Source organism: Dasypus novemcinctus, chromosome 6 (assembly GCF_030445035.2).
Source record: "Dasypus novemcinctus isolate mDasNov1 chromosome 6, mDasNov1.1.hap2, whole genome shotgun sequence".
NCBI lineage: Eukaryota > Metazoa > Chordata > Mammalia > Cingulata > Dasypodidae > Dasypus > Dasypus novemcinctus.
The window spans coordinates 89,989,967-90,062,055 of NC_080678.1; the positions used below are offsets into that span (position 1 = coordinate 89,989,967).

The 72,089-nt window shown below is 41.3% G+C and overlaps 1 protein-coding gene across 2 annotated transcripts; it reads left to right on the forward strand.

Annotated features, from left to right (window-relative positions):
* The first annotated feature begins 384 nt into the window (after positions 1–384).
* On the forward strand, positions 385–57,110 carry LOC131278761 (endogenous retrovirus group K member 6 Gag polyprotein-like). 2 transcript variants are annotated; one of them, XM_058299161.1, is made up of 2 exons: positions 385–486; positions 6,425–11,895. In XM_058299161.1, the coding sequence occupies exon 2, from the start codon at positions 6,589–6,591 to the stop codon at positions 7,729–7,731; it is 1,143 nt and encodes a 380-aa protein (XP_058155144.1). In that variant the 5' UTR covers positions 385–486; positions 6,425–6,588; the 3' UTR covers positions 7,732–11,895. The 2 variants fall into 2 exon arrangements, 1 of the variants encoding a protein (XP_058155144.1); XR_011649066.1 differs by lacking the exon at positions 6,425–11,895 and adding an exon at positions 57,005–57,110 and having other exon boundaries at positions 401–486.
* The last annotated feature ends 14,979 nt before the right edge of the window (positions 57,111–72,089 follow it).

Below are 72,089 nucleotides of genomic sequence, written 5' to 3' on the forward strand. Positions count from 1 at the left end.
AATATGAGGTCCCCATTCACCCCTGCCGCCCCCACCCCACCACTCCCCCCACAGCAACACTCTCCCCCGTCATCATGACACATCCATTGCATTTGGTGAATACATTTCTGGGCATCGCTGCACCTCAGGTCAATGGTCCACATCATAGCCCATACTCTCCTTTTTATAGATTCCTAGATAATATCCACTGAGAATTTGATACAAAGCCATGTGACTTGCTTATCATGTTTGGAAGTCCTTAGTGTTTTCAGGAGCATTGATGCTTAAAGTTTTGCATTCTGTGGCATTTTGTGATATCTGGTTGAGGCATGCATAAGAATGACATCCTGACTCTTTTGGAATTCTCTAAGTCAGAGAAACTATTTTGTTTTCTTTCTTTAACAGTTCCACCTTTTGATCAAGATTGTTCTCTGAAAGCATTGCTGTTCAACTTGTGCACCACAGAGGCTCATCTCTGGGAGTCATGTCCCATGTAGGAGAAGGAAGGTAATGTGTTTATTTTCAGTTTAACTTAAATATGGGCCACTTTTGAACAAGAAGGACATTTTCAGGGGTCACTTGTAAGCATTAATTATAATTAGGTTAAGTCTGGTCATTTCAGAAATAAGTGTCATAAGTGCAAGCTTCAGGATTGAGGGTTCGACTTATTAGAATATTTCCAGTGCTGGGCCTTGCCCATATCATTTTTTTGGGGGGCAAGGGCCACCATGCAGTAAGCTGTTCCCCACTGCTCCAAGTCTCTAAACCAACTCCAGTTCCCTCCCCTCCTGGGGGCAGGGTTGAAATAGAGGCTGCAATTACTTTCTGTCCTGGGCAGGTAGAAATACTTCTCCATTGCCACAAGAAGTTACTGTGTCTCTAACTTGGCCCCACTTCTTCCTTTGCTGGGTCTGGGGTTGGTACAGTAACTGCAGGTGCCTTTCTGACCTTGACATGCTGAAACTATCTGCATTGCCCCAAGAATCTGATCAAACTCTGTCCCACTTCCTCTCCTGACAGGGGTGGCTTGGGCAATGACTGGGGGCAGCTTTCTGAGTTCAGCAGGTAGAAATCATCCCAGGAAGTTACTGTTTCTCTCAGTTGGCCCCATTTCCTTCCCAGCCAGGGATGGAGGCTTGTGCAATGGCTGCCATGAGTTTTCTGATTTTAGCAGCTTAAGTTTCCTACATTCCCAGGAAGTTATTGTATTTCTCAATCAATCCCACATCCACTTCTGCCAGGGGTTGAGTTAAAATGGAGGCTGATACTCCTTTGCCAGTTGGGTGAAAACCTTGGACCCCTTCTTAGAATGGAGTGGCCGATGGTTTTATGACACTCAAATTGGCATGTCTTTAAATTTGAGGATTATTCAAAATTACGTTTTACAACTTTATTTCAATATCTGCTTTTGGGGAATGAACTTCTATTTCCAGTGAGAGTGACTCCTGAAGCAACCTGACTGGGCACCAGAACCATGGCATGAAGGGATCTACTCACAAATCTTCACTGCAGATTATCAATCTCTTCCTTCTGTTCTTCCCTGAATGGTAGATAATATTCTTCTAGTCATCAGAACCCCCAAATTATTGATCTAGACAGATACTGGTTTATTACTGGCTTCCCCAGAGGAAACTGAATCCTAGAGATCCCTCCTCTACTGACATCTTGGATCCACCATCTGTCCCCCACTACCTGAGGTTTTTTTTTTATTTTTCACTTATTTCTCTCCCCTCCCTGCCCACCCCACCCCATTGTCTGCTCTTTGTGTCCATTTGCTGTGCGTTCTATGTCCACTTGTATTCTTGTCAGCGGCACCCAGAATCTGTGTCTTGTTTTGTTGCATCATCTTTGTTTTTTTGAAGCATAATTGTTTATTTTTAAAAGTTTGCTGCAAATGTCCAAACCAAGCAGCGAGTAGTAGCCATGTTCTTTTTTTTCTTCTCCTTTATTTTTCTTTAAATGTTACATTAAAAAAATATGAGGTCCCCATTTACCCCACACCACTCCTCACCCCATTCCTCCCACATCAATAGCCTCTGTCATCATCATGGCACATTCATTGAATTTGGTGAATACATTTTGGAGCACTGCTGCACCACATGGATAGTGGTTTACATTGTAGTTTACACTCTCCCCCAGTTAACCCAGTGGGCCATGATAAGACATACAATATCCAGCATCTGTCCCTGCAGTACCACCTAGGACAGCTCCAAGTCCTGAAAATGCCCCTACATCATATCTCTTGTTCCCTCTCCCTACCCTGGGCAGCTACTGTGGCCACTTTCTCCACATCAATGCTACAATTTCTTCCATTACTAATCACAATAGTTCCATAGTAGAATACCAGTAAGTCCTCTCTAATCCATAGTCTATTCCTCAGCCTGTGGACCCTGGGATGGTGATGTCCACTCCATCCCTAGATCAAGAGGGGGCTTAGATTCCACATGGATGATAGATGCAATTCTCCTGTTTGCAGTTGTAGGCACTCTTGGCCCCCTGGTGTGGTGGTTGACCTTCTTTACCTCCCTGTTAGGTGGCCAGGATAAGTCCAATAAACCAGAGGATAGGAGTTGCAAGTCTGCTGAAGCTCAGGGCCTGGCTGTAACATGGACAGTCCAGAGATTCAGGTCTCCTGAATATATACCAACTCCAGTGCCAACCACAGGTCCAGGAAAAGTAACAGAAGGGGCATATGTAGAAAGGTCATATCTAAGTCCGACTCCATCACACTCAGGAACACATACTCCAAAGTAGGGCCAAATGCCATAGCACTGAACTCCATCTACCATGACCATAGAACCTGTGGGTCTCTATAGCCCTCAGAAGAACCAATACCTGGGGTTGTATCTACTTTAGCTATCTCTGGGACCCTGCTGAGCTGTGTGTAAGGGTGACCCCTCTGATGACCTTCTGGCTCTTTTTTGGAGACTCATAGCCATATAAACTCATTTGTCCTGTCCATTTCTCCCTTTTATCCAAAGTCATAAAGCAGTTTTTAACACCTGATATTAAATGTAGGCTGAGATAATTCTGCTGGTCTGAGTTAACCCTTTTATTTAAGGTCTTTTTCTAGTTACATCATCAGTTGGTGCTTGGTAGTAATCCCTCGGCACCAGGGAGGCTCAACCCCAGGAGTCATGTCCCACACTGGTGGGGAGGTAATGCATTTACATGCTGAGTTTGGCTTAGAGAGTTGTCTTGGTGCATCAGCTCTCCATGTGTGTGGCGCCATTCCTGGGCAGGCTGTGCTTTTTTCGCACTGGGCAGCTCTCCTTATGGGGCACACTCCTTGCAAGTGGGGCTCCCCTATGCAGGGGACAGCCCTGAGTGGCACAGCACTCCTTGCATACATCAGCACTACACGTGGGCCAGATCATCCCATGGGTCAGGAGGCCCTGGGTTTGAATCTTGGACCTCCCATGTGGGAGGTGTATGCTCTATCTGTTGAGCCAAATCCACTTCCCACTAATTGAGTTTTTTTTTCTTTTTAAATTTATATCTTTTCTTATTTTTCTTAAAGATACATAGATCACACAAAATGTTACATTAAAAATAAATATAAAATGTTACATTAAAATATTTTTATTTTATATATTTATACTTTAAAATATAAGAAATAAAAGTATATTTTAATGTTACATTAAAAATATATTTGCTATAATCTTTTATAACCATTTATAAACAAAGTTCATCTTTTTTTTCTTTATTTTTTCTAATGTTACATTAAAAAATGAGGTCCCCATATACCCCCACCCCCCTCACCCCACTCCTCCCATAACAACAACCTCCTACATCATCATGGGACATTCATTGCATTTGGTAAATATCTCTCTGAGCACTGCTGCACCACATGGTCAATGGTCCACAGTATAGTATACACTCTCCCCCAGTCCACCCAGTGAGCTATAATTGCACTATTTGTTCATTTTAGCTTTCTTAACAATGGAGGATGGTAGGGATATTTAAACCCCTAGTTAATGCATGAGCCCTGCAAATCTCACTGACCACATATTAGGTAAACTGGGAGGAAGTAGTAGGAATTTCCCAGTGGGGAAGTTTAATAGTTCTTTTAGCTACTGTGAGAGCAGTAGCCTTATGACAAGGAAAAGCCTCTTTCAATCCAAAAAATAGACATATGATAACAAGACCACATTCATATTCCGTAGAAATATGTAACAGTATAAAGTCTACTGGAAGATGTCCAAAAGGGCTCTGTTAGTTGAGGTATTTGACCATGTCCCACTTTTATACTCTTCCTAGTGTTATGTCAAGGTATGGGTAGAACAGAATTAGGTACTCTCCTTGCTCCTTATTCAAAATCCCTTTGAGCTGAAGATGAAGCTCTGACCTACAGCTTACCCTGTATACTTTAGAGACGCATCAGGGTAAACTATGTAACTGACAAGAAAATTTGGTTGTTTCTGTGACATGTAACATTTTTCTAAGAATAAATAAAACCATGACCAACAATGCCATACTGTTGTCTGATATGCAAATCAGTATCAGGACATATCATAGAAAATGAGATCCCTGTCAAATCTCTAGGAATTCTATACAATCTTTAAATATCTATGTCAATAGCATATCACCCACACAAATTCACCAAAAGATTAGAAAATCTCTTTTGACACTTCTCATGCAATTCATAATATATCAAAAGAATGTAACTATTTTTAACACCTCTCTTTTTACAAAGTAAACGAATCTTTTATACTTCTCCAGTGGCCCCCTGGAAAATTTGAAAGACAGTTTAAAAAAAAAGACATTCTTGTCATTTAACCTTAAGAAGAAAAACTGTCAAAAGGTGTCAGATTTGAATATTTGTTAAACGGAAAATGGATCATTGTGAAATAATGCTCGGATCCCTATTAAAGCAAAATTAAGAAAGAGACAGTTATTTTAAAATTGAGAAGATATTTTCTAAAACAAAAAGATCAGATTAATATAAATATCAATGGGCATAGTACTCTGATATAACTTAGAATCTTTGTCTTCTAGACAGAATTAGTGGATGGTTAAAAAAAACTTTTTATAACCTTTCACTAAAAATTGACTACTAATTTTAGAAAACTTAATTATTTTAAGAGAGAAAACTAAACTTTAGTTTTGCATGAATATAGTGTTTGATATGAAAGCTCTTGAAATATTAAAAATAAGCCTATCAAACTTTAGTCAGCATTGACCATGACTAATAAAATTAATTTCCATAAACTTTCTGTAACCTTCTTTATCTATTTAGGTTTTGTTTTACATGTACCTGCTTCTCATTTTGCAAAAAACAGTTATTTCACCTTAGGACAAGATTGTAATTCTGTCTTTAACAAATTACATCTTGCAAACTTTACATACCTGCATACCTTAAGTTACTAAAAAAGATCTTTGAACTGTCTTCAAACATACTAAAAACATAATATTTTTAAAATAAAGTTTTTTACAGTAAAAACTCAATTTTTAAATGCAAATTTACATTTATTGTCATCTTAAAGTTAAATAGATATAATGTCAGCTTATTTTATCAGTAAATTTATGTAAAGTTTTGGAAGAACACAACAAAACAGAATGAAGTATGTTTGTATTCCATTTAATATCGATAGCTCAGAGTGATACAAAGCAAAACAGGTTCTTTTCTCCTGATGCATCTTTAAAGTCAATGCCTGAGACATCAGGGTTTCAAAAGAAAAATATGTTTGGTTGCACAAGAAAAGGAGGTCAGTTGCCTTAGCGGCCTCAAAACTGCCTCCCTGATAAACAGAAATTCTAATATTTTATAACATCAGAGTGATAATGAATAATTTGGGTGAGGTGGACAGTTTCCTTCTTTAATAAACATTAAGGGAGCTGAGCCAGGTGGACTGGGGAACAGTGGCAAACTAGGGTCAGTCACAAGGATTTGGAATAGGGGTACAGAACAAAGGTAAGTTACAAGGACTTTCAAACAGAGGTAGGTGGTGTGGTTACCTGTAGGGTGGCACCGTGTGGGAGCGTGGTGACAGCAAGGGTCGGCTCGTCTCCAGGCGCCGGTGCGAGTCGGACCCGGGTGGTGGGAACGGACGTTAAGGCCCTCCACTTGGGGCTCGGGCGTACTGCCCACCTCTCTGCCCAGCTGCACCCACTTCCCCCTTGGTGGCCTAACCCCGCCTCTCCCCCGAGGGCCACCGCCGTGCCATGACAGCCCCGCCTCGCTGCCGCCGAGAACCCTGGGTACCCCGTCTTCTGCCCGCAACCAGTGATGCACCCCTGCACGAACCTATCAGCCATCTGCCGCCCCCCAGCCACGCCCCCTGCCCCTCCCCTGTCTTCGCCCTATATTAACCGCTGTACTTCCTGAATAAATCAGACTTGCGCACAGATCCTGGTCTCCTCGGTAGTCTTCTTCCTACTGCGCATCCTCCGCACCTTGCCGGCCCCGGAGCGCCTTCTCGGAAGGCCCCTCTGTGTGTTGCAGCCCTCCTCCCGAGCCCACACCGCCCCTGCAGCGGCCCTCTGGGCGAGCCCACACTGTGACATTTTGGCGTCCAACGTGGGGGCAACAACTTCCCGGCCGGACCCCCACCCGCCTCGCCTGCAAGGTAAGGACCCCCGTCTTCGCTAGGCCCCGCCGTCGGCGCCATGGGCGGCCATCTTTCCTCCCGCCAGGCGCCTCAGGTTGCCAGCCTTTTAGACACCAATCATATGAATGTCTCAGTAAAGCAGCTCCAAACGTACTGGGACCTTTTGCTGCCTTTCAACCCCTGGCTCTCCACTTGCCAGCTGTGGGACCCGGACACGTACACTAACCTCATTGACTGCGTCATGGTGGCTATGGAGTATGAGAACAAGCGTTTTCCCCCCAGCCTTCTCCCCACGTTCATCGCCATTCGCTCGTGCCTCCAGGGCACCCCCGTCAATCAGGACGCTTTCCACTGCACCTGCGGTAAGAGCAAGGGAGAGGGGTCTCAGTCAGACAGTGATTCCAATACCAAGTCCTTGTCCAGCCGCCTCAACAACGCCCTGGACTCTTGCCCGCCCAAACCAGACGCGCCTACCTCGCCCCAAGATGGCGAACTTCTGCCTTCTTCTTGGGAGGATAAAGGGAAGTCCCTCCCCCTATACCCGCCCCCTCCGGCCACGGCACCATCTTGGCCCCCGCTGGAGGAGGAGCGGCCACCATCTTACAAGCCGCCTACCCCCTGGGGCAGTCCGCCATCTTGTGAGGTGCCGCCATCTTGGGACAAGCCATGTTCTCGCCCCACCCCCTGGGCACCCCCCGCCGCGGATCCCTCATCCACCAGAGGGCCCATGGGTACTTGGCCCCTGCAGGCAGAGGCCCCCGCGCATCAGACGCTGCTCTTATACCTGCTGAATGCCGCCCCCTCACGGCACCATCCACAGGATTGGTACCCCTTTACAGCCGACAAAATAAAAAACCTCCGCAAGGCTGTTAAAGAGGACGGCCTCGGTAGCCCGTACGCCCAACATTTGCTTGAGGAGCTTAGCACTCAGCTCGCGGTTCCGTATGACTGGGTTTCCCTCACTCGGGCCATTCTAACCCCCGGCCAATTCATCGACTGGCGTGCTCACTTTACATCAGAGGCAGAAAAGCAAGTGGCACACAACGCCCGTGTCGGGGCTCGCCATCCCCTGGACGCTTACACAGGCACGGGCCAATTCACCAATCTGGCCCAACATCACAACTCCCCCCCCCGAGTTCTGGCTCCAACTTCGCGAGCTGGCTTTACACGCTTTCCGCAGCTGCTCCGCCACCAGACCTGAGCCACTTGCCAAGCTAGTCCAACGAAAAGACGAAGATTTCGCCGACTTCGTATCCCGGGTTCAGGAGGCCTGCAAGCGCAAGGTCCCTGGCGAGCGTGCACAACAAGCCCTCGCCCAGGAACTCATTCTGGAAGGGGCCACCAATGCCTGCCGACAAGCCATCCTACCAATGAAGGAAAGGGGAGTACACGACTGGATCCTGGCCTGCTCCCACATAGACCCGCAGGCCACCGTGCTGGCTCAGGCCATAGCCACGGCCATGTCCCTCTCCTCTGACTGCTTCAAATGCGGAGAAACCAGACATTTTGCCCGCGAATGCCCTCATGCCACCCGACCACGACCATCCATGAACACGCCTCGAGACACCGGAGGAGCCAGACCACACGCGCCTCCCACCCCATGTCCCCGCTGTGGCAAAGGATACCATTGGGCCCGTGACTGCCGCACCGCCAACAGCCAACGGCAGCCTTTAAACGTGAGAGGGGGCAGGCCTCAGCCCCGCCAGCAAGAGGCCGCTCACCCATGCCACCACCCTCTGCTGTAATGTGGACCGTTCCACTGGGACCCAAGAAACCAATAATGGAGTTAGAGGTTGAAGGCCAATGGTTCAAGGGAATCCTTGACACCGGGGCAGAAATATCCTGCTTCCCAGAAACAGCCGCACACAACTGGGGTGTGCTCCCCGGCCCCCACGTCATTGGAGCCACCGGAACAGCTCCCTCATTCCAAACCAGCTGAGATCTTATTTGGAGGGACAAGGAAGGCCGCCAAGGCACCTTCCACCCCCTTGTCCTGCCCAGCATCGACAATATCCTCTGGGGCCGGGATGTCCTCTCGAACTGCGGAGCCATTCTATCCACGGCTCCCCCCCAGTGATATACGCCACTGCTCGCATTACACCTCCAGCACCCACTCCTCTTGAATGGGATACCGAGGAGCCCATTTGGGTGGAGCAGTGGCCCATCTCATCCCAGAAACTGTTAGTTCTCCGAGCTCTTGTCTATGACCAGCTCGACGCAGGACACATTGAGCCATCCACCAGTCCGTACAACTCACCCATCTTCGTCATTCAGAAGAAGTCAGGCAAGTACCGGCTCCTCCATGACCTGTGTGAGATCAACAAGCACATCCGCCCAATGGGCTCCCCCCAAACGGGATGCCCCCACTCCACGGCTATACCTAGACACTGGTGCGCCGCCACCATCCACATCAAGGACTGTTTTTTCTCCATTCCACTGCACCCAAAAGACCGTCCAAAATTCGCCTTCATGCTCCTGTGCACCAATCACCAAGAAGTAGCTGAGCATTACCAATGGCGAGTCCTCCCGCAAGGGATGCGAAACAGCCCGGCCATCTGCCAGCTTTATGTCAATAAGGCAATTCAGCCATTAAAGAACTTTGCATACATTGTTCATTACATGGACGACCTTCTCGTGGCGCATGAAACCCCCAGAGGCCTCCAAGCCATCATCACGGCATTACTGTGCCATCTCAACGACCTTGGCCTACAAGTCCAACAAGATAAGGTACGCATGGAGCTCCCCTTCACCTTTCTAGGCTTCAACATCCACAACACCATCACGCCTGCGGCCCCCCACCTGGCCATTCCGCAGAAGCTATCTCTGACAGAGCTACAGCAAATCTGTGGGCACATCAATTGGCTCCGTTCGGCTCTCCTGATCACCACCGCTCAACTACAACCCCTCTTCGCCCTCCTGCAAACTGACCAAGACCCTCCGCAGGCTGTAACAAAGAAAATCGCTATTACCTCGGCTGCGCAGGAGGCCATCCGAGCTGTCAATGATGCCCTGCGAGAATGCCAACTGCAGCATCACGACCCCAACTGAGCCATCTTGGCGCTGATCCTGCCTACCACGAGTACACCCACCGGGCTCCTCTGGCAGAAGGGGCCACTTCTCTGGCTCCATACCGCCAAAAGCAAGCTCAGAAAAATCGGCCCGCAAGTCACCCTCTGGATCTCCTTGGCCATTGACCTCATCCAGCAATGCACCCACACATATGGTATTCCTCCTGACACTATTGTGTGGCCGCGGATGCCAAGAAAACCACCGTGCTGCTTCTGTCCAGTCCAGACATGCAAGTCCTTGCGGAACTCTTCCATGGCAAATTTGACAACCACTACCCCAGCCATCGGCTGCTTCAGGGCATCTCCCAGTTATCCTTCATCCCTCCGCCGCACCACCCCTTCCCGTCTTGCCGCCCCTACCCACATGCCACCACCGCCTTCACTGACGCCTCCAAGCACAAGTTCGCAGCTGTCATCTACTCGCCTGGTACGTCAGAGCCTCAAATACTCATCCACATCAACGTGAACTCTGTCCAGGTAGGAGAGCTCCAAGCCGTCGTCCTAGCTCTCCGCGCCTGTCCTGACAGACCCCTCAACATCTTCACCGACAGCCTGTACACCTTGCAAGTCTGCCAAGTCTTGGCTTTCACCACGTTTTTTCCTGCCAAAAGGCCTATCGACCAAGCACTCCTAACTCTCCAGAGTCTCTTGGAAAACCGCACGGCGCCCTGGTATATCGCCCATGTGAGGAGCCATTCTGGCCTTCCTGGACCTATAGCCGCTGGTAATAACCTCGCCGATCAAGCCGTCCAAGCCCTCCCAGCTTCAGTAGAGCGCTCGGGAGGCCGACCGCCCGCCCCTCCACCTGGCGACCTCCTCAACCAAGCCAAGCTACTCCACTCTCGATTTCACTTCTCTGCCAGGAGCCTTCACAAGTTGTTCCCGGAACTTTCCATCCAGGCCTGCAAGCACATGGTCAGATGCTGCCGAACCTGTCCACCCCTTCTGCCCCTTGGGCCGCTACAGCCACAAGGAGTTAATCCGCTCGGGCTATGACCCAATGCCCGATGGCAAATGGACGTCACCCACGTGCCCCAGTTCGGCAGGCTCAAGTATCTCCATGTGGCCATCGACACCTTCTCCCACCTGTGCTATGCCGTTCCCCTCCCAGGAGAAACCGCCAAGCACTGCATTCAGGCCCTCAGACAAGCCATCCTCTTCATGGGAGTCCCATGGGACCTGAAAACCAACAATGGATCAGCATATCGCAGCGCTTCCTTCGCTGCGTTCCTGAGGCTATACAACATCACTCATCACTTTGGAATTCCGTTCAACCCCCAAGGTCAAGGCATGGTTGAACACACTCATCTCTTCCTCAAGCATCTTATTTAAAAGGAAAGGAGCAACTATCCCCGCCACACACCTGGAGAAATTGTCACCTCTGCCTTAATCCACCACAACCTCCTCTGCTTTGATGAGGATGGCCTTTCCCCAGTACATGCTCATTGGGGCCCATCCTACCGGCCCACACAGGCCCCCCTTGTTCAGTGGAAAGACCCCAAGACTAACATCTGGTCAGGGCCTGCCCCCCTCCTTGCCCAGGGAAGGGGTTTTGCTTGTGTCTTTCCAGATGATGCCGCCCAGCCCATCTGGATCCCAGGACACCTCATCCGGCCCGCCACCACCGAACTGCCTGACCCGGAGAGAGAAACGTCGTCAGCGACACCTCACCCCTCGGATGACCATGATGACCCTGAATGCCGAACCCGACCCTCTCTGCCAACAAGTTCTGCAGCTACTCCACCTAGCCCAAGCTGAAAGGGCCTGGCGGCTGCCGCCACCCACCTTCACCCCCCCCAAGACAGGCTTCTAGAACGCGCTGCCTGGCTAGGCCCCCCCCAACAAAATGAGCGCTGGCCCTTCCTCTTCCACCTTCTTTGGCGCTCAATAAAAGAAAAGGGGGAAATGTAGGGTGGCACCGTGTGGGAGTGTGGCGACAGCAAGGGTCAGCTCGTCTCCAGGCGCCGGTGCGAGTCGGACCCGGGTGGCGGGAACGGGCGTTAAGGCCCTCCGCTTGGGGTTCGGGCGTACTGCCCGCCTCTCTGCCCAGCTGCACCCGCTTCCCTCTCGGTGGCCTAACCCCGCCTCTCCCCCGAGGGCCACCGCCACGCCATGACAGCCCCACCTCGCTGTCACCGAGAACCCTGGGTACCCCGTCTTCTGCCCGCAACCAGTGATGCACCCCTGCATGAACCTATCAGCCGTCTGCCGCCCCCCGGCCATGCCCCCTGCCCCTCCCCTGTCTTCGCCCTATATTAACCGCTGTACTTCCTGAATAAATCAGACTTGCGCACAGATCCTGGTCTCCTCGGTAGTCTTCTTCCTACTGCGCATCCTCTGCACCTTGCCGGCCCCGGAGTGCCTTCTTGGAAGGCCCCTCCGTGTGTTGCAGCCCTCCGCCCAAGCCCACACCACCCCTGCAGCGCCCCTCCGGGCGAGCCCACACTGCGACAGTTACCATCCCTGAAAAGTAAACTTATTATATACATTGAGAATTATAGTCTTAAATAACCACGTTACATTGGGGAAATAATTTTATAGCCTTTCTCAGATAAAATCTAGAATATTCTTTCAGCTTTGCTTGCTGTCTGAAACCTGCATAAGTGTAACCTCCAGAATGACCTTGTGACTCTATTTGAAATCTCTTAGCCATTAAAACTTTGTTCTGTTCTATTTCTTTTCTCCCTTTTGCTCTAATACTAAATTGTCAACGAGGCCCGTACCTTGGAGTGGGCAAGTCCTGCATTTCCAGGAAAACATCTCTGGAAGTTAAGTCTCATGTTGCCAAGGAAAAAGTTATCCTTGGAACTCCTGTTCAAAATAGGGGAGAAGGTGGTGAGAGGTTGGCTTGGAGAGGCAGGTCATATCTGAGTAACGAAGAGGTTCTCTAGAGGTGATCCTTAAGCATTAATTATACTTAGGTTTATTTAGCTTCGTCATTACAGAAAGAAGGTTCATGAATGCAACCTCAAGACCGAGCGCTCAGCTCACCAGCATTTTTCTTTTTCACAGGTTTACCTTCCAGAGTACTACCATTTCAATAAATTGGTAGCTCCTATTGCCTGACAGTGTAGTAGGAATTTCCGGGATGAAGTTTACTATTTGCACATTTTTCCCAGTCCCTTAGGGGACTTTACAAACACCTTTCTGTCCTATGACTAAAACACTTTGAAATGCATCCAGGTATTACAACTCTGTATAGAATATCATAATCTCATTCATTATTTTAGTTTCCATGTCAGCTATGACATTTAAATGAGCTGAAGGTTAAGTTAGACAGTGTTCCACAGAAATTTAAAGAATTTTCTTGACAAACTTAATTTCTTCTTTCTTTATCCTTGCATCCTGATTCTTCTTCATCTTTAAATCAGCCCTATTCACCTTTTATTTATTTGAACACTGATTTCTTAGTTCCTTCAGTTGGAGTGGTCCTTTAGGAAAAAGTGCTGCTTTTTTCAGCTCCTTTAGAGATGGTTAACTTTATTTTTTTCTTTGTTTTTAAAGGGTCTTAGATTACATTACTGTTACATCAAAAATACAGGTTATTCTCATATATCCCACCCCCTCTCACAATTTTTCCCATTAGCCACATCTTTTTTTAGTCTGGTACATTTGTTAGAATGGATGAACATATATTGAAGCGTTGTAGAGCTGGTTAACTTTAGCTTTCAGTTGCAAGTGTCATACAGGCCCTTAAAAATTCTAGGGAGCTATTGTTATACACAAAGACCAAAGCATCTTAGGACTTAGAAATAATAATTACAGATCAGAGCTCAGGTACAAATATGGCCTTTGCACGAGGTCACAATCTAGGCTTTATGAGCATTTTAAATAAAGCTGTTTTTAGGGAACATTACTGACCATAGCAGTTTTGTGACTGAATTCACTTTTACCAAGAATATGGTAATGAACACATAAAACATAGACTTGTCTTGCTTCTCCTTAAAGTCCCTTTTTGTTGAAGATGAGCTGACTGCATGCCTTTTGGAGAAGCACCAGAGCAGAAGACTATAACTGATAAAAGAGATTTTGGTTGTTTTTACAACATCACCATTTTTCTAAGAATATGTAAAACTGTAACCAACAATATCATCATGCAGATCAGTATATTAGGAGAGAATAGACAGTGAGAACTTTAAAGGTCTTTAAGAATTTTATAAAATCCCCAAATACATAAGTAAATTATACATTTAATGTCTCCTTCATGTTTTCTCTTTTAGAAGAATACTGGTTATCAGAAAGAAGCTTCAGCAGCACCAGAAGGAAACTATTTTTCTAGTAAACTTTATAAGAACCTAAGATCCCCAATGGAATTAAGATTACCTTACTATTAATATTATCATTTTATAAATAGCATGTCACTTTGTAGTAGACATAAGTCTACACATTTACAATAGTCTTAGGTTTTGCACAGTATTTTATGACAAACCAGTTTAAAAAAAAACAAGTTTAACACCTTGGTAAAAATTCTGATCAGAATAAAATGCAACTGAAATTTAAAACATTGTCAAAATGGCATCCATTTAACTTTTCCAGAGTTTACACAAATAATATTTTTCAGTTTAGAATCTATTTTTCCCATTGTGAATTAAAGTATAAGTATATTGATAATGTTAATTTTCATAAATGAATATATTTTTCATAAATGAATATATTTAAGTACTTCACTTTTTTTAGTTACCTTATATTTATTTATTTTTTTTAATGTTACATTAAAAAAATATGAGTTCCCCATATACCCCCCACCCCCCTCTCCCCACTCCTCCCATAACAAACAACCTCCTCCATCATCATGGGACATTCATTGCACTTGGTGAATACATCTCTGAGCACTGTAGTACCACATGGTCAATGGTCCACATTGGTCCACCCAGTGGGCCGTGGCAGGACATACAATGTCCAGCATCTGTCCCTACAGTACCACCCAGAGCAACTCCAAGTCCTGAAAATGCCCCCACATCACATCTCTTCTTCCCACTCCTTACCCTCAGCAGCTACCATGGCTACTTTCTCAACATCAATGCTTCATTTTCTCTGATTACTAATCACAATAGTTCATGAATAGAATATCAGTAAGTCTACTCTAATCCATACTCTGTTCCTCCATCCTGTGAACCCTGGAATGGTTATGTCCACTCTACCTCTATATCAAGAAGGGGCTTAGATTCCACTTGGATGATAGATGCAATTCTGCTTGCAGTTATAGGCAGTCTTGTCTCCCTGGTGTGGTGATTGCCCTTTTTCACCTCCCTGTTAGCTGGCTGGGGTAAGTCCAATAACCCAGAGAGTAGGAGTTGCAAGTCTGCTGAGGCTCAGGGTCTGGCTATCACATGGGCAGTCCAGAGATTCAGGTCCCCTGGGTATACACTAAACCCCAGCACCAACCACAGGTCTGGTAAAAGTAACAGGAGAGGCTTGTGAACAAAGATCATATCTGAGTCAAACTCCATCACACTCAGGAACACAAACTCCAAAGCAGGGCCAACTGACATGGCACTGAACTCCATCTGCCATGACCATAGAACCTGTGGGTCTCTGTAGCCCTCAGAAGAACAAGTACCTGGGGTTGTATCTACTTTAGCTGTCTCTGGGACTCTGCTGAGGTGTATGTAAGGGTGACCCCTGTGATGACCTCCAGTACTTCACTTTTAACAAGGTAAAAACAAATTCTTTTGTAAGAGTTTGTAATTAAAGATATCCTTAAGGGTTTTATTAGAATATTAAAAGGCTGAATGGAGACACAGAGTTCCTCCCTATGGAATTGTATCCTGACTATTTTCTTCCTGATTCTAAGTTATATTGAGGCCAAACTTTGTTACAGGAAAAAAAATATTTCCTCCTTTTACATAGACTCCTGGATAAGATTTCCCAGTCTTTCAAAAATACAGCCTTAAGGGCTACATTAAGAATGTTACTAAAGTCTGAATTTCCCATTTTAAAGAATTTCAGTAACTCAAAACCAATTAGGAATACTTGGGTAGTGTTGTCAGTGAAAGGCTCTGGGTTCTGGGTCCTTGGCTCTGACGTATAAAGGAATTTAAGGACATGCCATAGGGTAGACAGTGAAGTAAAGAGTATATTGAGAAATGAGGGAAAATTTTAAAAGTACACACCCCGACACAGGCATGGGTGTGCTGCAGGGTGAGATGGCATGTGGGGCCCTGATGTAGGCCATTTCAAGGCCTTTCCTCCTCCCTTTTCCTAATGTTGGGGAGGGATCCAACTGTTTGCTGTTCTGATTAGTTTCCTTATGATCTCCATCTGTTAGCTCTCAGGGGACCAATAAAAGTCTTTCTGTTTGGATTTATCTGAGGCTTTCTCTTAAACCTGGAACTTTGAGACCGGATCTTGCAAACAAGTTCTTTGGTAGGCTTTTTGGTTGTTAACTGTTATGGCTTTTTTCTCAAGTAGCTTCTTCCCTTCAAGGAGTTTCTGGGCAGGGTCTCATGGCAATGTTATGACCAGCTGGGTCCCAACTGTTAGGGCTTTACTCTAACAAGCTGCTTTCACTGTTTCCTGTACTATCCTGCTTCAACTTCCTCCCCAGGTGGAGGGAGTCCCCTTTAATCTTCTCGGGGCCCTGAAGGACAATGGTCATTCTTCTATAGCTGCTCCCTGTTGGTTAGAGGGAGTAGTCCCTGCCTGATAGGGTGTGAAACTCTCTGGCTATTCTATTGACGTTAATGGAGGCTGGCCTGGAACTGTGGTTGGAACTAGATGAAATCCCCTTGTGACTAATACCTTGATCTAGAAGGCACTGATTCTGGAAGAAATGAAGTTAAGTTAGAATTATGAAGATACACGGTCCTACTAAAAGGATAAAGATAGTGGTAAGTGGCCCCAAAATAGAGAGCCAGCTATGAAATACTAGACCATGGGAGTGAGAGAGGCCAGGTGCTCCCAGAGGCTACATCCTCCCAAAGATGATGAACTTCATCTTGTAACTTTCAAATGCTGTCTAGGACTGTTCCAAAGCAATTTACATAGAAACAGCATTACTCCTTGAGTAACAGGTAGGTTACTCCCTGTGCTGCTGTTAGTGTGTTTAGGGCTTTTTAATCTCATATCACCACAGCAGCAAGAGAGTCTATTTGCTGTGTAAGGGCTTCTAAGGCACAGCTAGTTTCTTCTATGTTGTTGGTAAACTCTAGGGAGAGATTGTGGTAGACCTGCTGAGTTTGGTATAAACTGCTCACCCCAGTTCCCACAGCAGTGATTATGCCTGGGATAGCTGGGAGAGGTATGAGGGGAGGCACTGCCTAGACATAAACTCTCAAAGACAGTATAGGCAAGAATAAATCAATAATATGCCAAGCAAAATAAACATAGTACTTAAGAGAGCTATTCTTTTATCTTAGACACATTCATTAACTACTTAGAAAATGAATTAAGCTTGCAAAGACTTTTAACATGTTCACTCTCCTTCTGCATATGATCTAGAATAGAAGAGGTATTATCCTATTCATCAGGTATATAGATACAGCACTTAATATTAATTAATGCACAAGTTTCTCTTTGAGCTGCAGTTAATAGATCTAAGCTCCAGGTTTGCAGTACCATACATGTTGTCACTCCATGGGAACAGGCCATAATGCCAATTGTGTTTAAGAGCTACTCATATCACTCTGGTAATTATTGCTCCACTTGGTATATCCTTCACACAGCCAGCATTCTACAGCACCATTGATCCTAGAGAAATGTTCCAGTGTTACACAGGCCTGGTGCATAGCACCCTTTGGTACTATGAAAAAGAAACTCTCTGGAGGCAATGCCTATTATAAATATGGCTGTATCGAGCCATTGCTGGCTGCTGCAGGAATCCAAAACAGTGAGGTACTTTCCATCTGCTTCAGGAGCCTGTCCAGAGATGTGGTAGCTACTTTTATTGCTTTAGGAGTCATGATGACTGACCTAGCCAATAACTTAAATGAAGAGCCACCAGGCAGAGTACTGGGGGCCTTGTTTGAATGCACAAGGGTTTAGCAATACTGAAGTCTATCTCTTTTAACTTTTATACCCTTTCTAAATACTTCCAGTTTATTAAATGAACTTACCATTTTACTTTTACACATTTATCATGACTACATTAATTAACAGGATTTTAATTTATCAGTACAGGAAAAAAAAACACTCTTTCCATTATTTTATGAAAGCCTAAGATTCCCAATGGAATAAAGACTATCTTCTCCCTACCAGCACTTTAATATGCAGACTGAGGTGGTCTCTGACAGGTTTCCCTGTTATGAAGTTATTTTTGATATCAATATCATCTTAGGTTTCTATTTAATAATGTCTTCCTGGAATTAGCCATTTAAATATTTCAGTTTAGAAATTGTTTTTGTGAACTTCCTGTATACAATCATAAACACATAAACTAGTAACTTTTACCTTTAAATAAGCTTTTTAAATTACAGTCAGCAACCAATGAAATTTATCCATTTAAGTTTTGTCTTACATTCCTCATTCTGATCTGTGAAAACTAGTCATTTCACTTTAGGATAGATCTACACTTCCTTCTTAACTTAATTTCATTAAACACAAACTTACAATATTTATCATCTCAATATTTAATACATATAATGTTAATTTATTTTATTAGTATCCTCTAAACCTAGGGTGGTTACATTCAAGCTAAATAAAATAGAAAAAAATTGTATTTTATGAAACAAATGTTCTTTTTCCTTCCTTCACAAGAGGCTAAAACCACTATTCTTTAATAAAATTCTAAAATTGTAAATAACTTAAGCATACTGACTTCCAGGTTCTGGAATATATTAGAATTGTTTAATTCATTTTAATCATGTATTAGCCCAAGGGGTGCTGATGCAAAATACCAGAAATGTGTTGGCTTTTATAAAAGATATTTATTTGAGGTAGCAGCTTATAGTCACCAGGTCATGAAGTATAAGTTACTTCCCTCACCAAAGTCTGTTGCCAAGTGTTGGAACAAGATGGCTGCAAATGTCTGCAAGGCTTCAGCCTCCCTTTTCCTCTGAAGGCACTGTCACTTTTTCTGATACTGACTGTAAGCTGGTATAGGAGTTTTATGTGGTTTATGAATCCCAAAAATATATACTGGATTATGTTTGTAAACTGGTCTGTATCTGGGTGTGATTAAATCATGATTAGGGCTTTGATTGGGCCACATCAGTAGGGTGTTCAGTCCCTGCCTCTTGGTGGGTGGGGACTCACAGATAAAGACATGGCAAAGGACAGAGTTGAAGTTTTTGATGGTGGAGTTCTGATGTTGGAGTTTTGATGCTGGAGTCTTGAGCTGGAGCCCTGGGAAGTAAGCACACAGAGGGGATTGGTCATGAAGAAAGAGAAGGTCCTGGGAAGAGAAACAACCTATTCACCTAATATAGTCTCCAGCTGGTCTTGTGGAGATAACAGAGCAGCTGAGCCTAGAAGGAGGCAAGCCCTGGGAAAAGAGGAACCCAGGAAGCCTGAACCCTTGCAGACATCAGCATCCATTTTGCTCCAACATGTTGCAAAAAACTGGCAAGGGAAGTAACTTACACTTTATGGCCTGGTAACTGTAAGCTTCCACCCCCAAATAAATGCCTTTTATGAAAACCAACTGATTTCTCATATTTTGCATCAGTTTTGGCTAACTAATACAGTGGGAATAAATCTCCTCTCTCTCCTGGGGGTCATTTCTCTCTGGGCTCAGCTGCTCAGGGCTCTGTTCTCTGCAACTGCAAACTATCCAGTGATTGGCTTGTCTCTCTTCCCGGGTCCTCTGCCATGTCTAAGGAGCAGACTCTATTCCTCTGTGCTCTTCTCCTGTGTTCTTCTTCCTGGGCTCCACCTCAAAACTCTAAACTCCCTTCTCTGTGGTGTGGTTTCTCTGTATCAATGTCCTACTGCTGTACAAAACATAATCCAATATCTATTTTTGGAATTCTAAATAATATCAAACTGCTACAAATTATAATTTAGAAATGATCTTTCCATAGCTTTCAAGGACTTTTTCCTTTACTAACTGAAATTTGGTGATTAGATTATTAATTATTCATTTTAAGGCTGTCAAAGAGTTTAAATGGGGAATTACAGGAAAAAATATGACTCTTAATTCCCTGGCCTAGCAAATAAGAGTTTTAAGTTAAGCTTGCATTTCCCTATCTTGTTACACCTAGCCCTTTCCCCATAGATCTTGCAAATAGAAGGAGGCCCTGTGGGACTAGGTAGGTCAAGGAGCTTAGGAAAAACATTTTGCTCTCACAATACTGTCTTTATTCAGATTTCTATATGACCTTTCCATCTCGCTTCTCTAATTTGCACTCCAGGGATATGCGCTTATATATCTGAGTACTCATTTAATTTTAAACAATAGGAATAGTTTTTTTAAGAATTCTCAGTTAAGTTCATATTTTCATTTCAGTGTATGAAAATGTACACTGAACAAATAGACACAAATAGAGTTAGACACAAAAACACAACTCACTAATGTTACTTATAATTTTCATTCTCTACAAAATAAGTTTAACTGTTAAAAAAACATTTAAAAGATCTCATTGAAGGCTATTTCTTATTACTCTAATAAGCATTGTAATCATAAAGTTTTGCACAGGAAATTTTGTTTTTTTTTAGTTACTGGCTGTAGCAGTTTGATATTGTTTATGAATTCCAAAAATAGATATTATATTTTGTGTGTAAACTAGTCTGTTCCTCCAGACATATTAGATTGTATTGGATTTGGAGGTTTCACTTTTACTTGAATTAAATTATGATTAAGGCTTTCATTGGGCCATGTCAGTGGCCCACCAAGGTGGTAGGGACTCACAGAGAAAACCACATCTCAGAGCAGAGAGTAGAGTTTTAATATTGGAGCCACAGGAAGTGAGCACACAGAGAAGCAGGTACATGAGGAAGGAGAGAAGGCTCCATAAGACACAGCAGAGGCCCTGGGAAGAGAGATGAGGCATTAGCCTGAGAGTTTACAGCTGGCCTTGTGGAGAAAGCAGAGTACCTGAGCCTGAAAAGAAAGAGCCCAAGGAGAGACAGGAAACTTATCCCAGCCTAGTGCTGATATTGGAAGAAGCTGGAATCATGGAGCTTTGAAAGGAAGAGGAAGCCTGAACTCATGCAGACATCAGCAGACATCTTGCTACAAATCATGGCAACAGACTTTGGTGAGAGAAGTTGTTGTGGAATTTAAGAGAAGTTCAATTATTTGAGTATAGAGAGGCCAGGACTCAGGAATGATTTTGAGAAGGAAAAATGGTTTATTGACGGCCGGCCGGACTCGGGAGCTTTCAGTTTGAATCCCGAGCCCGGAACAAGATTTTCAAACGTCTTTTATACAGAGAGGAAAGGTCAAATGGTCCCTTTGTTTCAGTTCTCAATAGGCTTCAATTAGCATATATCTCTTTCACATCTTAGGTAAGCTTTTAGCAAGGACTCCAGACATTTTAGATAAGCCTTGGTTTTTGCATTTCCCCTAAATACTTAAAGTTTATAGCCCTTGCTTTGTTAAACATTTCCTGGGACTGGAGCCTGTTTGCCATTTTCCCTAAGGGCAGGACTGCAGCCTCTTATCTTTCCACACTCACAAGTCAAACAGCTTAGTTATTTCTGAAGAGACAAAGAGCCTTCCACCCATAGCCCACATCATTCCCCCCTTTCTGCCAAAGATTAACTTGCTAAGCTTTGGCATAATTATTGTTGGAGCTATGAGGTGGATGGCTGTTTGTTGTTTTGATTGATTATCAGTCTTTAGTACAGCATCCAGGACCGTTTTTAGAAGTTTAGAGCTTTTCATTCTGGACAGCAGAATCTTGGGCAGGGGCCTCCTGCAGTTATTCTGCTGCCACTGGCACTCACGTGGATTTCCAGTGAGGTTCCAGATCCATCTATTACCTTTATTTTACTCTTAAAGAGTTTACACCTTTAATTTAAAAGGGGTGCTGAAGGGAGACGGATCTCTTTTCTGTAACTGCTTCCTGCTGGCCATGGGCTGTAGTCATTGCCTAATAAGGTGTAAAACTCTTTAATTTATTCTAACTGGAGGAAGATGGATCTGGCATTCTGTACGAAGTTGGATGAAGTTTTCATATGGTTAATAAGATGTTCACTCTGAAAGAAACAAACTTAATTAAAATTTTGGAATACCTGTTTTTAAAAGAGGACACATTGGATTACAGAGGTAGACAAGGTTAGGTACCTATAAAGATGGCATTCCTTAAAAGCTGGTGGGAACAGCATATATATTCTTTTTTAAGTTATCCATCTTTAGAGAGAAATTGCAACAGACACTTAGCTTTGTCTGAAGACACATTCCAAGCTGTTCAATGATTGACACTCATTCGCTCTGTCAGATGCTCCTGGTGAACTGGTACTCCTTGGGCAACTGGCTTCACTCAGGATTAGAACACTAATTTGGAAATACTCTTAGTTTTCACCTGTGGGAGTGATCAGAACTACAGAATAAAGATTTTTACACCTTGGTTTTCATTGTACAATTTCTAGCAATTTTGACTTGTTCAATAGGTGACTCACCATCAGCAAGCAAGCCTCACTTTTGCTAACTGAGACTGGCTGAGACTGCCACCTTATTCTATAGACATGTTATTAACTGTTTAGAAAATGATTTTACCAGGAATTTAACATGTCTAATATACTTCTGCACTTGATCCAAAATAGAAAAGATAACATTACAATTATTAGGCATATATTTAGTACAGGATAAAGGTACAGCACTTAATATTAACTAATGTATTACTTAATGCATAAGGATTCAGAGTTGCCATTATTAGTTTTGAGTTTCAGGTTTGTAATACTTTACATGTTATCTCTCCATGAGAGCAGGCCATAATGCCAATTGTTTAAGTTTTACTTACAGTCTCCTGGTATCATGGCTCCACTTAGCATGTTCTTCAACGCAGTGAGCAAGTTGCAGCATCCTTCCAGTATTCCAGAGATTTTCCAGTATTCTACTAGCCTGGTGCATAGCGCTCTCTGGCACCATGGAACAGTGCCAGTCTGGAAGCGATATCCACTGTACACTTGGCTGTACCGAGTCATTATTGGCTGCAGGAGCTTGAAACTGCAATATAGTTTCCATCAACTTCAGGAGCAGAACCAGAGACTGATATAGCACATATTTTCAATTGAGGGGTCAGTGACCAGCCCAGCCAACAACTCACATGGAGAGGCCACCTGTAATGTATACAAGGCCTGGTTCGAATGCACAAGAGTTTGACAATGTTAAAGTCTATTCCTTGTTTTATATATATTTTAAACAACTTAACGCAATACATATATCAAATGACCATCTACTTACACAATTTTACTATGAAGATAACAGTAGGTACTTCACTTTAGTAATAGAGGAAAAATATTATTTTTCATTGTTAGAATGAAAACAGAATATTTCCAATAGAATCAAGACAACCTTTTATTACCATTTACTTAAATGTGTATTTTGCAGTGGCCTTCAGACAGGTTTATTATCATGAAGTTATTTCTGCTACCAATACCAATCTAAGTTTCTTTAGTTAACAATGACTTCTACAACTAGAACTATTTAAACATTTTCAGTTTGGAAGATGTTTTACAAACTCTTTATAATTGACTATAACCGCATTGACTAGACACCTCATGTTTAAATAAACTTACTAAATTACAATTACCAATGAAAGAAATTTACTCTTTATTTAAGAGAGCATATCTACAATCTTTTCCCTTTAGCCTAATTTCACCAATGTGAACTTACAATTTTCACTTACAATTTTCATTACCGTAAAGATTTGTACATATGTTAATTTAGTTTATAAATTAACTATGGGAGATTACACTCAAGTTAAATAAAATTGAAACCATAATAGTTTATGCAAGGAATGTTCTCTTTTTCCCTTACAGGAAGCTAAAAACTTCTTTTCTTTAAGTTATGAAAATTATTAATTTAAAAGCATAACTGACTACCAGGTTTTAAAACACATGCATACTGACTTCCAGGTTTCAAAACACATTACACAATTACTTAATTTTTTAAAATCATAACCCAGGAAAGATCTCTCCATAGTTTTTATGGACTTTCCTTTACTTACTGAAATTTGTTAATAGAGCCACTAATTACCTTATTTTGTTGGAAAGAAATCTTCTGGAAGAAAATAAGGCTCACCAGATTGTGGAGAAGAAAATACTTTATTCTCAATCTTGCAAGAAGGGGCGCAGAGCCAGACATGGCTGGTGCCCCGAACAAAGAAAAATGACACAATTTATACCCCTAAGCCTAGCATGCAAGCTCTTCCTGTTTTTCCATAGATTGGATACTTCAGAAGTTACAGCTTATCTGAGATTTAACTTTCCCACGCAAAAGTTTGATTTAACTGCTTCCTCTATCACATTCCAACCATTTTAGTTTTTACCTGCTCCCCCCTTTGTCAAATAAGGAATAGAATTTAGTGCACCGACTTAGTTAGCTCCTTCTTGGGCATCCTTCCACTGCCCATAGGACTGGCCTAAACTGGTCTCCTCCACTGCTGTCCAACCCGGGAGTGGGAGACTGAGGCAGCAGGCCGCCGGGTTACATCAACATTTTTCTTCTTTGAAAATTAACCTAATCTTTGTTTTGTTTTTTTTTCAATTTATGGCTGACAAAGGTTTAAACTGGGAAATTACCAGGCAAACTGATTCTTAATTCCCTAGCCTAGTAGATAGGTTTAATCTGCCACACCTAGTCTTGCCTTAAAAGCTCTTGCAAAGAGGAGGCCCTTTCCCAATTGTTTCCATAATCAGATTTCTATGACTTTTTCATCCTGCTTAGTTCAATTTGGGCTTTAAGAATATTTATAAATATAACTGCATATTTTTTAACAATTTGAGCAAATAGGCAGACATGAATAGTTTGACACAACAACATGACTTTAGTTACTTTAAACTTTTCAAAGACTTTTGAAACTCTTCTTAATTTGCACTATGACCATGCAGTTTACCACAAGAATTTTCTTTCTTACTTAATGGATTGTAATAACCAAAATGTTCTCAATGCCTTAGCACCATTTTGTTTTAGAACTTTATATTTTACCTTGAAATTAGCAGAATTTTGGATAAGCAACAAGATTAGTTTTATATATATTTACTGAGGCTATTTGAAGCCTCAGGGAGACAGACTGCTTTCTCTCATGAATTGCCACTCTTAGGAACACTGACCGTCAAGGCAGGAGACTTCTCCCCCTCCACCCCCCTTTTGGTTTTGGAGATAATAAAACTCCAGTGGTCATTTAACCTTATTCTATCAGGCAGCAATTTATTTAGTTTACACTTGAATTCATGAGAGAAAGGGTTACTAATACCAGAAGAGGAGACAGTGATGTCCCAGCTCTTCTCAATTATGAAATAACCACAGGCAAAGGCAAAGGGCGAGGTTAGGCCTGAAGCAACCATAAACAAAGGAAAGGTTAGTGTAGAATTTACACTTAAATAATAGTTTCAGGCTAAATTCACCCAGCTATAATCTCAGTTATTGTCTTTCCACTGTTTTACAATATAAATGCATTTATAAATGATTTTAACTCTTAGTTACAGTTTTTATTAATTTTTTTAAAACCTATTAATTTTATAACACCTTTAAATACCTTTCATTCAACTTATAACATATTAAATGAACTTAACCATTACTTTAATTTTTCCTTTAAAGTGAAAGAATAAATCTCTTGCAGTTAGTTTGAAATAAAAGGCTACTTTTCAGGATTTGATTTCTAGAACATAAAATGTTCTTTTAAAAGAGGTAAGACTCTTCTTCAAACATTGAGGATATGATGAGGTTAAAGCACAAGAAGCTATTGATAAAATATTTTCTTTGTATATTGATCTTACTCAATTTAATCATAAAAATTTCCCTTCCACAAACCTACACTTTCAGTATTCATTCAGGTTCTGTCCCACACTCTACTCTTTCCAATAATCAATCATTTTATCTTAGGACAAAATCATCTTCTGTTGCCTTAACAATAAAAACACACTCCATATATCCCACATACTAAGTTACCAGGCAAACTTCTTGCAACATATAATTGCCATTAATACTAAACAAGTTTGTTAAAATAATGAACTTTTCTTCACTTTAAATACTTAGTAGCATGTAATACCAGAAACAGTTTTTTTGGAAGCAAGTTGGCAGGGGAGATTGGCTGCCGAATAAGTTTGTTATAAAATTGCCTTTTATTATTATTATTATCAATTCAGTTTTGTTAAATAATGACTTTCTGCAATTAGCCACTTAAATACCTTAAACAATGCTTTGTAAAACCTTTATATTTATACCCTTAAGACAGATTTTACCTTCACAGAACACATTCTCTCACTTAAGGTTACTACAATACCTTCTAAGAACCTGAGCAGAATGCAAACGTATTTTGGCTTTGAAACCCTAAGGAGGGAACTTTACTGCATTTATTCTGATTCTGCTTTTCACCTCCTTCACTTCCCCCCCTTTTAGGCAGTCGGGTGCACAACAAACAGGAATGCGGCTTATGAATAGAAGGGTGGACTCACTGGAAAGGGGCAAGCCGCTCCCCCCTTTCCAGCTTTCAGCCAAAATGGGCAGACAGAACCTACTCAAATTTGGCAACTCTCCCAGGAACCCAGCCACCCTGACTGGGACATTCCCAACAGACTTGGGTGCTTGGCGCGGACACAGATGGCCTCCAAGCCCCGGCAAAGGGCCAGACCAGAGACAAGACACCAGAACATGCACAAACATCTAGACTCCTCAGCTTTTGCCCCAGAATCATTTCACCCCCTTGCCAATGGCAAGGGAGGGCTCCAGCTCAGCTGTAATTCTACTTCATGTAAGGACACAACTCCAACACTAACATTGAGCTGACACAGACAGAAGCACAAAGGTCACTAATCTGACTCACAAGTTTATATATTTATTTTCACCACGGCTGCCCCCACAGCCATCACAAACCTCAGAACACTTAACATTTGGTATAAAGCAAATTCATTCACAAATTAGCACCATAACAAAAGATTTCAGCTAGACTTTTCCACTGTTTAAACTTTACACCCAGACCAAGCTCCATCAGAAAAGCCGATCCATTTTCCTGTAACCAAGTTTTGTTTTCCTTAATCTAGACCAATTTCCAGGATATTAGGACTTGAACCTATAAATACCCTTCCTATTAAAATCGAGACTCCACTCCTTTAGTGGATATAAGACCAGTACCAGATTCTAACATGCAGTTAGACAAACCCAAAACACCAGGGCTTTTCCCCGGTTTTCCTCCTTTTCCCAAGCCTAGAGAGAACGGCTTCCCCCCAGCCTTCTGGGGCTACTAGGGTTCTCTCGGGAGGTGATCAGCCTCCCCTTCCTACCAATTAAAGCTAGGGCCTTCCAGACTCTGCTCACCCGGGGAGTCTTACCTTCTTCCATGTTCGGAGTTCTTTTTCGTTCCCAGAATCTTTCTCTTCAGACCTTCCATTGCCCTCGATTTTTGTCGGGAAGATTCTGGTGGAGCCCACATCTTTTCTGGATTAAATTTAATCCAGGGGCGCCCAGATTTGGGGTTCACCCGAGTCCTCCCGGCTTCCTCGGGGATTTGGAAGGGGCAGCAAAATGCTACCGTCTCTGGCCTTCATTTTTATCCCTTCGTGGTTGCCATTAATGTTGTGGAATTTAAGAGAAGTTCAATTATTTGAGTATAGAGAGGCCAGGACTCAGGAATGATTTTGAGAAGGAAAAATGGTTTATTGACGGCCGGCCGGACTCGGGAGCTTTCAGTTTGAATCCCGAGCCCGGAACAAGATTTTCAAACGTCTTTTATACAGAGAGGAAAGGTCAAATGGTCCCTTTGTTTCAGTTCTCAATAGGCTTCAATTAGCATATATCTCTTTCACATCTTAGGTAAGCTTTTAGCAAGGACTCCAGACATTTTAGATAAGCCTTGGTTTTTGCATTTCCCCTAAATACTTAAAGTTTATAGCCCTTGCTTTGTTAAACATTTCCTGGGACTGGAGCCTGTTTGCCATTTTCCCTAAGGGCAGGACTGCAGCCTCTTATCTTTCCACACTCACAAGTCAAACAGCTTAGTTATTTCTGAAGAGACAAAGAGCCTTCCACCCATAGCCCACATCAAAGTAACTTACACTTTATGGCCTGGTAACTGTAAACTTCTACCCCAAATATATACTCTTATAAAAGCCAACAACAGATTTCTGGTATTTTGCGTCAGCACCCCGTGGCTGACTAATACATTGGCTTATACGCAACTGGTTCCCAATGTTTTAAAATACAACCTACAACATTTTCCTTTACTTGAAAGCTTTGATTTTTTTCCCATTTTGACTTTGACAGACCTTGAATGAGCAATGCTAATTCCAGTTAGTGGAATTAACTAACTGAGGTCACTGAAGTCTCAAGGAAAACTGGTTTCTGTAATGACCCGCTGCTTTCAGGATCCTTGATTCTCAGTGTGGGATGTCCCACACTCCCAAGTTTTCAGAGTGGCTGCTGGATTGGAAGAATGGATGTCCAATCCTATGGGCCAAGGGTTCTACCAAGCACCAATTTCCTCAGTGGTCATGGTTTACTTCTGGGCTTTTACCCAAAGAAATAAATTTGAGTCCTCACCTGGGATAGTCATGGGAGAAAACAGGTTATTAACCCATTGGAAAGATCCAAGGCAGTGGTGTCTCAAATTTGTCTTCCCTTAAGCCATGGGAAACAGAAGTTCCCATGGATTCAAACAGGGGAGAATAGAGTAGGTACCATTACAAAGGTGAGGCCAGTCCTGAAATAACTATAAGCAAAAGCAAATTCAGTTTAGAATTACCATCACAATAGCAAGCATACTGCAGGGTGTGGCTTGACTTGAAGTAGCCAGAAGCAAAGGTAAATTAGTGTAAGATTGCCACCACAATAGCTCAAGTCTAAGGAATAGCTAGTAAGCTAGTCACAAAATAACTATATGCAAAGGTAGGTTCATTTTATAATCATTACTATAGTAAGCAAATGCAAGGGGCATGCTACAGGGTGAGATGCGTGTTTGGGGCCCCAGGTTAGGACTTTTTAAGACCTTTCCTCCTCCCCTTTCTTAATGTTGGGGGAGGGGCCCCAGCAGTTTACTGTTCTGATTGGTTGCCTTATGATCCACACCTGTTAGCTCTCAGGGGACCAATGATGAGGACTTTCTGTTTGGAGTTATCTAGGACCAATGTGGAGGCTGTTCAGAGTTATCCAGGGCTTCCTCTTGAGACTGAGTCTTTCAAATATGACCTCATGATCAGAATCTTGGGTGGGCTCTTCTGTTGTAGAGTCTGGATTTGTTATCAAGCAGCTGCTTCCCCTCAGGGGGTTTCTGGGTGGGGTCTATGGCTATGTTCTGACGACCATCAGGGTCCCAGCTGTTAAGGCTTTACTCTGACCAGCAACCTTCCTTGTTTTCTGTACCAACCTGCCTCAGTATTAATGCATTGAAACACTAATTTAACAGTTTAGACAGATACTGAATATTTGCTATACCTAAGTAACACACACCATTTAGTGAACAGACACCTAACACTTCCTATAGTCTGGATTACTTTTCAGGAGTATACTTAAAAAAGACACTTAAGGGGCACTTGTTATCTCAGTCAGAATAATACCCCAAAAAAACAGGAAACGGTGGAGAGATCAAAGCAAGGGGAATCATTCTGGAAGGAGTTTAAAGAGGACTCAAACCACTAAAATAACATCCTGATTCACTTCTACATTGGTGACCTGCTCTCCAGACAGATGTCCAGACTCAGGGCTGGAACTCTTTCTTTCTTTGAAGCTTTAAAGCACCTTTAGGACCTGGAGTACCAGCAAGGTAGATAAAACACAATTGTCATGCTTTTAGATCAAGAGGGTCTAGTGGCCACAGAAAGGGCAATAACCATGCTTACCTTTCTCACTGTGGTTGCAGAACATCAGGGAGTTGGACTCCTTTAGGAATCACTTTGTCCTTATTCCTGCCAGAGGTGCAAAACTAATACTGAGAAAAGGGGGGTTCTTTTCTCCCAAAGCATCATTTTTAAAGCCAATTTGGGAGACACTGGGATTTCAAAGAGAGAGAGTTTGTTTGCACAAGCAAAGGTCAGTCATCTTAGAAAGTCCGAACACTGCCTCTGTCATCAGCAGAAATTCTAATATTTTATAATGTTGTGGTGCTAATGAATAATTGGGGTGGAGCTGGACACAGGTTCATTAATTAATAAACATTATAGGTGCTGAATGAGACAGCAGAAGTACAGTAACAAACTATAGTCATTCACAAGATTTTGGGATAAGGCTATACAAAAAAAAGGTCAGTTACAAGGTCTTACATTTGGATACTAAACAAATATCCATATGAAACTATACACAAGGGTGCTGTTCAATCTAGAATTGCCATCACAAGGATAAGCATACACAAGGGAAAGGTTAAGTCTAGAGTAACCATAAACAGGGTGGAACCACTCTAGCCACCTTCAGTAATTTCAGGTATTAACCTTTTCTATTTTATAATATAAAGGCATCTATATAATGATTTAGTAATCATAATTATTACTTCTTAACCTTTGGAAACAAGAACACATTTCTATTTTAGAGGATAGCTTTCAGAAATATTGTTTCTTCAGTTTACTATTTTATCAGTATTCCAGTATTCCAGTGAGACATATGATGAATAATTTCTGAAACAATTTTCTGGAGGCAAGTCTGGAGGACTGGTTTACCATTAGGGTAAGTCATGGTTTAATGGCAATCTTAAAAAAGAAGCCAGTGTTTTTTCCATTCCTTTTGAAATACAGTTGTTTGGATTAAAAGTGATTATAGACAGTCCAGAGGCTCCAGTCTTCTGGTATACACCAAACCTAGCACCAACCACAGGTTCAGTAAAAGTGACAGAAGAGGCTTGTGTAGAAAGATCACATCTGAGTCCAACTCCATCACACTCAGGAACACAAATTCCAAAGTAGGGCTCACTGACATGGCACTGAACTCCAGAGCTATCTGCCATGACCCTAGAATCTGTGGGTATCCATAGCCTTCAGAAGAACCAGTACCTGGGGTTGTATCTACTTTGGCTGTCTCTGGGGTCCTCTGAGGTGTGCGTAAGCATGACCCCTCTGATTGTAAGAAACAGAGATTAGTTTAGTTTTCACGTAAAAGAAGAAAATATTAATGTAACCTGGCAGCCTACTGCCTCAGTCTCCCACTCCTGGGTTAAATAGCAACAAAGGAAACCAGCTTAAGCCAGTCCTATAGGCCGTAAAAAAGATGCCCAAGAAAGAGCTAAGTCAATACCAATTCAGCACTAAATTCCATTCTTTATTTGCAAAGGGGAGCAGGTAAAAACTAAAATGGTTGGAATGTGATGGGGGAAGCGGTTAATCACAAACTTTTGCGTGGGAAAGTTAGATCTTCTTGGATAGGCTGTAACTTCTGAAGTATCCAATCTATGGAGAAACAGAGGAAGGGCTTACATGCTAGGCTTAGGGGTATAAATTGTGTCATTTTCTTTTGTTCGGCATGCCAGCCATGTTTTCTGGTTGTGTTCCCCTTCTTGCAAGATTGAGAATAAATTCTTTTCTTCTCCACAATCAGGTGAGCCTTATTTTCTTCCAGAAGAAGATTTCTTTCTAACATGATGACTTCCCAACTCTTTTTTGAAGACTCTTAAACATATAAACCCATTTGTCTTTGCCATTTCCCCCTTTTATTCAAGATCAAAGTGGCAGCTGGGCCCTGAGCCTCAGCAGAGTTGCAACTCCTACTCTCTGGTTCATTGGACTTACCCAGTTCAGCTAGCAGGGAGGTGAAGATGGTCAACCACCACAACAGGGAACTGAGAATGCCTATACCTGCAAGCAGGAGAATTGAATCCATCATCCATTTGGGACCTAAGACCCTCTTGATATAGAGGTGGAGTGGACATAACCATCCTAGGGTCCACAGGATGGAGGAATAAAATATGGATTAGAGTGGACTTACTGATATTCTACTATAGAACTATTGTGACTAATAATGGAAGAAATTGTAGCATTGATGTGGAGACAGTGGCCACAGTAGTTGACTGAAGGCAGGGAGGGAAGAAGAGCTGTGATGTGAGGGCATTTTTAGGACTTGGAGTTGTCCTAAATAATGTTGCAGGGACTGATGCTGGACATTATTAATCCTGCCATAGCCCACTGAATGTACTGGGGGAGAGTATAAACTACAATGTAAATGATTATCCATGTGGTGCAGCAGTGCTCCAAAATGTATTCACTGAATGTGCCACAATGATGAAAGACGTTGTTGATATGGGAGTAGGGTGAGGGGTTTGTGGGGTATATGGGAACCTCTAATATTTTTTAATGTAACATTTTTTGTAATCTACGTATCTTCAAAAAAATACAATAAAAATGATGGGGGTGGGGGAGTGGGGAGTGGGGTATATGGGAACCTCTTATGTTTTTTAATGTAATGTTTTGTGTGATCTATTAACTTTAAAAAAAATTTAAAATTTAAAGAAAGAAGAAAAGGGAAATATGTATACCCAATTAAAAGTGATATGGGGAAAAGAATACCTTTTATGAAATAAAAGTTAAATAAACATTGGAGACTAACATTTTAGAGAAAAATAAAGTGATTATGGAAACAGGAATAGAACTAGAATCTGTCACTACAATTTTTGCAGTAGTATTTGCCATGTGGTTGCTAGTGCTTTCCTCCATATTTACCTAAGAATGAACAGGAATTATAGCAAAAAACTTGGATAAAAGTGTTATCGGAGCCAGTGTCTAGTTTCTTGGCTTTGTTGCAAGAAAGAATTCAAGAAAAAGCCACAAATTAATTAGGCAAGCAGAGAATTTATTGGGGGGTAAAGCAAGAGAACAGAAGTATACCCTTAGACTTGGGACGGGCATTCTCAAGGGAGAGAAATTCAAAGTTTTACCCTGGGGTCCCTGTTTTATGGGGTATAGGACTCCAGGGCCTGTACTGATTGGCATAATTTGAGACAAAGCAGGGAAACTCTATTGGGGGAATTGATTCTCTTAGGTGGTTGGGGGTTGCTTTCTTGTGGTGATTGGTTTTGGCTATTACTCTTGAGCCTGCTGGAGTTTGCTGGGGAGGAGGGGTCTTACAAAAATAGGTGAGCAGATGTGGAAATTTCCTGGTTTTCTCCTTTTTCCTACTGGGTGGATGTTGCAAGCTGCATTCCCATAACTGTGCACATCAGGGGCATGAGCTGCTAGGGCCACTTCCATGGCTGATGGGTGAATTCTACAGGCTGCCTCCTGATAATGTGCCTGCATGGGTCCAGCAGGATGCCTCTTCAGTTTGTTTGTTTTTGTAACTGGTTGGTGTTTGTGTGGAAATTTATTAGGTTTTCCACATGTCCTCTTTAGGTTCCTATTCTATCCTGCCTCAAATATGCAGCATTTAGCAACTTCTTAGCTCAAATGTTGTTTTACTTTAAATTTTTCCTCTGTCGGAAGTTAAAAAATATCAAAATTAGAAACAGCCTACCAAGCATACTGATTATCACACTAAAGAAACTCTACTACATGCATGCTTATGCTTGTTTACTGTGTCCGAAGCATCATTAGGAAAACCTTTCCATAGATCTCAAGGATATTTTCCTTTACCTGCTGTACCTTTTGAAATTTGACAATTGGATGTCACCTAACCACCTCATCACAAAGCTACTAAACATGCTCCAAAAACAACTTGTCTACTGATGCTTCCAACACAAGGTACTTCCTGAAAAAATAACTCCAAATTTGGGAATTCCCTCAGATCCCCACAGTAACTGAGGTTCCAATTTACAGAACAAAGTATGCAAAATATGACTTATTTTGCAATATTTTCATTGTGCTTATAATCCCCAGTCCTCAGGCTTGGTAGCAAAAATTCAAAACCAAACCAACACTTCCTCCTTCTTAAACCACCCCTTTCTCCTTAGTTGCCCCAACTGGTTTTTAATTGACAGTTTTAGTTTTGGGAGGAGAGAAATTTAGAATGCTTTGGAATATGCCAAGGTCTAGGAGCAATCCCTGGGGTTAGGGGTAGGTGAAACAGCTAATTGGATTGGAACAGTGTCAAAAAGAGGGTGGCCTTTCAATTTCATTTCTTACACTGAAAGGACAAGAATGTGTATGCTTCTTAATTTCTTATCCTAGTGTGTTGACCTAGGTTTAAGAGTTGCAAATGAGAGTGATGGGATTTAAGACAGATAAGGTGGCCCTAGTGTCTGTTAGAGCCTATATGCCCTGGCTTCCAATTATCAGAACTATTTCATTTAAAGATCAGAAAAGCTTGTTGTTTCCTGGGGCAGCCCAGCAATCATGTTGAAAGGCACTTTGCATTCTTAGAGGACAAAGAGCCTTACTGAGTTGATGGTGTTTCTGAGTTTTAATTTTATTTATTTATTTTTTCCATTTTTTTGTCTTTGTTATTTAATGTTACATTCAAAAAATATAAGGTCCCCATAAACCCCCCAGCCCCTCCTCCCCCTCCTCCCCCCATAACAACCTCCTCCATCATCATGAGACATTCATTGCATTTGGTGAATACATCTCTGAGCACCACTGCACCTCATGGTCAATGGTCCACACCATAGCCCACACCCTCCCACAGTCCACCCAGTGGGCCATGGGAGGACATACAATGTCTGGTATCTGTTCCTGCAGCACCATCCAGGACAACTCCAACCCCAAAAACACCCCCACATCACATCTCTTCTTCCCATTCCCTACCCCCAGCAGCCACCATGGCCACTTTCTCCACACCAATGCCACATTTTCTTCAATTACTAATTACAATAGTTCATGAATAGAATATCAGTAAGTCCACTCTAATTCATACAAAATTCCTCCATCCTGTGGACCTTAGAATGGTTGTATCCACTCCACGTCTATATCAAGAGGGGGCTTAGGTTCCACATGGATGCTGGATACAATTCTCCTGCTTTCAGTTGTAGGTACTCTTGGCTCCCTGGTGTGATGGTTGACCTTCTACACCTCCATGTTAGCTGAGTGGGGTAAGTCCAATAAACCAGAGTGTAGGAGTTGCAAGTCTGTTGAGGCTCAGGACGTGGCTATCACATGGTCAGTGCAGAGATTCAGGTCCCCTGGGTATACATTAAACCCCAGCACCAACTACAGTTCCGGTAAAAGTAACAGGAGAGACTTGTGGACAAAGATCACATCTGAGTCCAGCTCCATCACACAGAAACACAAACTCCAAAGCAGGGCCAACTGGCATGGCACTGAACTCCATCTGCCATGACCATAGAACATGTGGGTCTCGATAGCCCTCAGAAGAACGAATACCTGTGGTTGTATCTACTTTATCTGTCTCTGGGACTCTGCTGAGGTGTGCATAAGGGCAACCCGTCTGATAACCTCCCAGCTCTTTTTGGAGACTGATAGCCATATAAACTCATGTGTCCTTTCCATTTCCCCATTTTATTTGGGTCAAAAAGCATTTTTAACTCCAGTATTATATATAGACTGAGATATTCTGCTGGTCCGAGTTGACCCTTTTATTTAATGCCATTTTCTAGTTACATCATCAGCTGGTACTTGGTAGCAATCCCTCAGTGCCAGGAAAGCTCATCCCTTCGAGTCATGTCCCATGCTGGGGGGAAGGGAACACATTTACATGCTGAGTTTGGCTTCCAGACTGGCCACATGTGAGCAACACGAGGCTCTCAGGAGGTAACTCTTAGGCACCCTGCAGCTCTAGGCCTTGTTCTTATATCAGGTGCACAGGCTTATAAGCATAGTCATTAGTATCAAGGGCTCATTGTTGGACCTTCCTTCTTTTTTGGTCTTTGCCGTTGTACTTGGGGGATTGTTGCTGTTCCTTTGGGGACTGTGATAGAGCTCCCCTGGCTAGGAACTCAGCACTCCCTCAGTTGTTGTTTTTAACTGTAACCACTATGAAAATATCCAAACATTTTTATGTACTCTGGATATATGCCCTGGAGAACTCCCTGCCAACCACGTGTCCCCTGTCAATAACATCCCACACTAGTATTCCTCCCCTGACATTGTTGAATCTCTCTGTGATCCAAAACTTCTTCAAAAATGAAGCCCAGTATATTGCCAGGTCCCATTAATAGTAAAATGGAATACAGTTATGAGTTTAAAGGTTAGATATAGAATACATATTAATTTAGAAAAATTAAGGTAAAAATAAATTGGGGTATCAAAAATTTAATTTTTTGATGTTTTGCCTTCCATCACTGAAATAAGTGTTGCCCTGTGTGCAAATTGGCAAGGCAACTTCTTCCGTCTTTTCCTCAATGTCTACATCCTTTCTTTTTCTTTTTCTTTTCCTAATTATTAAGCTTACCTTCACAAAAGTTTTAGATCACAGTAATTCATATATGCAATATACAGTACTCTCACATAACCAACATAAAACCCTTTTCCCTTCCACACCAATAATCTTTTTACATATTCATACTATATTTACTGAAACTGATGTACAGATATTGAGACAATAGCTTTCAAACAAGGTAACATTTGTGTTTACATTGTGGTTTATATTTTAGACTATGCAATTTTCTGAATTTTTAGTTATCTGTGTTTTACATTTTGATTTACATTTTACCCTATCAGCCCCTATACATTTTTGGTGTAATTTAACATGTCTTATATCCATTCTTGCACAATCTTGTGGAACACTTCTGTTGCCCACACAGTTACATTGATTCCATCTATTCAATACCTCTTTCCCCTCCCCTCAGGGCCCACACTGACAGTCAATCTTCTTTGCTTGAAGGGCCATGTTCAGAGATACTTGCAACAGTGTAGAGGGCTTGACATGCTCAACTGCCCTAAGGCATTGGGAGCCACCATTTCCCTTGAGAGATACAATTCCCTCTATTTGAGAACATCATTCCACCCCAGGATGTGGGTATACCTTCACTCTCAATATATGGTTCTCTATCCAGTGATATAACCCATTACGATAAAATGAGCACTCATACACTCCCTAGAAGCCTGTCCCGCATTAGATTTTCCATTTTAAGCATGTTAAACAATAACCTTCCTTATTATATTTTTGAAAAAGTTTTCTCAACATTATGCTCTTAGCCAAATATCTGACAATCTCCTATGTTCATATGTTCCCCCACCTTCCCCCCAATTTCTTGGGCAATATTACCCATCCTCCCATCCCTAGCTCCCCTCAAGCCTGCAAAGCCCCACCCAAAGGTAACCCTATGCCCTCATTTTATCCCTTCCTTGTACAAATACTTACCTCCAGCTTATCATAGATTTCACCCATGTAGGTATCAGCTTACATCCTTCCTCTGCCCCCCAATTTCCTTTAAGCCTATCATCCAGCTCTCTGAGGCAGCTTGGTTTACTTATTTCATATCATTGAGGTCATGTAGTATTTGTCCTTCAATGCCTGGATTGCTTCACTTGACATAAGGTTCTCAAGATTCGTCGATGTTATCATATGTGTTTGTAGTGTATTTGTTCTTAAAGCTAAGTAGTATTCCATTGTATATTTATACCACATTTTATTTATCCATTCATCTGTTGGTGGGCATTTGGGTTGATTCCAACTTTTGGCAATAGTGAACATTGGTGTGCATATATCAGTTGTGTCCTTGTTTTCACTTCTACTGGGTGTATACCCAGCAGTGGAATTGCTGGGTCATATGGCAAATCTATAGCTAATTTTTTGAGAAACTTCCCAAAACTGTCCTCCAGAATGGCTGGATCGTTCTGCATTCCCTCCAGCAGTGGATGAGTATTCCCATACATCCACATCCTCTCCAGCACTTGTAGTCTTCTGGGTTTTTTTTGTAGCTGCCAATCTTATGGGAGTAAGATGGTATCTCATTGTAGTTTTGATTTGCATTTCCCTAATAGCTAAAGATTGGAGCATTTTTTCATGTGATTTTTAGCCATTTGTGTTTCTTCTTTGGAGAAGTGTCTGTTTAAATCTTTTTCCCATTTTTTAAATTGGTTGTCTTTTTATTTTCAAGATATAGAAGTTCTTTTTATATGCAGGATATAAGTCTCCTATCAGATATATGATTACCAAATACTTTCTCCCATTGTGTAGGCTCTCTTTTCACTTTCTTGACAAACTCCTTTGAGGTGCAGAAGTCTTTAATTTTGAGGAATTCCCATTTATCTATTTGTTCTTTTGCTGCTCGTGCTTTAAGTGTGAAGTTCATGAAGCCATTTCCTATTATAAGGTCCTGTAGATGCTTCCCTACACTGCTTTCCAAAGTTTTTATGGTCTTGGCTCTTATATTTAGGTCTTTGATCCATCTTGAGTTGATTTTTGTATAAGGTATGAGTTGGTAATCCTCTTTCATTCTTTTACATATGGATATCCAATTCTCCAGGCACTGTTTGTTGAATAGGCCATTCTCTCCCAGTTGAAAGGGTTTGGTGGCTTTATCGAATATTATATGACTATATATATGAGGATCTATATCAGAACTCTCAGTTAGGTTCTATTGGTCTGTGTTTCTCTCCTTGTGCCAATACCATGCTGTTTTCACTACTGTAGTTTTGTAGTATGTTTTCAAGTCAGGTAGTATGATTCCTTCGATTTCATTTTTCTTTTTCAATCTGTCTTTGGCTATTCAGGGCCTCTTTCCTTTCCAAATAAATTTCATAGCTAGTTTGTCTAGTTCCTTAAAGAATGCTGTGTTGATTTTTATTGGGATTGCATTGAATGTGTAGATCAGTTTTGGTAGGATAGACATCTTAATACTATTTAGTCTTCCTATCCATGAACAGGGAATAGTCTTACATTTATTTAGGTCTTCTCTGATTTCCTTGAACAGTGTTGTGTAGTTCTCTGTGTATAAGTTTTTTACATCTTTAGTTAAATTTATTCCTAAGTATTTGATTTTTATTTACTATTGTAAATGATATTTGTTTCTTGATTTCCTCCTGAGCTTGCTCATTATTGGTGTACAGAAAGTCTACTGATTTTTGCTCATTGATCTTATAATCTGCAACTTTACTAAACTCATTCATGAGTTCTAGAAGCTTTCTTGTAGATTTCTCAGGGTTTTCTATGTATAGGATCATGTCATCTGCAAATAACGAAATTTTAACTTCTTCCTTTCCAATCTGAATGCCTTTTATATCTGTTTCTTGCCTCAGTGCTCAAACAAGTACTTCTAAGACAATGTTAAATAGAAGAGGTGAGAGTGGGCATCCTTATCTTGTTCCTGATCTTAGAGGGAAAGATTTTAGGATTTCACCATTGTAAATGATGTTGGCTGTGGGTTTTTCATATATACTCTTTATCATGTTCAGAAAATTTCCTTGTATTCCAATCTTTTGCACTGTTTTTATCAAGAAAGGGTGCTGTATTTTGTCCAATGCTTTTTCTGCATCTATAGATATAATCATGTGATTATTTCCCTTCAATCTCTTTTTATGGTGTATTACATTGATTGATTTTCTTATGTTGAACCATACTTGCATACCTGGAATGAATCTCACTTGGTCATGGTGTATAATTCGTTTAATGTGTTGTTGAATATGGTTAGCAAGTATTTTGTTGAGGATTTTTGCGTCTAGGTTCATTAGAGAAATTGGTCTGTAATTTTCCTTTTTTGTGGTGTCTTTGTTTTGCTTTGGTACTAGGGTAATGTTGGCATCATAGAATGAGTTAGGCCATGTTCCTTCTGTTTCGATTTTTTGGAAGAGTTTCAGCAAGATTGACATTAGTTCTTTCCTGAATGTTTTGTAGAATTCACCTGTGAAGCCGTCTGGCCCTGGGCTCTTCTTAGTTGGGAGGTTTTTAATGACTGATTCTATCTCTTGTGATTGGTTTGTTGAGATCATCAATTTCTTCTTTCATCAATATAGGCTGCTTATGTGTTTCTAGGAATTTGTCCACTTCCTCTGAATTGTCATTTTTGTTGGAATATAGTTTTTCAAAGTATCCTCTTATGATAGTCTTTATTTCTGTGTGGTCCATGGTGATATCTCCTTTCTCATTTCTTATTTTTTTGTATTTGCATCTTCTCTCTTTTTTTCTTTGTCAGTCTCACTAAAGGTTTGTCAATTTTATTGATCTTCTCAAAGAACCAGCTCTTGGTTTTATCTTTTCAAATGCTTTCTTATTTTCTATTTCATTTAGTTCTGCTCTTATCTTTGTTCTTTCTTTCTCTCTTCTTCCTGTGGGGTTACTTTATTGTTTTTTTACTAATTACTCCAAATGTGCAGTTAGTTCCTCAATTTTTGTTCTTTCTTCTTTTTTGATATATGAGTTTATGGCTATAAATCTCCCTCTCAGTACTGCTTTTTCTGCATCCCATAAGTTTTGGTATGTTGTGTTATCCTTTTCATTAGTTTCAAGGTAGTTATTACCTTCTTTTGAGATTTCATCTTTGACCCACTGTTTTTCTAAGAGTGTGCTGTTTAATTTCCATATCTTGGTGTGAAATCTGGGCCTCTGGCCCTTGCAGATTTCCAGCTTCACTCCACTGTGGTCAGAGAAATTATTTTGTATGAGTTTGATCTTCCTGAATTCATTGAGACTTTCTTCATGGCCTAGTATATGGTCTATCTTGGAAAATGATCCATGTGCACTTGAGAAAAAAGTATATCCTGCTGTATTTGGGTGTAATGATCTGTATATGTCTATTAGATCCAGCTCCTCTAATATATTGTTCAAAGTCTTTGTTTCTTTGTTGATTCTCCTTTGAGATGTTCTGTCCAAAGTTGAGAGTGGTCTATTGAAGTCCCCACTATAATTGTAGAGGCATCTATTCTTTCACTTAGTTTTTCCAGTGTTTGCCTTATGTATTTGGTGGCACCCTTCTTAGGAGCATAAATATTTATGATTGTTCATTTTTTTTGAAAGATTATCACTTTCACTAATATGTAGTATCCATCTTTGGCTCTCACAATAGTTTTGCATTTAAAATTTATTTTGTCTGATATTAATATAGCTACTCCTGCCTTTTTTTGGTTATTGTTTGCTTGTAAGATTGTTTTCCAGACATTCACTTTCAACCTCCTTGAATCCCTGGGTCTAAGATGTGTTTCTTGTAGACAGTATATAGATGGTTCATATTTCCTTATCCAATCTTCCAGTGTGAGTCTCTTGATAGGTGAGCTTAATCCATTGACATTCAGTGTTATTACTTTCAAGGAATTATTTATGTTAGCCATATTTTGTTTGGACTTGTGTTCATCATATTTTGTTTGTTTTTCTTCTCTTTTTGTCTTTTTTGTTGCTCTTACACTCTCCTCCAACTCTGCCTCTTCTGCTTTTTCCTTTCTTCCTGCAGAACCCCCTTTAGTATTTCTTGAAGGGCAGGGTCTTATTGGCATACTCTTTTAATTTCTGTTTATCTGTGAATATTTTGAGGTCTCCATCATTTTTGAATGCTAGCTTAGCAGGGTAGAGTATTCTTGGTTGGAATTTTTTTTCTTTTAGTACCTTGACTATATCATACTACTGCCTTCTTGCCTCCATGGTTTCAGATGAGAAATCAGCACTTAATCTTATGGAGCCTCCCTCGTCTATGATGGTTCTCTTTTCTCTTGCTGCTTTTAGAATTTTCTTTGTCTTGAGCATTGGATAATTTGACAAGTATATGTCTTGCAGTAGGCCTGTTGGGATTTATGGTATTTGGGGTATGTTGTGCTTCCTGGACATGTACATCCATCTCCCTCAGTAGATTTGGGCCGTTTTCAGCCATTATTTCCTCCAAATCTGTCCTGTCCCCTTTCCCTTCTCTTCTCCTTCTGGAAAGCCTATAATACGTATGTTTGTGCATTTCACATTGTCATTCAGGTCCCTAAGTCCTGGCTGGATTTTTTCTATCTTTTTATTGATCAGTTCTACTATCTGTTTGATTTCCGATGTACTGTCTTCCATGTCACTAATTCTCTCCTCTGCCTCTTCTAATCTGCTGCTATTTGCTGAGAGTGTATATTTTTATTTCTTGAACTGTGGTGTTCATCACCATCATATCTGTTATCTTTTTGTGTATGACTGCAATTTCTTCTGTATTCTCTCCAAGTGTTCTTTTCATATTAATCTCTTCTTTTACATTATTAAGTTTGTCTCTAATATATGTTTTGAGAGCTTTAATTACTTGTCCAATGTTCTGCTCCTCTTCCTGGTTTTTAGTTTGTTCATTGGATTCAGCAATGTTTTCCTGATTATTGGATTGGTTTGTTGTTTTTTGTTGCTTTCTGGTCATCATTTTATCTTGGCAGGTTTAATCAGTTCCTTAGCTTCTTTGTCTAGTGTTGGGGATTAATTAATTGTTGTTTGTGTTTAAGTGTTATGTCTTCTCTTTGTTACTCTGCTCTTCTTACTCTATTTTCTTGTTGCTGGCTAAGTTCACTTTGAAGGAAAATATTAGGGCAGGGAAAGCAAAATGAGTAAGACAAGAAAATGTATAAAGTAGTATCGGTAATAAATGTTAACAGAGCAAAAATGTGAGATCTAGGAGAATGAATATTAGACTTATGTAAGTTGTATAGAGTTATAGCAGTAAGTAGAGTACCTATAATAAGACAGTCAACTGAATATGGGGAGGAATGTAGAATTAATTAAAAGGCCTGTGTTTTCATGAAAGAGGGAAAGAGAAAAGAAAGACAATAATATCAAGAGTGGATAAAAGACAGAAAACAGAAGAAAGGTATTAGAAATTCAAAGTCAGACAATTTGGGAGCCAAAGAAAGGGAGGTGGAAATTAAGAGAAACAGTAGATGATGGAGGATAGAAAGATGTAAAGGAAAGGGGATTGTGTAGGTGGCCAAAATCAATACACACAGAAAAGAGGAAATGGAGGATGAGGAAACACAGCAAATATGAAGCACACCCTGCAGTACCTATTATATAAAGAAAATAAAATTTGAAAAAGGAAAAAAGAGGAAAAAGGGGGAGGCAAAGAATAGGGGGGAAACAAGCAAGAAAAAGAAAAAGAGAAAAAACTAAATAAATGAAAAAGGACCTTGGGGTATAAAATGGGAGAAAAGACCAGGAGACAATGCGGCAGTTGCAACCACAAAAAAAAAAAAAAAAAAAAAAAAAAAAAAAAAAAAAAAAAAAAGGAAAAGAACCAAAGTTTCAAGCTAGGAATCCTCTGCATTTAAATAAAAATGCTTAGGGATCTGTCATTCCCCCTTTCTCCCTTCCTCACTTCTCTCTCTCCCAGGGCAGCAGGAAATTTGCATAAGGGGTTCAGTAGAAGATTCAAGTGGGTCCTTGTTGAACCAACTCAACACAGAAAAGAATGACTCTTTATTTCCAGCGTGAGAGCACCTACACTTCCCCAGAAACCCCAAATATGCTATTGGAAGCTTGGATAGCACATCCTACAGTCCTTCCCCCTTAGGTGTGCTAGGGGAAGTCTAATTGATTTTCTGACTCCATCTTCTCCCAGACCAAGTTTCCTATCCCAGGATGTTTGGGTAAATTGGGCTTTCTCAGCAGATTCCCCTCTCCTTTCTTCCCAGACTCTCCCCAAGTTTGCTAGTATGCTCCTCCAAGCTCAAGGAGAAAAAAAAAACAAAAAATGTGGAGGACTAGGGTTATCAAGGACCTCAGACAGACCTCAAGGTGTGGTGGATTTCAGAATGGGAAGTCCATGATATTGCAGACTCAAGGTATGTGAGTCTCTGGAGCATGGACTACCAGGGTTTAGGGGATACAGACCTGGGAATTCTGCATCTGGTAAACATGGGGTTTGGGAACACTGCAGCACAACAAAGTTTTCACTGATTGCTGCAGCCAGGCCGCCAGCCCTAGGGGAAAGGTTCCACCTACAACTTCTGACCACTGTGTCAGAAACCCAAAATTCCACCTCTTGCAAGAATCTCATCTGTCACTGTCTCAACAAATCAACATCCAGACACCTTCCCTGCAAGCCCCTGAAACAGCCCGGTCCTGCAGGACTCTGACCCTACTCAGCCACTTCTTTGCAGGAGAGATTATAAAGTGCACTCACTCAGATGCCATCTTGCCCCACCTAGCCACATATGCACGTTAAAGCTTGAGAAGTCCTGCTTTGGGGAGATTTTAAATGTGCAGCTCCTATCCCAGAGATGTCAATGTACCTGGTCTGGGAAGGAATCTGAGCACTGGTAAGTTTCTAAAGCTCATCAGGTAACTCCCATACAGCTAGGGTTGAGAACAACTGTTTTATGTAAATGACACTCAAAGTTCCTCATTTTATTCCCTCTCTACATCTGTCCTGACACTCCTTCTCCTTGCTTTCATCTGCCAAGTTACAATAACATCAGAAGGGTCATGCTTATGCACATCTCATCAGGATCCTAGGGACAGCCAAAGTAGATACAACCCAGGTACTCGTGATTCTGAGGGCTACAGAGACACAGGTTCTATGGTCATAGCAGATGGCTCTGGAGTTCAATGCCTTGTCAGTGGGCCTACTTTGGAATTTGTGCTTCTGAACGTGATGGAGATGGACTCAGTTGCGACCTTTCTACATATGCCTCTTCGGTCGATTTTATTGAACCCGTGCTTGGTGCTGGGGTAGGTGTATATTCAGGAGACTTCAACCTCTGAACTGGCCATGTGCCAGCTGGACTCAGCCTCAGTAGAGTTGGAACTCCTATTCTCCTGTTCCTTGGACTTATGCAGGTCAGCTAACAGGGAGATGAAGATGGCCAACCACCACACCAGGGAACTGAGAGTGCCTACAACTGCAAGCAGGAGAATTGCATCCATCAACCATGTGGGATCTAAGCCCCCTCTCGATATAGAGGTATAGTGAACATCACCATCCCAGGGTCCACAGGATGAAAGAATAAAATATGGATTAGAGTGGACTTACTGGTGTTCTACTATAGAACTATTGTGACTAGTCCTGGAAGAAATTGTGTCATTAATGTCAAGAAAGTGGTGACAGTAGTTGCTGAGGCAGGTGGAGGGAAGAAAAGATGTGATGTGGGGGCATTTTTGGGACTTGGAGTTGTCCTAAATGATATTGCAAGACAGATGCTGAACATTATATATCCTGCCATAACCCACTGAATGGACTGGGGGAGAATGTAAACTACAATGTAAACTATAATCCATGCAGTGCAGCAGTGCTCCAAAATGTATTTACCAAAGGCAATGAATGTGCCACGATGATGAAAGAGGTTGATGTGGAAGGAGAGGGATGGGGTGGGGTGTGGAGTACATGGGAACCCGATACTTTTTAATGTAACACTTTTTTGTGATCTATGTATTTAAAGAAAAAAACAATAAAAATAAATTTAAAAATTTACAATAACATGATAAATCTTTTAAAAAGAAAGATATGTGGTCGTAGGCCCTTTTCTGTAAGAAATAACATGAAAAAATAATAATGGAGTTGTGCTACTTGAAATACTGTGTTATTGATATAATATTGAAAAGAGAAACCACTGGAACAAGATAGACAATCCAAAGAGAGTATTTTTAAATATTTCTACAAGTTTATTATAAACTTTGTCTCTGAAATCCGTAGTTATTGATTATTCAATAAATGATGCTAGAACAAGGGGGTGGACTATTTGGGGCATATATCAACCTAGTTTCTTACTCTAGTCACCACAATTTAAAAATTCTAAAAGGATTCAAGGGTTACATTTTTACAATAAGATCATGGAATAATAAAAGAAAATAGAGGTGTAAATTTACCTTATTCTAACCATAAAAGGAAAGGAAAAGACACTTGTAAAAAGAGGGGTTCTCAATCATTAACTGGTGATTCAACTAAAAAAAAGACCTTAAATAAAAGGGGGAAATGGTAAAGACAAATGAGTTTATATGGCTAAGAGTCTTCAAAAAAGAGTTGGAGGTCATCAAAGGCGTCGCACTTATGCATGCTTCAACAGGATCCAAGAGACAGTCAAAGTAGATACAACCCTAGGTACTGGTGCTCCTTGAGGGCTATGGAGACACACAGGTTCTACGGTCATGGCAGATGGCCCTGGAGTTCAGTGCCTATTTTATAATTTGTGTTCCTGAGTGTGATTGTGTTGGACTCAGTTGTGACGTTTCTACACATGCCTCTTCTGTCACTTTTACTAAACCTGTGGTTGGCGCTGGGATTGGTGTATATTCAGGAGACTTGAATCTCTGGACTGACCATGTGCCAGCTGAGCTCTGAGCCTCAGCAGAGTTGCAACTCCTACTCTCCTGTTCCTTGGACTTACCCAGGTCAGCTAACAAGGAGGTGAAGATGGTGAATGACCACATCAGGGAACCAAGAGTGTCTACAACTGCAAGCAGGAGAATTGCATCCATCAACCATGTGAGATCTAAGCCCCCTCTAGATACAGAGATGGAGTGGACATCACCATCCCAGGGTCCACAGGATGGAGGAATAAAATATGGATTAGAGTGGATTTACTGGTATTCTACTACAGAATTATTATGACTAGTAATGGAAGAAACTGTACACTGATATGGAGAAAGTTGCCATGGTAGTTGCTGAGAGCAGGGAGAGGGAAGAAGAAATGGGATGTGGAGCATTTTTGAGACTTGGAGTTGTCCTAAATGACATTGCAGGGACAGATGCTGGACATTATATATCCTGACATAACCCACTGAAAATACTGGGGGTGAGTGTAAACTACAATGTAAACTATAATCCAAGCAGTGCAGCAGTGCTCCAAAATGTATTCACCAAATGCAACGAATGTGTCACAATGATAAAAGAATTTGTTGATGTGGGAGGAGTGGGGGAGTGGTGTGTGGGGTATATGGGAACCTCATACTTTTTTTTTTTTAAGATTTATTTTTTATTTCTCTCCCCTTACCCCCCACCCCAGTTGTCTATTCTCTGTGTTGATTTGCTGCATGTTCTTTTGTCCGCTTTTGTTGCTGTCAGCAGCATGGGAACCTGTGTCTCTTTTTGTTGCATCATCTTGCTGTGTCAGCTCTCTGTGTGTGTGGCACCATTCCTGGGCAGGCTGAACTTTCTTTCGCACTGGGCGGCTCTCCTTACGGTGTACACTCCTTGCACATGGGGCTCCCCTATGCGGGGACCACCCTGCTTGGCAGGGCACTCCTTGTGTTCATCAGCACTGCATGTGGACCAACTCCACATGGGTCAGGGAGGCCTGGGGTTTGAACCACAGTACTTCCATGTGGTAGACGGATGCCCTATCCATTGGGCCAAGTCCGCTTCCCTCTTATACTTTTTAATGTAACATTTTTTTTGATCTATGTATCTTCAGAAAAAACAACAAAAAAATTTAAAATAAATAAATAATAAATAAATGCGATTGTTTTGCTAAAAAAAAAGTTCTGCCTCTCTAGCAAATGCCTGCTCAGGGGACATCCATGCTGCAGTCTGAGGAACTCACTTGAGTGGAGAGACTCTAAGCCCCTTTCCTTTTCCCTATGATCTCCTTCCATTTTCCCTTTCTCCCTTGTCATCCTTTCCTGCATCAAACAAGAGGATGCCCTGATATGAGCTGGCACCAAAAGCAATGCCTGGGAGGCAGGCCTTTGTCAGGATTTTCTAGGTACATGGCATCACACCAGCCAGGGGTGAAGCCTCCTGGCAGTGCCACTAGAAATTGTGTTCCTCTAGGGAAGCAGCTCCTCCTTTCTGTGGCTCAACTCTGGAAAGTTCTTACATCACAGGGCATAGAGTCGGGGTCTTCCAAGATTTCCAATAGGGGAGGGGCACTATCAGGCCTACAACTTCCAGAATAAACTCTGACTCCCAGAGGCAGGAATTCTTGAGCAGAATGTGCTCTCAAAAACTCCCTCCCCTATCCGTTCTCATGACAGTTTCTAAAAGCTCGTTTATCTGTAGAAATGGTCCAGGTGGAAGTCAAGTCACTCCTCCATTACTGCATACCCCCTTACTATGATGGAATCACACTTTCCATGGAGACTTTTTGGAGTCCTGGCCATGTGACCCTGTGGATGTGAACCCTTTGTAAACAGGATTTTTAAAGGTGGTATTAGCTAAGGTGAGGCCAAAATATATCAGGGCGGACCTTAATCCAATGTGACTGGAGTCCTTAAAAAAAAGGAAATTTGGGTACAGATAGGAGGAGACAGGAGACAAATAACCACATACCAGAGACAGAGTTTGAATTATGGACTGCTGCCAAGCCAGAACAAGAATGTTCCAGACATCAGAGAAACCATGGCCTGCAGATACCTTCATGCTGGTCTTCCAGCCTCCCAAATGCAAAACATTAAATTCCTGTTGTTTAAGCCAACCAGTCTGTGCTATTTGTTACAGCAGCCCTGGCAGACTGAGACACTTTACAAACTCACTCAGCTCCCAGTATCCATGGCCCATGTGCTTGCTTCCTTCTTCTACTTTGATCCCCTGGAAAACAGCCCACCTTATTGGCTATTATTGTCTCTATCAAAGGAGAGTTTAAGAAAAATCAAGTTGAAAGTAGAGACAGAGGAAGCTTAGGTGATTTTGATACAAAATTCTTTCTTAGCACAACCTGATAACAGTGAAAAGTTTCTAAGACAGTGGTCTCCAAACTTTGCTAGACATTAAAATCACCTGCACAGCTCTTAAGAACCCCTGATTCCCAGGTCTCATCATAGAGCAATTAAACCAGTGTCTGGGAGTGGAGCCAGTGGTCAGTTTTATTAAAATATTCTTAATAGATTCCACTGTAAGGTCAGGCTCAGGAGTCACAGACTTAGGGGCCAGAGAGTAGGACACTAGGTCCAGGTCTCAGCTGCTCCCCAGTTTGTAGTGAAAACCCAGGAGCAGGTTCAATCCCTCCAGAAACTCAACATCCTCCTCTGTAAAATGTTGCTGAAATGGCTTTTAATATCCCAAATAAATTTCTTAGGGCCCCCAAATTAGAAATACATATGAAAGCTGATTGGATCCCATAATTACTGGAAGGGAATACGAACCTGGATCATGGACGATAGCAATGGTGCTAAATTCACCAAGAATTGCCCAAGCTCTCAAACTCTCTTTAGATTCTGCATATTGTACTGTAAATAATACAGTAGAGAAAATTCATAACTAGGTCACTTTTCCCACTGAGTAGTACCCAGTAGAAACACTGATTTCCAGTAGAAATCAGAGCATATTAAATAATACAAATCTATGCTTTTTTCCCCTTCCTTGTCCTTTATATATGAAATCATTTACCTACCATTGGGAACAAGCAGGAATTCTTAAGGCCTTTATGCATCCAGGAAGGGCCACTCCAAACTTATATATAGAAGAGGGCAGCCATATGTTTCACACTATTAGGAAGAAAAATTCACCAAGGACACATGGAGTGTTTAAAAACAGTTGACTCTGGTGATTTATGAGGTATTCATAAATCAGGTCTCCACTTGTCCTTGGACTGTGAGAGCAGAAGAGAAGAGAACTCCCAACTTCTGAATCTTTACTCAATGGTGGGTCAGTTGCTAGCCTCATACATGCTGTCTTATTTGAGCCTCAAAAGAACCCAAAAGACTGTGATATGAAAGTTATAAATTCATTTGCACACAAAGAAACAGGCTTGGATGCCAGCAACACAGCCATGTGAAAAAGCTGGAATTTGTGAAAGCATAAAACTAATGCTGTGGGCCCACCCAATCAGTCCACCAGGTCCTGGGTGATGGCCTGGCTGGCTGCCATTAGGGTCTAGGGTGAGAGGGTGGAAAAGTACTAGGCCACCCTCCATGGTAAGGGAAAGTATCACCACAGACCAGGCTTCCCATGACAAGCCACGTGTCTCTACAGCTAGGTCCTCTTTACTATCTACTGCATCAAGCAGATCTTCCTATTCTTTGTCAACAGAGATATCCTTCCCAAATTTCCTGCTGACCCACATTATGCTAACAGGATGGCTTTGCAGCACTTATACAAGCAGAACCTCCAGGTGTATCCCAAATATTTCCCCCACATTTCACTACAGTGTCTGAAATCTACCCATGGGCTCCCCTTTGCCCACAGATTGGAGCACATAGCTCCCCCTAAGCTGCCACAGGGAACCTTCCCAGTATCATCTTCTTCCACTCCCCACACTCATCCTTTCACCACCCCACACACAATGGGGTATAATGTTCTTACTCCCTTGAAGAGCTGGCTGTCTCCCACTCACCTGGGGTACCACATAATCTACACAACTCTGTCTTCATGGATATACCTATACTGCCCTGTAGACTCAGATCCTGCAGGTCAGGAGCACGTTTGTCATGCTTTTTGGCTCCATGGTTTCTTTTAAAACTCCAAGTTTTAAGAATGTCCAACAATGTGGGAAACTCACTTTCCCAGCATCCCTTGCCCCTAGGCATAGGCATATGATGTGGGCACCCCATTTATTTATGCCACACAAGACTCTCTTTTGGAGAGATTGCAGGGGACAGGCAGCCCCCATGATACCTATGGGAAGGATGGTGGTTGAGAACTCTGGCTCTCAGAACAAGGGTTTTAGGAGTCCAGTGTGCAGTGTCAGGGACAAGAGCGACAATGACTTGAACCAGGAGCAGAGACGCACTGAATGGAACCATCCAGTACTGTGGTTTGGTTGATATATCTGGCCTTGGGGCAACCAAGCCTGTTTCTCTGAGTTTCCATCAAGCCTGTGAGCTGCTGTTATCATTTCCTAGAGATGCTGTAACAAATTTTTAAAAACTTGGTGACCTAAAAGAACAGACTTTTTTTCTCTCCCATCTCTGGAGGCCAGAAGTCTGAAATCAAGGTGTTGGCAAGGTCGTGCTCCCACTGGCTCATCTTTGCCTCTTTCTAGCTTTTGGTGGTTTGTGGGTCATCCTTGGCATTCTTCAGTCTGCAGCTGCAACACTTCAGTCTTTGCCTCCATCATCACATGACCTTCTGTCCTCCTGTCTCTCTCTTCTCTTCTTAAAAGGAAGGAATTATAGTGAAGAAAGGGTTCACCCTATTCCAGGATGAACTCATCTCAACTAATTCCATCTGCAACAACCCTATATCCAAATAATGTCACATTCTGAAGTAAAGGGGGGTTTAGAATGCCAACATATCTTTTTGGGGGACACAATTGTGACAAATGCTGAATATCCTTTAATAAATCCTTTTCCTACTCCAACAAGCTAGAGCAGGTTCTGTTGCTTGCAACAAAGAACTCTTTGAGATGAAGGGAGTGGCCATAACTTATTCCTGCTGACATCCCTCCCAGAGACCAGCACAGAATCTGGTCCAGAGCAGCAGTCAATATAGGATTATAACTGGTTTAATGTAGGTCTCCCCAAGCAGGAAAAAGACCATGGATGTTAACAATCAGTAATTTGGATATAAAGAGCTGATGGGTGTTGGCAGGAAGGTGGGTTCTCCTGCATGGAGAGAGGAACCTGTGTTGTGGCTTCTGAATGGGGAGGAATATTGTGAGTAGTTGTGGAGGCTGAGTGTGGGGTATAGGGAGGAAGCAAAATGAAAGGAGAAGCCCTCCCCAGATGCATGGCAGCCAGCTCTGTGCAAACATGCCTTACTGATTTTCAAGGTTTTGAACTTATCTCAACCTTTATCTTTCAGATCAATGGGGACTTACTTTTCCTTTTATTTATTTACTTATTTTAGAAACATTAAAAAAAAGTCCATGTTCATGGTAGAAAAAATACAACATGGAGATTAGCAACAACAACAAAAAAGAAAAATACACCTGTCCTTGAACTGTCCAAAGAGAGCCAAAATCAACATTTTGAAGGATTTGCTTCAAGAGTTTTCCCTATATTTTCATTCACCAGAGTTAAAAATCATACGTACTTTCCCCAAAGATGCAATGTTTCACATGTTGTTATAGAATCCTCTTTTCTCATTTAGCAATGTTGATGACCATCTTTGCAGATCAGTATAGTTAAATCTGATCCCTAATTTTTTTCCAATTTTTTTATTTTTTAAAAGATACTTCAATTACATAGTATTACAGAGAATATATAGGGGATTCCCCCATATGCTCTGCTCCCCACACCTTCCATATTTTCCCACATTAGCAACATCATGTTGTTATGTTCTACCAACATCACTGTGGTGGTACAATCATTGCAATTGATAAACACATTTTGGACATTGCCACTAAGTATGGATTATAGTTTACATTGTAGTTTACTCTCTCTCCCATTTGACTGTGTAGGTTATGGCTGGATATATAATGGCCAGTATCTATCATTGTAATGTCATTCAGGATGATTCCCAAGTCCCAAAAATGTCCCCCTATTATATCTGTTTTTCCCTCCCCCTAACCCCAAAGCATTTATGGATCACTACCACCACATCAATGGTATTTCTTCCATTGCAAGAATCAAAATAAGTCTATAGTAGAATACTAGTAAGTTTATTTTAGTATATAGCTCATTTCCCAATCCTGAGGACCCTGGGATGGTGTAGCAGTTTGATATGGTTATGAATTCCATAAATAGATATTAGATTATATTTGTAATCTGATCTGTACATGGGCATGATTAAGCTATGATTAGGGCTTTGATTGGGCCTCTTCATTAGGACATTGAGTCCCCAAAGCTTGGGGGGTGGGGACTCACAGATAAAAGACGTGGCAAATTGAGGGTTTTTAAAAAAGATTTATTTTATTCATTTATTTCTCTCCCCTTCTCCTCATCCCGCCGCCCCAGTTGTCTGTTCTCTGTGTCTATTTGCTGTGTCATCTTCTTTGTTTTCTTCTGTTGTTGTCAACGGTATGGGAATCTGTGTTTCTTTTTGTTGCATCATCTTGTGATGTCAGCTCTCCGTGTGTGCTGCACCATTCCTAGGCAGGCTGCACTTTCTTTTGCACTGGGTGGCTCTCCTTACAAGGCACACCCCTTGCACGTGGGGCTCCCCTACACAGGGACACTCCTGCATGGCAGGGCACTCCTTGTGTGCATCAGCACCTTGCATGGGCCAGCTCCACACAGGTCAAGGGGGCCCAGGGTTCAAACCACAGACCTCCCATGTGGTAGATGGATGCCCTAACCACTGGGCCAAGTCCACTTCCCCAAATTGAAGGTTTTGATGTTGGAGTTTGATACAGAAGCCTTAAGCTAGAGCCCCGGGAAGTAAGCACAGCAGAGGAAAGAGAAGCAAGCCCTAGAAAGAGAGGAACCCTGAACCCAGGAAGAAGCAAGCCCTAGGAGGAGAGGAACTCTGAGCTCAGAAAGAAGCAGGACTGCGGATGAGAAGAACCCAGGAGCTTGAACCCTCATAGATGTCGACAGCCATCTTGCTCCAACATGTGAAAATAGACTTTGCTGAGGGAAGTAACTTATGCTTTATGGCCTGGTATATGTAAGCTCCTACCCCAAAGAAATACCCTTTATAAAAGCCAATAAATTTCTGGTATTTTGCATCAGCACCCCTTTAGCTGATAAATACAGAATTTGGTACCAGAAGTGGGGTAGTGCTTTTGCAATTACCAAAATGCTGAAATGGTTTTATAAATGGGTAATGGGTATTTTTTGGAGGAATTGTGAGATGCTTGGAAGAAAAGACCTACAGTGCTTTGAAGAGACTGCAAATAGCAATATGGATGCTAAAGAGATGTTTTATGGTGACTCAAAAGTAGATGATGAAACTATTACTGGGAACTGGTGGACAGGCAATCTGTATTTTAAAGTACAGAAAACTTAGCAAGATTAACTCCTGATATTTTATGAAAGGCAGAATTTGAAAATGGTGAGCCTGGGCATTTAGCTGAAAAAATTTCCAAAGTAAACCTAGAGAATGTGGCATGGCTTCTGCTTGCAGCTTATAGCAAAATGCTAGCTGAGAGAGATATACTAAGGACTGAACTGTCAGGCACAAAGAAAACAGAAAATGATTCTGGAAATTTCAAGCCTCTGGAAATCAAGTTCCCAGGCGAATGTGCCTCACTGGAGGACTTAACTAAACTTAGAACTTGTAAATCAGGATTGAAGATCAGTTAGCTCAGAAAGACTTTTGGAAAGTCTTACTGTCTGATGGTTTGGTCCCCTGATTCATGCATGCTAAACCAATTTTGAGAGAGCTGTATGAACAAAGCCACTGCCAGCTTGTACTAAAAGGGACATGGAAAGGAAAGATGGAAGGAGAAGCAGCTTTAAGAGGAAAACCATGGAAGCTAAGATCTGGAATTAAGACATCACCTTGGGACAAGAGAGGAACCCCACCCATGTGTGCAGAGAGGGTGAGTTTGTCCCAGCAGTTAGAGGGTGGATGTTCCCACCCAATGTTTAGGGAGAGTTTTGCCACTCCAGGGTACAGAGGGTGGAGCACATTCCTCAAGGATTTGGGCAATTAAGGCCAGCACCCCATAGGTCTGAGAGTGATAGACCTGTCCCCATGGATTAGAGAAGGTTTGTCAAAGGTTAGGGGGTATGTTTGTCTTCATGTCACAGTACTAGGGCAGTTAAGATTCTAATCCAAAGATTGGGTAAGGTGTGGCAATCACCTCAACACTATTGGAGGGTGAGATGTGGAGCTTGGTCAACACCCAGATGCTAGAAGAGGGTGGAACAAAAAAAATGGCCATTGGGCAAGCATTTGGAAAGGGTTGGTTCCCATAAGGCACCAGGGAGAAGAAACCATCGTCTTAAGAATGACTCTCAGACTGAAATTGAATTGAGAATGTCCTGCAGGTTTACTGAGCTGTAAAGGAAGCATGACTCATGTTTCCCTCCTAATTTCTCCTTGTTGTAATGAAAATGTTTATCCTTTGTCAGTTCATTTGTGTATTGGAAACAGATAAATTGTTTTGTAAGTTTCAGAGATCTATAGCAGACAGGACTTTGCCCCAAGACAAACTGTATTTCTTTAAATTGATTGTGATATGATTTAGTAATTTATGGTTACTGATTTAAGGTTTTTTTAAAATATTGTAATGTCTTTTGGAATTCAGAGGGTGAAATGAAATGGTTTGATATGGTTATGAATTCCAAAAATAGAATTGGATTATGTTTGTAATCTGGTCTGTACCTCAGCATGATTGAGTTATGATTAAGGCTTTGATTGGGACACGTCATTAAGGCATTAAGTCCTGACTCCCTGGTGGGTGGGAACTCATACATAAAAGGCATGGCAAAGGACAGAGTTGGAGCTTTTGATGCAAGGTTTTTTTTTGTCTTTATTTATTTATTTAATATTACATTAAAAAATATGAGGTCCCCATATACCTCCCACCCTCCTCACCCCACTCCTCCCCCCATAGCAACAATCTCCTCCATCATCATGAGACATTCATTGCATTTGGTGAATACATCTCTGAGCACCACTGCACATCATGGTCAATGGTTCACATCATAGCCCACACTCTCCTACGTTCCACCCAGTGGGCCATGGGAGGACATACAATGTCCAATAACTGTCTCTGCAGTTGATGCAAGGGTTTTTGATGTTGGAGTTTGCTGCTGAAGCCTTAAGCTGGAGCCCTGGGAAGTAAGCTCATGGAAGAAAGAGAAGCCATCCCCAAGGAGAGGAACTCTGAGCCCAGGAAGAAGCAAGCCCTGGGAAGAGAGGAGCCTTGAACCCAGAGAGAAGCAAGACCCTGGAAGGGAGGCACCCAGGAAGCTTGAACACTCACAGACATTGGCAGCCATCTTGCTCCAACACGTGAAAATAGATTTTGGTGAGGGAAGTAGCTTATGCTTTATGGCTTGGTATCTGTAAGCTCCTATCCCAAATAAATACCCTTTATAAAAACCAACCAATTTCTGGTATTTTGTATCAGCACCCCTTTGGCTGACTAATACAGTGGCCTATATTCTAATTATTAGCTCCATGAGTTTACAGAATATATTTAATTCATAACAGCACAATCATACATTATTTGTCCTTTTGTGCTTGGTTTCTTCACTCAACATAAAGTCCTCCAGGTTCGTCCTGTTGTCATACACTTCATGACTTGCTGTCTTCTTCTTACCATTGCATAATATTCCACCACTTGTATAAACCACAAATTATCCATTCGTCAGTTGATGGATACCTGGGTATTTCCAACTTTCGGCATTTGTGGATAACACCTTTATGAACATCAGTGTGCAGATGTCTATTCATGTCACTGCTCTCATTTCTGGACATATGCCTAGTAATGGTATTGTTGGGTCACATGGCAAGTCATTATTCAACTACCTTATGAACTGCCAAACAATCCTCAACAGTGGCTGTACCATTCTACATTCCCTCCAAGAGTGATGTGTTTCTATCTCTTCACATCCTCTCCAACACTTAAAGTTTTGCTTGTGGGAATGCAGGATCCAGCCATTCTAGAGGGCAGTTTGGCAGTTCCTCAAAAAACTAGCTATAGATTTACCATATGATCCAGCAATTCCACTCCTGGGTATATACCCAGAAGAACTGAAAACAAGGACAAAAACCGATATATGCACACCAATGTTCATAGCAGCATTGTTCACTATTGTCAAAAGTTGGAATCAACCCAAATGCACAGGAACAGATAAATGGATAAACAAAATGTGGTATATACGTACAATGGAATACTACTCAGCTGTAAGAAGGAATACAATACAAACACATGGGATAACAGATGAATCTTGAGGACCTTATGTTGAGTGAAGCAAGCCAGGCATTGAAGGTCCTTCCAATTTTTAATAGTAGGCAGTTTAATAGGTGTAAAATGATATCTCATTGTAGTTTTGATTTGGGTAGTTTATCTTTTTATTGTCAAATTGTGTGACCTCCTCATATATCATGGGTATTAAATACTTATCAGATATGTGATTGCCAAATATTTTCTTCCATTGAATCAACTGCCTTTTTGCCCCTTTGACAAAGTCCTTGAAGGTGCAAAAGTGTTGAATTTTGAGGAGGTCCCATTTATCTATTTTTTCTTTTGTTGCTTGTGCTTTGGGTGTAAGGTTTAAGAAACTATAGCCTAACACAAGACTTTGAAGATGTTTTTCTACATTTTCTTCTAGGATTTTTATGGTTGTCACTTTATATTAGGTCCTTGATCTATTTTGAGTTAATTTTTGTATAAGGTGTGAGAAAGTGGTCCTCTTTCTTTCTTTTGGATATTGCTATACAGTTGACAGCCCAGAAAAATATTACGTTCAACCATGAAAACAAGCTACCAAGAAATGGAACAACTTGGACCTGAAAGTGGGAATAAGCAACTTTAACTGCTTGTCAGAGAGGAAACTCTGCACAAACGTTGCTTGATACATGTTTTTGCTCATTGAAAAGGCATTCTCCCTTTGTTCAACAAAGGAGAGAAAGGCCAGAAACTCTTTTTGTCCTTGGAAGGACCTGTGAAAGAAGAATCTTTCTAATTTGGTAAATCAAGAATAGCTTTTGATATTTCAACATTTTTTTGGCATCTGTTGAGATCATCATATGGTTCTTCTTCTTTGACATTTAAAGATGGTAACTCGTATGATCAGATTCCATTTTATTGGAAGACCATTAAATCCTCAAAGACCCATGGATTTATATTTTACTACTTTGATGTGCTTAGGATTGTATTTGCTAATACTTTATTCAGATATTTGTTTCTACATGCACTATGTTGCTATTGCTATTGTTATTTCTGTACTATATTTCTCTGTTTCAGGTATCCCTCCAGAAGATGAAGTCCTGGCCACTCTTCTCCAGTGAAGAGACATAGATGATCACTGTGATCAAATTCACCAAATGCAATGGATGTGTCATGATGATGGGGGAGAGTGTTGCTGTGGGGGGAGTGGTGGGATGAGGGGGTGGGGGTAAGTGGGGACCTCATATTTTTGAATGTAATATTTTTTAAAAATGAAAGAAAGAGAGAGAAAGAGAGAAAGAGAAAGAAGGAAAGAAAGAAAGAGAAAGAAGAAAAGTAAGAAGAAAAAGAAAGAGAAAAGAAAAGAAAAGAAAAGAAAAGAAAAGAAAAGAAAAAGATACATCAGTCTGGACAAGGAAGGCATAGGATGGATTTGCCTCTAATGAAACCATGCTCAGGACAAACGAGGCAGAAGGAACAACTTGTCTGCATGTTTAAAAACAATGCAGATGACTGAAAAAAAAAAAGGCAGCATCAAGCTTAACGGTAGAACACTGAAAGAAATCTTCATTAAGTTAGGAAAAATACAATACTGTAATTCTCACTACCTTAACATGGCTTTGGAGGTATTAATAAATACCTTTAAGTAAGAAAAAGATATAAAATTGGGGATAAAAATGATAAAATTATCATTATTTGAATTTAATGCCTTAATTCATTTTTAAGTCAATGGTGCTAACAACAACAACCACCAATAAAAATTAATATTATATAATTATATTATATAATATAATAAAAACCAATATAATAATTCATCATGTTGAATGGATATAAAATTAACATGCAAATATCAAGTTTCATATATGGATACAAAAACCAGTTAGAAACTATAGTGAAAGGAAATGTTATATTTCAAATAACAAAAATAGGAATAATCCAGTATTAAACTTAAGAAATGTGTAATAGCTACATAAAGGAAACTTCAGAATTCTACCAGGAAGAGAATGGCTGACTAAGAACCTCCAAAAATTCACTCCTCCATAAAAGCAATGATAATGCCAGCCACTTTTTTTCAAAAGGAACTTTTCAAAACTCTGGGAGTTTACCAAATATTTGCAACAATCCAAGGAGTATTTATTCAAGAAAAAATAGCAAAATCTCAGAATGAATATAAGTTTTAGGGCACTGTAACTTGCCTTATCCCCATCTCTCTATTCCAACAGCCTGACAAATATGGTTCTTCTGAAAATCAGCAGCCTGGAAGGCACTGGAGATGGCAGAACAGGTTTGGAGCTCCCCATAAAGTGCAATTCCCTGAAAACGATAAACAGTGGAACTCTCTTGTAGCTCCATGAATACCCTCACTAACAAAGATCATTTTTATTTTACTTGATTCAGAGCTCACTCACTGAGAATTTTTTTGGGGCGAACAGGACATTTGTCAATAAAGATCAGAGATTGTTTACTATTGCAGCTAACTGAGGTGGGCTGATCAAAGGAAAAGGAAAGGCCGATCAAAAACTTAAAAGTAGAACGTGAAACCAAATGTCAATTGAGGGCTTCAAAAATCTCAAACCTCTTCCTGGAATTCAGAAAGCCACTCACATGTGCAGGTCTCTGCCCATGGCCGGGAAAGACCTGAAGAGGTCCTAACTTCTCTTCTATGACTGACATTGAGGCTCTGGAAGAGCTGTAAAGTGATGGACCATTGAATGTGGGTACCAATACACACACATACAGATAACTGAGCAAATACTTGGGGACATTGTTTGAAGGCATTTTAAATTATCCTCTCTACTCATCAGCTGACCCCTAAGCTAACTGAACAGAGACTTCAATGGCCACACACCCCAAAGACTATAGACTTTACAGAATTAGTTCAGGAAAGTCACTAAACAAACAGGAGCTCTACTATTTGAGGTAATATTTACTTTGGCAGTCATTGAGATCCTGCTGAGGCATGCATAAGCATAACCTCTGGAATGACCTCCCAATTCACTTTGAAGTCTCTTAGCACTGTAAACTCTTTACCTTTTTCCCATTTTGGTCAAGGTCTTTCTCCAGTTGCATTGCTAGTTGGTACTTGGCAATAATCCCTGGGTGTCAGGGAGGCTCATCCCTGGGAGTCATGTCCCACACTGGGGGGAAGGTAATGTATTTATATGCTGTTTGGTTTAGAGAGAGGTTGCATTTGAGGAAAAATGAGGCTCTCAGGAGGTAACTCTTAGGTACCCCCTAATACTAAACTAAGTTTCAATTTCAAAAGTAAAGTTCATAAATAGAGTCATCAATATCAAGGGCTGTCAATGGACCATCCTTCTTCACTAGTTATTACACCTGTACTTGGGGGATTCTTGCTGCTGCATTAGAGAGTGTGGCAGAGCTCCCCACGATGGGAATTCTATATTCTTTCAGTTATTGTGTGAATCTCCACTCACCATGACAATGCCCTATAAACAATTTAACACATTTATATGTCTTATATATGTGCCCCAGATGAACCTCCTCCCATGTATCCCCCATCACTGACACCCCACACCAATGATCCTCCCTTGTCATAGTTGTAACCCTTCTGTAATCCAAAACCACTTCAAAAATAAAGCCAACAAAATAACCAAATACAATTAATAAGAAAATGAAATAGTTGTGGTAGTTTTAAAAATAAGAAATAAAATACAAAAAATTAATATTGTTTCATTAATTTTTATTCCAAATTTTTAAAATTTTTTCTTTTAAAAAAATACATCATACAGGGCTGTCATAACTCACTTTACTACTAATAAATACCTTGCATTGTTGTGATATATTTTTAACTAATGATGAAAGAGCATCCTCAGAATATTACTACTAATCAATGTATATTACATTGGTGTATTTTTCCCCAGCCCACCCTATTATTGTCCTGAATGACATTGCAACGACAGATACAGACCATTCCATATCTTGCATAACCTACAAAATTGTGCATGAGAGAAAGGAAACTACAGTGTAAACTATAATCCGTGCTTAGTGCCAATGTTCCAAAATGTGTTCATCAATTATAACAAATGTATTATATTAATGAAGGATGTTATTAATATGGTAAAATGTGGGAGATGTAGGGAGTTGGGCATATGGGAATTCCCATTATTTTTTATGTAACATTTAAGTCTTTTAAAAAATATGTATGTATATATTTAAAAATGGAAACCATAGAAAATATTGATCTTCCTCCAGGATAGAACACATGTGGGAAACAAAACAAGCCTTGATAAATTTTAAAAATTGGAGGTTATACAAAGCACTTTATCTGACCACAGTGAAATGAAGGTGGAAATTAAAACAGGCAGAGAATAGGAAAATCCACAAATAAATGCAAGTTAAAGAATATAATCTTAAACAATCAGTGGGTCAAAGAAGAGATAGCAAGGGAAACCAGTAAATATTTGGAGACAAATGAGAATACAGCATATCAAAACAAATTGGATACAGTCAGAGTAGTGCTGACAGGGAAATTTACAAACCTGAATGATTATATTAAAAAAGAAAAAAGTGCTAAAATCAAAGACCAACCTAAAGACCTGGAGGAAGTTGAAAAAGAACAACAAACTAAGTCCAAAGGAAACTGAAAGTGGAAATAACAAAGATTAGATTCAAGTCTCCTGAGCATACACCAACACCAGCATCAAACATAGGTTCTGTAAAAGTGACAGAAGAGGCACGTGTATAGAGGTCACATCTGAGTCCAACTCCATCACACTCAGGAGCACAAATTCCAAAGTAGGGCCCACTGGTAGGGCAATGAACTACAGAGCTATCTGCCCTGACCACAGGACCTAGATGCCTCCATAGCCCTCAGGAGTGCCACTACCTGGGGTTGTATCTACTTTGGCGATCCCTGAGTTCCTGCTGAGACTTGTGTAAGTGCAGCCCCTCTGATGACCTACCGACTCATATGAAAGTCTCTCAGGCCTGTACGCTTATTTGTCCTTACCATTTCTCCCTTTTATTCAAGGTCTTTTTCGAGTTGCATCACCAGCTAGTGATTAGTAGTAATCCCTTGCCCCCAGGAAAGCTCATCCCCAGAAGTCATGTGTCCCATGCTGGGGGGAAGGTTATGCATTTACATGCTGAGTTTGGTTTAGGGAGTGGCCACATTCGAGCAACATGGAGGCTATCAGGAGGTAACTCTTATGCACCCTGCAGCTCTAGGCCAAGTTGAAATTTCAAGCACACAGGCTTATAAGCATAGTCATCAGTATCAAGGGTCCATCATTGGACCATCCTTCTTCACTGGTCTTTGCCCTTGTACTTGAGGGTTTTTGCTGCTCCATTGGGGAGTGCAACAGAGTTCCCCAGAATGGGAAATCAGAACTCCCTGAGTTGTCATGTGAAACTCTACCCACTATGTCAATACCCAATGAACATACGAACATATCTATATATCTTTTATGCATGCCCTGGAGAACTCCCTCCCACCCATGCATCCCCCATCAATGACACCTCACATCAGTGCTCCTCCCCTTCCACTGTCCATGTGCCACCTGGGCCCTGGGCCTCAGCAGAATTGCAACACCTACTCTATGGCTCATTGGATTTACCCAGGTCAGCTAATAGAGAGGTGAGGATGGTCAACCACCATACCAGGGAACCAAGAGAGTCTACAGCTGCAAGCAGGAGAATCCCATCCATCATCCATGTGGAATCTAAGCACCTCTTGATTTGAAGGTGGAGTGGACATCACCATCCCAGGGTCCTCAGGATGGAGGAATAGAGGATGGATTAGAGTGGACTTACTGATATTCTACTATGGAACTATTGTGATTAGTAATGGACAAAATTGCAGCTTTGATGTGGAGAAGTGGCCACGGTAGCTGCTGAGGGTAGGGAGAGGGAAGAAGAGATATGATGTGGGGGCATTTTCAGGACTTGGAGTTGTCCTGGGTGGTACTGCAGGGACAGTTACTGGACATTTTATGTCCTGCCATTGCCCACTGGGTGGACAGGGGAAGAGTGTAAACTGCAATGTAAACCATTATCCATGTGGTACAGCAGTGCTCCAAAATGTATTCATCAAATGCAATGAATGTGCAACACTGGTGAAAGAGGTTGTTGGTGTGGGAGGAGTGGGGTGAAGGGGGTGGGGGGTATGTGGGGACCTCTTATATTATTTTGAATGTAACATTTTAAAAAATAGAGAAAAAAAAAACCTTCCTGAGAACCCCTGGTTTGCAGCTTGCCCTGTGGAATTTGGACTTATGCATCCCCTGGTTGCATGAGAGAATTTTTAAAATCTAGTACTGTTTACAGATATTTTCATCAGTTCTATTTCCCTAGAGAACCCTGACTAATACAATATTGTACCCAGGCACTTTGCTGAATTTGCTTATTAGCTTTAGGATCTGTAGATTTTTCAGGATTTTCTACATATAAGATCGTGTCATCTGCAAATAGTGAAAGTTTTACTTCTTCCTTTCTGGTTTGAATGCCTTTTTTCCCTTGCCTAATGGCTCTTGCTAAAACTTTCAGCACCATGTTGAATAACACTGGTGAGAGTAGGCAATTTTGTCTTGTTCCAGATATTAGAGGGAAACTTTCAATCTTTCACTATTGAATATATTGATAGCTCTGGGTTTTTTATGTATACCCTTAAGATATTGGGAAAATTTCTTTTTCTAAGTGTTTTTATCAAGAAAGATTGCTGGATTTTGTCCTTTTCTGCATCAGTTGTGATGATCATATGGTTTATTACCTTTGTTTTTTTTTTTAACATGATGTAATAAATTAATTGATTTTCATACATTAAAATCCCCCTTGATCCTGTTGTATTATTCTTTGGATTAGATTAGTAATTATTTTATTGAGCATTTTCACATCTATATTCATAAGAGAAATTGATTTGTTATTTTCTTTCCTTGTAATATCTTTATCTGGCTTCGGTATTAGGATGATTTTGGCCTCATAGACTGATTTAGGGAGTGCTCTCATCTTTTTCCAGTTTTTGGAAGGGTTTGGGAATATTCTTGAATGTTTGGGAATATTCACCTGTGAAGTCATCTTGTTCCAGGAGGATTTTTAAGGGAAGTTTTAGATGACTGATTCAATATCTTTACCTGTAATTGATCTGTTGAGGTCTTCTGTTTCTTCACTAGTTAGTATAGTTTCTTTGTGTGTGTCTAGGAATTTGTCTGTTTCATCTAGTTTGTCTAATTAGTTGGCATATGCCAACTTTTCATATGCCCTCTTTTTTTTAAAAGATTTATTTTTTATTTGTTTCTCTCCCCTTCCCCACCCCTCCCTCCAGTTGTCTCTTCTCTGTGTCTATAATGCTGCATGTTCTTCTTTTGTCCACTTCTGTTGTTGTCAGTGGCGTGGGAATCTGTGTCTCTTTTTGTTGCATCATCATGCTGTGTCAGCTCTCCGTGAGTGCAGCGCCATTCTTGAGCAGGCTGAACTTTCTTTTGCACTGGGCAGCTCTCCTTACAGGGCACACTCCTTGTGCATCAGCTCCCCTATGCAGGGGATACCCCTGAGTGGCAGGGCACTCCTTGTGCGCATCAGCACTGTGCATGGGCCAGCTCCACACAGGTCAAGGAGGCCCAGGTTTTGAACCGCGGACCTCCCATGTGGTAGACGGACACTCTATCCACTGGGCCAAGTCCGCTTCCCCATATGCTTTCTTATGGTCCTTCTATTTTTTTTTTTTAATGAAATCATTATATTTCACCCGTATTACATCATATTACCACAAAACATGTCAAAAAGGAAAAAAAAGTTTAAAGTGTTTTGAAAGTCATAATTTTCCATGTCCAAGCCAAAGGGAATATAATACAGTCGTTAGACAAAAGGAATTCTGCGTACCTTTTTTTTTTAATTTTTTAATTGATTTTGTAAAAATATTACATTAAAAAAATATATGAGGTCCCATTCAACCCCACCACCCCCACCCCACCATTCCCCCCCTCCGAGGGTTGGTCCTTCTAATTTCTGTCATATCAGTAAGAATGCCCCCTGACTTTCATGATTTTATTTATTTGCATATTGTCCCTTTTTCTTTGTCAGTCTTGCAAAAGATTTGTTAATTTTATTGATCTATTCAAAGAACCAACTTTTGGGCTTGCTAAAGCCCACCAGAGAACTGGGCAACATTACTTGGCTGAGTTGACACATTAACCTAACCATCACAGTTCACTCATAGTCAACTTTGCAGCCAAAGACATCACCTAAAACCATAGTAGTAAGCACCTAAATAAAAACAATAACATATATATATAAAACAACATTCAACTGTCCTGCATACAACAGGAAACATACTAATTGCCTCCAGTATAGGGTGCAAATCCATGGGTAATATTCACTCTTAAACTTGGCATCCTTACTTATTACAACATGAAACAAATACAACTTGTGTCATATGATAAGGGGGAAAGTTAGGAATGAAACAAGATATTCATTTTGTGAACATATGCAGACATACTAATAACAAAACAATGAAGAAATATTCATGACAATTACAATCTTTATTTCTGTAATTGGTTATGTGGTCAAAGTTCATATTTATCACTACTTTCTTCCACTACCCATTCCATGTTCCCTTTACCGTCTATAAGCACCTCAGCTGTCCATGGTGGTTCATTGCCTGGGGAGGTGATCCAAACTTTCATTCCTGAAGATTCTGGACCATTGTTAGTCCTGATTGGATTGGGTTGTTGCAAATTTCCATTGACTTTAATCACAGGGCAGGGTAGTACTAAGAGATGCACTAGGGGATCTCCTGTATTCCACACAAACTCTTCCTTACCCCACTGTGTAGGAGCAGTCCTATTTACTACCAATAGTCAGGATCAATTACCCCAGCCAGTACAGTAATTATCTTCTTTATTTGTTGATTGACTTATAGGTATGAAGAGTCCAAAGTGGTCAGGTGGCAGTCTTAACTTCCATTTCAATGGAAACATTGTGTCCCTGGTGGAAGCATGTCTTCTTTTGGAAAGAAGACCTGTAAACCAGCAGAGCTTAAGTTTGCAGGCACAGGAAGCAAAAATTTTCTTAGTGGATGACTAGGGGTAATACTGCATGGTTCTGCTCCCATTTCCACCTCTTGATTCCCGGATCCATGAATTCTGGCTGTGGGACAAATAGCACCATAGAGTGGACACTAATTTATAGCATACACAGTCTCCTAGACAACATTGCCCAAGCCCTGAAAAGGATTGTCACCTAGTTGGTGCCATAATAGAGACTTCAAAAGGCCATTCCACCATTTTATCAATCCAGCTGTTTTAGGATGATAGGGAACATGGTAAGACCAGTGAATTCCATGGGCAAGTGCACATTCCCACAAATCATTTGCTGTGAAATGGGTTTCTTAATCAGAAGCAGTGCTGTGTGGAATGCCATGGTGGTGGCTAAGACATTCAGTCATTATACAGGTGGTAGTTTTGGGAAAAGCACTGCATGCAAGGAAGGCAAACCCATATCCAGAGTGTGTGTCTATTCCAGTTTTAATAAATCATTGCCCCTTCCATGATGGAAGTTGTACAATGTAATCAACCTGCTAACAGGTAGCAGATTGATCACTTCAGGGAATTGTACCATATTGAGTGCTGAGTGTGGGCCTCTGCTGCTGTCAGATTGGACTCTTAACAGTGGTTATAACCAAGTCAGCCTTGGTAAGGGGAAGTCCATGTTGCTGAGCCCAATCATAATCTCCATCCCAAACACCAAGGCCACTTTGTCCATAAGCCCATTGGGCAATGACAGGGGTGGCTAGAGAGAGAAGCTGAGTGCTAGCCAGTTGATTATTAAAATCTTCCTCTGCTGAACCATCCTCTGGTGAGCATTCACATGGGACACAAATAGCTTCATGTTTTGTTTTGTTTTTTGCCCACTTAGAAACAGCTATCCATATATCTATTCCCCAGACCTCTTTGTCATCAATTTTCCAATCATGTTCCTTCCATGTTCCTGACAATCCAGCCAAACCATTGGCAACAGCCCATGGATCACTGTTCAAATTTACTTCCAATCTTTTCTTCTTCCAAGCAAAATGAACAGCCAAGTGCTCTGCTCGAAGTTCTGCCCACTGAGAGGATTTGCCCTCACCACTGTCCTTCAGGTATGATGCAGAAAGGGGCTGCAGTGTTGCAGCTGTCAACTTTTGGGTGGTACCTGCATATTTTGCAGCACCATCTCTAAACCAAGCCTGAGTATTTTCTTCCTCAGTCAACTGATTATAAGGAACTCCCCAAAAGGCCAAAGCTGTGAGATGGGAAAGCAAAGGTAATGTTGCAGGAGTGATGACCATGGGCATTTGGGTCACTTCCTCACATAACTTACTTGTGCCTTCAGGACCCACTCAAGCCCTATCTCATAAATACCACTTCTACTTTATTAAGGAGTGCTGCTGTGCATGCTCAGCTTTATGGTTTGGTGGGTCAGACAATATCCATCTCATGATAGGCAACTCAGGACTTATGGCAACTTGGTGGCCCATGGTTAAGCATTCAGTCTCTACAAATGCCTAGAAGCAGGACAAAAGTTGTTTTGCAAAATGAGAGTAGTTCTCTACAGAGGATGGCAGGACTTTGCTCCAAATTCCCAAAGGTCTGTGTTATGATTATCCTGCAGAGGTCTGGCAAAGGCTCCAGACAGCATGTCTATTTGCCACTGACACTTCCAGCATTATTGTATATGCTGGATCATATAGCCCAAGTGACAGTGCAGCTTGCACAGTAGTACAGGACCTCCTTTTCTTGTCCCCACTCAAAACTAGCAGATTTTCTGGTCATTGGGTAAATGGGTCAGAGTACCATACCCAAAGGAGGAATATATTGCCTCCAAAATAAAAGAGACCAACTAAGCATTATGCCTCTTTTTTTAACATAGGAGGGGACAGATGCAACAGCTTATCCTTCACTTTTGAAGAGATATCTCAACATGCTCCACACTGGACACCTAGAAATTTCACCAAGGTGGAGGGCCACTGTATTTTTGTTGGATTTATCTCCCATCCTCTATCAAGCAAGTGCTTTACCATTAATAAGCCTAGAGTCATTGCTACTTCTTGCTCACTAGGTCCAATCAGCATGATATTATCTATGTAGTGGACAAGTGTGATGTTTTATGGAAGGGAGAGACAATCAAGGTTCCTGCAGATAATATTGTGACATAAGGTAGGAGAGTTTTTATATCCCTGAGTAAGTACAGTGAATGTATATTAGTCTTGCCAGCTGAAAACAAATTATTTCTGGTTGTCCTTACTAATGGCAATTCAAAAAAAGAAGAATTTGCCAGGTCAATAGCTGCACACCAGGTTCCAGGGGATGTGTTGATTTGCTCAAGCAATGATACCAATTGGGGACAGCATTTGCAATTGAAGTCACTACCTGGTTAAGTTTATGATAGTCTATGTTATCCTCCAGAATCCATTTGTTTTCTGCACAGGCCACGTAGAGTTGAATAGGGATATGGTGGGAATCACCATCCCTGCATCCTTCAAATCTTTGATGGTGGCACTGATTTCTGCAGTCCTTCCTGGACTTTTGATTTACTGTGCTTTTGATTTACTATTTTGCTAGTTAGGGGCTGTCCTAGTGGCCTCCATTTGGACTTTCCTAACATAATAGTCATCACTCTACAATGTGGGGATTCTGCCAGTTACTGAATATGTCTATTCCAATTATGCATTCTGGAACTGGTAAAATTACCAGCAAATGGGTCTGGGGACCCACTGGAACCACTCTGAGATAGATGGACCTGAGCTAAAATGCTATCAGTTACCTGACCTCCATAAGCCCCTACTCTGACTGGTGGACCACAGTGATGTTTTGGATCTCCTGGATTAATATCACTTCTGAGCTAGTGTCTAGTAATCCCTGAAATGTCTGATCATTTCCTTTTCCCCAATGCACAGTTTCCCTGGTAAATGACTGTACATCTTTTTGAGAGAAAACTGAGAGGGAGATTAAATGTATGGATTTTTGGCAGTGTAACAAGTTCCTTCCCCAAGGAGACCCAGCCTTCCCCTCATTCAAGAGGCTCTGTTTATGTAAACTGTCTCAATTCTAGGAATTGAATACGGGGATGTGATTCTGTTTCTGTCACTTAAGTTAGGGCTTTGTTCATTTGACCTAGAGTTCTTCTGCTTATACACATCAGCTAGGAGTATAGTAGACTGCCTATCTATTATAGGTACACCATGATGTATTAGACCTGCCATAACTCTATGTAACTCAGATTCTTTTGATTGCTGTTTTGTTTCTGTCTTTCACTGTGGCAGCCATGCCACTTTGTCTTTGGTGATTAAGTGCTGCTACTTGGCTTCTACCAGCCTGAGATCTGATCATCCCCATAGTGTAAGGATTCTAGTTCCATGACAGCAGTGCCCACAGTAATATCTGAGCTTTTCAGAGAAGATGGAGTTAGTTTTACAAGTTTATTTCTCACAATCCTGGTGAAAGGTATACCCTCTGAACATTCCTGGGATGGGTGGGCAGGTCCTAGATGGTGAATCCATTCTAGCATTCCAATCTCTCTAAGACCTTGGATCCCCTCATCTACAGTATAACAGGGTAAACCAGGCATCTTTACCTCAGGCATCTAGCTGCCCAAACTGTTAGGGCTTTTTCTAATCCCTCAACCTACAGTATCACATCCAGAATCTACCCATTATCATCCCACACAATTAATATCCATTCCCACACATATTCCCCTGATTTCTGCCTATATAAATTTGAAAACCCATGCATTTCTTTTAGAGTATAGTATAATTTCTCATGAGTCACACTTTGTATGTTGGATTTGGGGAATTGTGATTTTAGTCTAGTCATAGGTCTTTAGGAGGAGAGGGGCATGTGAGTGCAAAGAGGTTTAGAAACATCTTGCAAGCTACTGGCCTCAGGACATTCCTTTGCATTTTCATCTGGTGAGGCAGGATTAATCTCTTCAGGCTGGATTTTGATGGCAAACTTCTCAGGGCAGGGTGAGGTTGGGCAGTGCAGGCTTTAGTTTGGCTGGTACCTGCCTCAGAGCTGGGAGGATGTCTGGACTCCCTGGGGTAGACTGGAGAATAAGTGACACAAGGTTGACATTGCCTTGTCTCCACAGGGCAGACCATTACAGGTTTCCCTGGCAAAGTCTTAGAAGAATTTATGGCTTCAATATCCTCACTGATATCATCAGCCCATATGTCTCCATACCAATCCTCCGGGTTCCACTCCTTTCCATTCAATGTCCTCACTTTAACAACTGACCCCCTGCAAAGTTGAAATTTTAGTTTCCATTATAACTCTGCTACTCATACAATGAGACTCTGCATCTGGTTTTCAGGGATCTCAAGTCTGCAGGTGTACAAAACAAGATTTTCTTTCAGAGAATACATAGAAACTTTCATATCATTCAGGTGGCATTTAGTTTGCAAATTTTAAGCCTTAGCTCACTGCTATCTTTTATAGCTCAATCCAGAGTATTTAGGAACAGCCAGTCAACATCCGTTTTATCTTTTAACTCCACAAAACTCTACTAGGGTGTTAAAAAACATTTTCGCCCAGATCATTGCCTCTCATAAGCATGGAAATAGTTGTATCCACTGGTGATATTTTGTGTATCTCTATTGCCTACTCATGCTATGGACTGCCCATGGCCTTGTGATAACTGGAAAGAGAGTCAGTGCCCTTAAATCTAACCATAGTAGAGAGCCAGTGACAAAAACCCCAGAACCAATTCAGAAATACCATTTTCAAGATTCCGTTTCTCAAGAAACACTCCTGGTATAAAGCTGTATTAGTCAGTGTTCTAGGGAAACAGAACTGTCAGGAGATATCTGTAAATAGTATGAGATTTTATAAAATTGCCTCACATGATCATGGGGACATTCAAGTCCAAATTTCATAGTGCAGGCTGCAAAACAGGGACACTATGGTCAGGACAAATAACTCAGGGGTTTGATGCCTTTCCAGTGGGCCCTAGTTTGGAGTTTGTGCTCCCCAATGTGACAGAGTTGAACTCAGTTGTTGTTTCCCGACACATGGTTCTTCTGTCCCTTCTATGTGAACCTATAGTTGGTGCTGGAGTTGGTAGGTGTACTTCTGAGAGACTTGAATCTTTGGGCTGTCCATGTTCCAGCCAGGCCCTGAGCCTCAATGGAGTTGCAATACCTACACTCCAGTTCATTGGACTCACCCAGGATAATTAACTAACAACACCATACACCATACAAACTATGTATGGTGTAACTAACACCATACAAAGAAAACAAGAAGGTCTACAACTGGAAGCAAAAGAGTCTCATCCATTGGCCCTATTGGACTGAAGCTCTCTTTCAACTGGAAATGGAGTGGGCAGCACCATCAGGATTGGGGAATAAACTATGGGCTAGAGTATACTTACTGGTATTGTACTATAAAAATTGTGATTCTAGCAATGAAAGGAATTATATCCTGATGTGGAGGTAGTGGCCACCTGGGGTTCTGAGGACATGAAGAGGGAAAACAGAAGTAATATGGGGGCATTTTTGGAACTTGGGAATTGTCCTGAACGACATTGCAATGACAGATATGGTCATTGTATATCTTGCCATAACCTACAGAATTGTGTGGTAGAGAGTGTAAACTACAATGTAAACTGTAATCCATGCTTAGTGGCAATGCTGCAAAATGTATTTGTCAATTGCAATGACCACACTAATGAAGGATGTTGTTAATGAGGGTAAACATGGACAGTGTGGGGAGCAGGACATATGGAAATCCCCCATGTTTTTTACATAACCTTTATGTAATCTAAATTTTTTTTTTAAATAAGGAGGAATCATGACAGAAAAAACAGAAAAAAATTTATCAAGGGCCTGGTATATTGGTCTGTCCTCCTTCACTAGGCATTGCCCATGTATTCTAAGGATTCTTGCCACTCTACTAGAGAATGTAGCAGGACATCCCTGAATGGGAATTCAATATTCGTTAGGTTATTGTTTGGGGCTCCACCTACACAGACAACACCCCATGGCCACATGAACACATTCATGTTCCATAGAGACATTTCCCAGGTGCACTCCTCCCCATACCTCCTCCCACCACAGACACCCCGCCTCTTTATCTCCCCCTCACAGTAGCGGCACTTCCGTAATCCAAAACCTCCTCAAAAACAAATAAAAATTAAACAAACAAATAAAATGATAACAATAAAAAATAACACAAGAGGAAAAATTTTATTATGGTATTGTGTCTTCCATCACAGTAAAATGTTTTATCTTTTATATACAGTGACAATTTCTTCTGTATATTATTTTTCTTTTTTTTCACTTAATTTTCAAAGAAGCTTTAGTTTACAAAAAAAATCACATTGCAAATATAGAGAATTCCTATATAACCCGATCTCACCCCTCCCCCTCTCACATTTTCCCCTATTAATAACATCTTACATGAGTATGTTACATTTGTTACAATTGATGAAACAATATTGAAGCCTTGATACTAACCATTATCAATGGTTTACATTATGATTTACATTTTGCACTGTACTCTTCTATAGGTTTGGACAAAATGTTTAATGGCCTGTATACATCACTGCAAAATCATGCAGAATAATTCCAACGCTTTAAAAATGCCCTATGTTCCATCTATTCTTCCTTCCCCTTCCCTTAGAACCCATGATAACAAATAAGCTTCAGTTTTTGAAGAATAAGGTTCATAGTTACATGCATTAATATTGAAGGTGACATATTGGTCTGTTTTCTTTTATTAGGCACTGCCTATGTTCTCAAGACATTCTTACCCATTTAATTGAGAACATAGCAGGACTCTCCAAGATAGAAAAATAATAATTTCTTCTTTATTCTGTAGATCTCCATCCAATGTGATAATAACCTATGACATATTCCATAGATGCAAGCCCCAAGTGTACCCTATCTCATATTTTCCCCACCCCTGATGCCTGGCATCAGTAACATTCCCCTGTCATATTTGCCAAAAGAATATTCCCCCCATTCTGTTTTTTTTTTTACTTGGAAATACTTTAATTTTTTATTTTCCTTTATTTTTTTTAATGATACATTAAAAAAATATAAGAGGTCCCCATATAACCCCCACCTCCCTCACCCCACTCCTCCCATATTAACAACCTCTTTCATCATCATGGGGCATGGTGAATATATTTTGGAGCACTGCTGCACCACATGGATAATGGTTTA

Coding starts and splice junctions, on each gene's coding strand:
- LOC131278761 (XM_058299161.1), top strand. CDS start 6,589: ATGGGCGGCCATCTTTCCTCCCGCCAGGCGCCTCAGGTTGCCAGCCTT.